The sequence below is a fragment of the Centroberyx affinis genome, unplaced genomic scaffold (assembly GCF_046629955.1).
Source record: "Centroberyx affinis isolate AG114_WGS23_722 - 3 ecotype Tasmania unplaced genomic scaffold, CSIRO-AGI_Caff_v1 ptg002013l_1, whole genome shotgun sequence".
Taxonomy (NCBI): Eukaryota; Metazoa; Chordata; class Actinopteri; order Beryciformes; family Berycidae; genus Centroberyx; species Centroberyx affinis.
The window spans coordinates 26,828-98,916 of record NW_027280355.1 but is presented as its reverse complement, the minus strand read 5'-3'; the positions used below and the strand labels follow the sequence as shown (position 1 = coordinate 98,916).

General features: G+C 42.4%; 3 protein-coding genes across 3 annotated transcripts in view; all 3 read left to right on the top strand.

The window, feature by feature from the left end:
• Positions 1-35,435: 35,435 nt before the first annotated feature.
• Positions 35,436-41,839, top strand: cav2 (caveolin 2). The gene is made up of 3 exons (XM_071530964.1): positions 35,436-35,626; positions 35,935-36,122; positions 39,209-41,839. Exons 1-3 carry the CDS (start codon positions 35,477-35,479, stop codon positions 39,357-39,359), a joined length of 489 nt encoding a protein of 162 aa, XP_071387065.1. The 5' UTR covers positions 35,436-35,476; the 3' UTR covers positions 39,360-41,839.
• A 3,173-nt stretch (positions 41,840-45,012) lies between these two features.
• On the top strand, positions 45,013-56,180 carry cav1 (caveolin 1). The gene is made up of 3 exons (XM_071530965.1): positions 45,013-45,258; positions 46,273-46,440; positions 53,990-56,180. The coding sequence occupies exons 1-3, from the start codon at positions 45,223-45,225 to the stop codon at positions 54,329-54,331; spliced, it is 546 nt and encodes a 181-aa protein (XP_071387066.1). The 5' UTR covers positions 45,013-45,222; the 3' UTR covers positions 54,332-56,180.
• Positions 56,181-68,972: 12,792 nt separating this feature from the next.
• Positions 68,973-72,089, top strand: part of met (MET proto-oncogene, receptor tyrosine kinase) — a gene marked incomplete at its 3' end in the record, with an annotated part of 26,660 nt that continues 23,543 nt past the window's right edge. The window contains exons 1-2 of the mRNA XM_071530961.1: positions 68,973-69,226; positions 70,890-72,089. The exon at positions 70,890-72,089 is cut by the window's right edge and continues 4 nt beyond it. Coding sequence (XP_071387062.1) covers positions 70,891-72,089 — 1,199 coding nt within the window. The remainder of the gene's footprint in view (positions 69,227-70,889) is intronic.

The following is a 72,089-nucleotide window of genomic DNA, read 5'->3' as shown; positions in this document are numbered from 1 at the left end:
GGCTGACCTTATGAAAGAGTGTTTGTATCTGTTGGATTTGGCTTGTGGGTATTTGAAGCGGGAACCCGAAGGCAAGGTCTGAAACTCTAGGTCAGGTCTTTGTTTTTTTTTTTTAACTAGGAAAATGGCCTTGATGACCATGCATCTTTCAGTTTATCCAATGGATTTCGAAAGGGTTTCATAAGCCCAGGGGTTGTAGAATTTCCTCAACCCATACAGGAGCATGTGATCATTTAATTGAAGTTAAAAGACGAAAATCACTGGTATGTTAACAGCAAGTGTTGGAAAAAGTCGAAAAGTAAAACAACAATCAATATGTTGTGTCACGAACATATGTTGTGCTGAAAAGTCCCAAACTAGACAAATGGATGTGCTGAAAATGACATGTAGTTTTTAAAGTGTAGTTCTGGCCCTGCTCCATCAAGACCCTGCTGAAGTGTCCTTTAGCGAGACAGACTGGATCCCTACCAGCTCCACAGCCTGACCTCTGACCTCTCTGTGGAGGCGGGGTGAGAGAAAAGAGAGTTTTCCTACAGGGATCAATAAAAGAATCACATTACATCACATCAGACGGGGGACCGGGGGCCTGAAGGGCCGAGATAAAGCCTCTAATTTCATGTTCAGCTGCACAAAGAAAACAAATCACGTACTTCCTGGTTGTTATTAATTAGCCCTAGCTAGGCCGTTGTGTTGCTGTCTATTTCCATGTTTTTATGGCTAGACGCACGCACATACACACACACATGGAACTGTTCCCCCTTCCCATTCCCTCGTTATCTGCCTTACACCACTTCCTGAGTGGAATGTTGAGGAAGGCTTGTCTCGCTCTGGCACGATGTTGACATCCCTGGCACAGCGAGTACAGTGTGTGTGTGTGTGTGTGTGTGTGTGAGAGAGAGAGAGAGAGAGAGAGAGAGAGAATGAAAGAGAAGAGGTGAGATTCCAGGAGAGTGAGCTCATCCGAGGCTCGGAGTGTTTTATGTAAAGTTACAAACTGCAGCACTTAATTGCAGTGTAGCTGCAGACTGAGGAGTTAACCGTGTCTACAGCTGTTCCTGAGCCAGCGGCAGCACGACAATGGGGATCATCATCAAAAGCAATGAGAGAGAGTTTCAAATCTCCAGACCTGTTGTGTTGATAGTGGCTTCAACATGTATAGGCTATGTGTGTCTCAAGATATAAATTCTAAGTGAGAGTGACCTATGACCTCTGAATTCAGTCTCCTTCGTTGGGGATATCCCAAAATCCCTTTGAAAGATGGTGTTAAATTAGATTTTTAGTTTTAATGGATATATTTTTAGAAATGATGGCAGGCATTTCCATATGTATGCTGGGTTATATTTGGTCAAAATGAAATGAAGAAAATGAACAAATGAACAATGAACAAAATCGGTCTCCATAAACAAACAATGTTATCTACCGTATTTCCTCTAATAGTGACCGGTAGTCAATTAAAAGCCGGGTCTCCGATAATGGCCGGGGCCGTGGTCGACACGAACAAATAAAGGCCGGCCCCAAATACAGGCCGGGGAAAAAATCAAAGGAAACAAGCGTGAATTCGCAATAGCTGCGACCACGTACACACACTGTGCGGCTACAGGCCGCCAAAAGGTGGGGAAATCTTTGTGGACCGACCGACCGACCGACCGACAGAGCGAGCTATAGAGCTGCTGGTCGCAGCTAAAAACAACGGTGGTAAACTCCTGGTGCCTGGCGGAAGTCTCTGGAGCACGCCGTCGTCGATTACTGTAATTATAATAAATTATAAGTAATGCATTGCAGTAACAAAAAAAACGGCTACCTAACGAATCCCAACAGAAGCAGATCAGAAAACAAGGAGGCTTCGTACTAAAATATGAGCAAATATACTTCTCAAACAGAGGGAATTAGAAATAAAGGCCTGTCTCTAATATAAGCCTGCTTCCAGTAAAGGCCTGGTACCCTCTGCGGTTGAGGTAAATAAAGGCCCGGGCCAATATTAGAGGAAATACGGTATCCAATGTTTGGACGCTTGTCACCAAAACAACCATTGAAACCCCACAGCGACAACATTCGATAGAGCGAAGCTATGCAGAGCTTAGTCCACACACTTGGTCTGCATACTGTCACTCTGTATGAGAGCATTAAATAAATGGCCAAAATGTAGAATGCAAATTTAAGCCACTCCTAAGGGCAGGAGGACAGTTTTTGTCCTCTGGGCTTAAAAAAAAAATTCGGACTCCTTCGATCTCCATGAAAACGGGCTGCTACAATGAAAAGCCCTATCTTTGGGTGGATGTGAACCAGTGTGTTTTCGTCTAGTCTGCCCAGAAAATGACAGATTGTGTTTCGACTCCCAGCTCCGTCCGATCCCCGGAGGAGCCGAGTGTGTTTTTTTTTCTTTTGACCTTACGGGTTAAATCTGAAACTTAATTTGAGACAAGTGCAGACATTTCCCCTAAAATAGCCGAGGCTCAAAATAAACACTCTCTCACACACAATTTGAAAGAGAATGTCAAAGTCCATGTGCAGCGTATCTGCTCGGGTTAATTTTTGCATGACGAAGGCATAAAGAATGTCTTCTATAAAAGGAGCTAAATGTTTCGTTTTGCTGCCATTTTACATCTGGATGTTAGAATGCAATAATCCCTTGGAAAAGCGTCTCGCCAGCTGATTTAAACAGAACGCTGAGGATGGAGAGAATTAGCAGTGGAGGGGTAGTTTGTTTGTGATGTGAATTTGTGCGGATATACTGCATGACATCATCGAAATATACCTTTTCACTGTATATATCATTTTGGCATTTCAGGTATAATGTAACGTGGCCCTCAGCGCGCTCACACACAGCTTTTCCATAATCAGATGAAAGTTTTCCACAAGCTGTCAAAGAAAATCAGAGGAGATGTGTGTCTCGATAATGGCCAGCAGAGACACACACACACACACACAGACATAAACACACACACACACACACAGACAAATGCTGCCATGTATAAACAGCAGTAAGGTGCTACTTATGTCAAGACAAATGACTGTGTCTAATCAGTCTGACAGTTTCCAGGCGACAATGATATTAGACAGCAAGACGGCGCTGCACTGGTCCAATAAACACTGAAACACAGCTCAAAATCAAACAACATGGACGACCTCTATTGGAATGAAGTGTCAGTCTGACAGAGGAGCGGAGGTCAGCCTCGTCTCTTTCCACTTTCTCCTCTCTTTCTCTTTCTCTGTCAAGTCAAGTCAAACTTCATTTGCACGACGCATTTCAAACACAAGGAAACTCAACGTGCTTTACATAAAGTCAGTATCAAGTCACCTGGAGAAAATAGACACGTCACATAGAGCAGTGGTTCTCAAAGTGGGGGCCGGGGACCCCCAGGGGTCCTTGAGGGGGTTCCAGGGGGTCCCCAGCAAAAAGGGGAATAATTTATTTTCACTATAATTCCATCCATAAGTAACACAATGACAGAATGTATGACTATTTTGGTCATGGGTTTCATATACTTTCTGTAATAAAACATCTAAAAGCAAAAATCTTATCAGGGGGGACCCTGGGACAAAATCTTATCAAATGGGGGTCCGTGGTCTAATTTGTGTCAGTTTAGGGGTCCTTGATGTAAAAAAGTTTGAGAACCACTGACATAGAGAACACACACACACACACGTACACGTACACACACACACACACACACACACACACACACACACACACACACACACACACACACACACAAGGAAAAAACCTAGTCAAAGGCATTAGATTAGATTAGATTCTCTCTGCTTGTCTTTCCAATAGATCATTCCCTCTACCTGTTTCTCCACTAGAGGTGCTGTTTACATCACTTATCTCTCTCTCCTTCCTCTCTTTCCTTGTAAACTCAGAACCAGCAGTAATTTATCATAAACAGGTTGGGAAATCATTTCATATCAGCCACCAGCCTCAACTTTTTGCTTTGGCCAACAAGTTTTTCTGCTCCCACTCTATTCTTAAGGTTAATTGTATGTTCATTTAGAGATTTACCAGCCATGAAAAGGTAGTTTCCCGCCCTGTATGTTGAGTACGGCCACATAGTTTCCATGGTAGACCATAATGATGTCAGTGCAAACCTGCATTATGCAGTTTGAGCCAAGCAACTGGATTGGTCAAAGATGCATTCAACTGCTGATAATTCTCACATCACCATTGCAATTGGTTGCTATGATTACTCTTGTGATAACCATGGAGGTAGTAATGATCTTTCTAGTTTTGCTCATGTTTTTTATCGATATGTACATTAGACATGCATTGGTAACTGTTGTATTAAAGGGAGAGGACAACCTCTGTTCAATCAGGAGGGAATAGGTTATGAATTCAAAGCTTTATTGATTAAACATTGCACAGACTTTGGCCTAGACTCCATTCGGGGCTAATAATATAATAATATTACAGTAATATAATAATATTCATTTGTAGCCTTTCTCTGCCTACTGCATGATTTTGAAGTGGAAGTGAGAAGTGGTGGTGGGGGGAGGAGGGGGGTGGGGTGGGAATAGGCGGCACACGGGCACACTGTCAAGTGTGTGTCAAGGCGAGGGGGGGGGCAACGTGTGTGACGTCTCAAAATCTCCACTCCACCAAAACATCATCATTCAAATCAAGTCATTTGAGGCACTAGTTGGCGCCACAAACCTAGGATTTTCACACAAAATCCGGAAAACAAACATCATGCAGTGCAATGTCAAGATTGTGACCAGGATGTAGGCGTTACATCATGAGACTGGCAGCTGAATAAAGTGAGTTCAGGGTGTCCTATCCTTTTAAAACCATAATTCCCTAAAGGACGATCTTTACTGTGATTACAGATATTTTGGTGCTGCCGACTGTACTTGGCAGGACTTTGCAGCATATAAATAATCACAGCAACAAACCCGCTCAGGTGTTTTTTTTTGCTATAGTATAACAGTAATTTACCCAGCGCCTTCAAATACTCGCTCTTTAATATTTCAGATGGTGTTTCTAAATGGAACAGACGTTAGACTAAAGACGTTTTATTGCAATCAACCGGCAAACAAATTCCATGCAGTATAGAGACAATATGCAAATATTCGTCTCCGCTGTGGTTGTGTTCTTTGAAAAGCTTCTATGCAAACGACCTCGCCCTGTCTGCCACACCTCACTGAAGTCTTAGTTCACTCCCTTTCTCTGCCAGCAGATCCTTACCCCCGTGTCCTCGGGCCATGTTTTTTTTTTTCTTTTTTTCTCTCTCAGGTTTCTACAAGGTTCAGTCACTCTCTCATTCATTCAAAACCTATGAAACGTGTGGATGTAACACAGTGGTACGCCGCAGCTTCCAGCAAAGGCTTTTGTGGGACAGGAAAGCTTGTCCAAAAATGTTTTGAAACCCCTCCTATGTCACCTCAAAATGATCTTATCTCTTTTCTTTTCTTTGTCTTTTCTTCCTTGCCTTTCTCTCTCTCCTACATTATCATTCTACGTATTGAAGTTTATTCTACTCTTGCACTCACTGCAAGTCGCTCTGGATAAGGGCGTCAACTAAATGACTAAAATGTAAATTGTGAAACAGACTAAACACATTAAAAATCCCAGTTGAGTTGTGGGATGACAGCTATAATCCCTAGTATGGACTGCAAATGTTTAGGGGCTTACAGTCTATTCTGTGTGATGAGTTCAAGTCCAAAACACTATACATGGATTCATCTCTGAAATATAAAGAATAAAGAATCCAGTCTGGAAAAGTGTTATAATTTCATCAACCAAGAATTTAAGTTAGCTTCTTCCCTTTAAAAACACCATTATTCATTTTAATCCTGTGCTTTTTGTCAGAGTAGGAGTTGGGTTGATATGTCATTTTGGAACCAAACTCTTCACGTCTTTGTCTTTGACTTTCCACTTGCCTCTTTTATTCCTCTCTCGTCTCCAACTTCTGTCTCCAGGCACCCAGCATGCCTCTGGCCGGCTTCATCACTGCAGCAACCAGCCCCTCTCCTCCTGCTCCTCCTCCTCGTTTTCCTCCTGCGAGGAGTCACCGGGTGCGGCCTTTGAACTGCAGGCCGGGCCCGTCCTCCCACCAGCGCTCCAGGTTGCGTTCGTAAACAAGAGGAAGTGTGTGGTCCGATATCAGCGGCTCAGTTGCTCTCTCTCTCTCTCTCTCTCTCTCTCTCTCTCTCTCTCGTACACTCCTCTTTTTCCAGGAATGTTCCTCGGCCTCATAAATGTAACAATGAGACCCCCGGAAGGCCGACGCCCCGCCCTCAAACACAAAGACTGCATTTCAGCATGGGGGGGGGGGGGGCTTTGATGACTTGGTTGATCACTGGCACCTGTGTGTGAAACATTTTGACCCTTGACCTTTCATTGGGGTGAACAGTGTGTCCCAGCCCCTAACCCCTCGCCCTATCCACTCCCCCTCCGTCTACGCGTTCACATGGAGGGTCTGCCATATTAAGGCCCGTCCCAAACCAATTAGCTGTTACACCCTCTGATAGCGAGTCTACATCGATGCAGACTCGAACGTCAGCTAGAAAAGAGGCAAGTGGAAAGTCAAAGACAAAGACATGAATGAGTTTGGTCCCAACATGACATATCCACCATTTGAGAAAAGCAACTTCTACTCTGACAAAAAGCACAGGATTAAAATAAATAATGGTGTTTTTAAAGGGAAGAAGCTATGACTTAAGTTCTTGGTTGATGAAATGATAACACTTTTCCAGACTGGATTCTTTATTATTTATACAGTATTTCAGAGATGAATCCATGTGTAGTGTTTTGGACTTGAACTCATCACACAGAATAGACTGTAAGCCCCTAAACATTTGCAGTCCATTCTAGGGATTATAGCTGTCATCCCACAACTCAGCTGGGATTTTTAATGTCAATATTTCACCATTTACAACAGGAGACTGGAGGAAACACCAGACAAATGTTAAGTTCCGCCTATCTACTTTGTCAAGTATTTTCGATCATTCACACACACCTTTGTCTTCCTCACGCTGACTTTACAGCCTCAAACAAAATCACAGAATGTGTGGTGAAGTTTAAAACTAAAAAAGGAGAATATCACTTTGTCCCTAAGGTCGCTTGACTTGTAGCAAACCCATAAATAGTCACTTGACATTTCATTCTCATGGTTTTGGATGTTATGTGTTTACAGTGACAGTTGCAACCTGTTATCGTTGCCTCTCGTAAAATTTGAAACGGCAAAACAGCCGTGTGAGCACGGCGTCTATCAGTTGCCATGGTGATGACTGCTTCCGACTCTTCCGGTATAGTGGCATAATGGCGTCCCACAGTTTGTCAATTCATTTCTACCCTCCCCCTTCATCCAAAGGCACCTCCACAGCTGCAAGTGTAACTTGATTTGGAGTGACAGTGAAGTGGTGAAGTGGTAGTGGGTAGGGGCTGGTTTGGGATTGGGCCTGTAGTAATACATCCCAGCATCCCCCCATTTTGACATTGACACCTGCACCAGTGTGGGAACATACAGTATGTAAATATAATGTTGAAATGAAAGTTGAGGCAAAGATGTCCATAACTGCTAACTGCATCGCTTAGTGAAATTGGTTTAAATATTCTGATATCAGTTCGAAACAGTTTCCAAAGCTGTTTTAATATGATTTTTTACCATGTCATAATATCAAATTGTCCTGCAGGTCATCATCCATCAAATGCTTGCAGGGATAGGACCACAGTTCCTATCTGTTCCATGTGATGGTGAATTAAGTCTTTTTTTTTTGTTCATTTTTGGTGTTTAGCTGTTATCCAGAGTGACTTCCAATGTCCACACTTCCATGCACATCAAAAATACAATTATAATGTGATTAAGGCAATAATGCAAGTAAAGCAGAGCCCATAAAAACTGCAGAGACCCTGCATTTTTGAGTTTATCAAATTGGTTTTGAAAATGTTTCATAAACCCGAGGTTTGTAGACTTATCTCAGCCAATAGAGGAGCATGTGATCCTTCAACTGAAGTTAAAACATGAAAATCACCAAAATCAGAGTAACAAGGTTTTCACACAACAGCAACAATATGTGGAGTACTCTGATTTTATTTGCACGAATAGACACCAGTTAAGACATATAAACACTGTAGTTGCATTTTTTGAACTGGTTCAACTGTTCAACTGTTTTGTTTTTTGTTTTTTTTTCCTGTGGTCAAGTTGTGTGCATGTGTAAGACATGGATGTCATGCGGTTTTTAGAGAGGTGTAAGCACTATAATGGTGACATTTTTAAACGAGTGTCAGAAAAACAGGAGGGAGGTTTTGTCAGAACATCTGAACAAGTTTGTGTCCACTGGAAAGCAGGCAGGACAGAAAAAAAAAAAAAAAAACTCAGATTCAAACAATTCTCCCTGGATAACTGAAATAAGTACTTCGATCATGTAAAAGGAATTATTATGGCTAGTTGTCAAATTATGGAATCATGTAAATGGCTTAATTGGACTATTGCCTTACTCGCAATATTGGCAATAGTCGGATTGCTCAAGAACACATACAGTAGAAAGGACATTTTGGCTGCTGCAGGGATTGAATGTTGGGTAAAAACCGTAACCGCAATGTTGGTGTGCTTCCTGCTCTTACTTCAATTGAAAGTTCCCAGTTTACATGGTCATTTATGTGGTGAGTGAGGTTCATGATCCTTGGGCCTTTGAAACCTATTAAAACCCTGTTGTATAATTTCAAAATCAGCAATGAGAAAATAAACACTCTTCTCTTCATTCCTGACTTTTGGCAGCTGGTTTTTTACCTGACAGCGGTGACAGGAGAGTTAACATGTCTCATGAATGGACAGTGCATGTATCCACCTGCTATCACAGTTGAAATCAGGTGTTGCACATGTAAATACGGCCCTGCTTGTATTCTCTGTAACTGGAACCTCGCTTCCTTCCACACGCCGTGCTCTTGCTCATGTTTACTCACATTCGCACATACTTCACGCTCCGCTCTGCCCGACTGACAGGCCGGCGCTGTGAGCTGAGAGGCCATCCTTCAGGTGGGAGGTCCAGGTTTAAATCCCCGTGACAGCAAGCATCCAGGAGTCCTCAAGTGGGTTCCAGGGGGGTTCCACAGCAAAATGAAGAAGGACTGATAACTGATAACGCAATAATGATTCATCCTATATCCAGTGCATGAAAGCTAGCAACAAAGATTTCAACAAAATAAAACAAACATGGATTATCACTTTAAATACTAAATCAACAACAACAAAAAATGTTCCCATATGGAGGGTCCTTGGGACAAAATCTTAACAAATGGGGGTCTGTGGCTTAATGTCTGTCTATTTAAGGGTTGTTGACATTAAAACATTTGACAAACCCTGCTCTATCATGCATGATAGGTCATTGCTTCTCAAACATTTTTGGCTTGTGACTCCTTAAAACGAAGCGATGCCTACAGGCTGCATATGCAGGATGGTGACCAGTTCAACTGAAGAATGATTTTCCCTTTTCAGTTGATTATCAGAGGAGACCTGGAGGCTGAAAACTTTCCAGTATTTGACAAGGAAAAAAGCAAAGATTAGGAAAAAATCTGAAAAATTACACATGAACATACATTTTTATAATAGAAATATGTTTTTTTCCTATCCCATTAATCATCTCGTGACCCCCCAAAATTATCTCATGACCCCCTGGGGGGTTCCGACCCCAGTTAACCACTGCGATAGATGGTGTGCATGCATGATGTTCTTGGGACCCAGAAATCTATTGTAACATCTACTGTCATGGCGTTGTGGCCTTGACCTTTGCACTCTTTACCACTACTTGCATCTAATGCTGCTTATCAAGGAATTTAACCTCATTCTACTGATGCACTCAAGTTCACATTCAGGTTGCTCTGGATGAGAACACCATCCTAAAATGTAAAATGTAAAATGTAAATGCGATCCAAATGCCGGTGGATCCTCTTTAACCATGACACCGCTCCACTCCGATCTGGTCTTCATCTTGTCGGAGAAGGCAAAGCAAACAGAGGGCAGAGGGCTGGACTGTGCATGCCAGATGAGGCCGGCGTAATGAGTGAGCGAATTGAGTTTACCTCCTCCAGAAGTGGAGTGGAGTGCTTGTTTGTGGAACAAGGTGGGAAGAAAATGGGAGGGGGGGGGGACACCCTAAAAATATCCTCCAGGAGCTGTTTTGTCAATCCCGCTCCGGCGGTGCGCGAGAGGAGAAGGAGGGAGTAGGAAAAGAGAGAGAGAGAGGGAGAGAGAGAGAGAGAGAGGGTAACAGAGTGGGCTGTGTCTGGGCTGGGATAGTGTGGTTGGGGAGAGAGAGAGAAAAGTAGAGAGAGAAGGAACCCAGAGTGAGAGAGTGAGAAATGAAGCGTAATTACAGGCTAACGGCAAGTCAGAGGTTTTTTTTCAGCGAGGGAACTCCGTGCGATAGGAGGAGGAGGAGGAGGAGGAGGAGGCCGGTGAGTCAGAGAAGGGCTGTTTTGTCTGACCGGCCCTGCGGTCGCTTCCCAACATGGCAACCGCCTGTTCGCAGCATAGCAACCGCTCCTTCCAGTCCTCTCTGCCCGCGGGGAGATTCCTCAGCACAACGTATCATTCGGATGAAATGGGAACCAGATACTTGTCCTTATCGTCGCTGTAACCCGGGCAACCGGCCGGGCTTCCCAGGCCATGCAAATGAGACCCAAAACTCTGCTGAATGGAGATATGCAGAGTGATATACAGTGCTAAACACTGACCACAGCACATCCTGCACTGTGTGTGAAGTCCTGTACAGGGTTCCCACACTCACTCCTACTTGGACATCATTTTAAGGACTTTTCAATGACTTTCACACTCTTATTTGACTCAAAATGTATGTGTTTTAGGGTAGGACATGAAATGTTGAAAATGTTAGCCTTGTTAGCCGTTTTCTGTGTGGCGGTGAGGGTGGAGGGCGGAGTGATTTTCCCCTAACCAATCATTAGTGGCTGACGTATCCAGCAACTCTGACGTTATTTTCAAGATTCAAGAAATCTATTCTGCCGAAACGCCAATAAAAATACAACACACGGACGGTTCAAACTTTAGTCCAGCTCGCAAAGGCGCTGATTGGCTGTTCTCTGATCTGTCTGGAAAGGTGTCTAACTCAGTGGTTCTCAACCTTTTTCCATATCAAGGACCCCTAATTTAGTCCACATTAGAGCCACGGACCCCCATTTGATGGGATTTTGTCCCTCGGACCCAAATCGGAGAATATTTTTATTGTTAGATATGATTTTGTCCAGAACTCCATGACTATCTGTATTGTAGGGAGAGAGATAAAAAAGTGAAACTATGATCAAAATAGTCAGTCTCCTACATTCTATAATTGTTCTTGTAAATGAAATAATGAAGTTTAACGATTCATCAATTTGCTGGGGACCCCCTGGGATGCCCTCAAGGACCCCTGGTGGTCCCCGGACCCCACGTTGAGAACCACCGGTCTAACTGACCACATTTCTAACTGACTGAGCTGTCTAACCACTCACCTGCCCAACTGACCATGTGTCTGACTGACTGAGCTGTCTAGCAACTCACCTGTATTACTGACCACCTGTCTAACTGACTAACCTGTCTAACTAGCCAGCTATCTAACTAATCACCCGTCTAACTGACCACCTGTCTTACTGACCTGTATAACTACCTGTCTAATTAACCAACTGTCCACCTAATCATCTGTGTAACTGACTGATGATCAGTTATGTTATGAAGTCAATAAAGTATTTTTAATGCATTTTCAATGCTTATTGACCCGATAAGGTTCTCTTTTGCCTTAGTTAGCATAGCAGAATAGCAGAACCTTACCGGGTCAATAAAGAATTAAATTCACTTCAGTTCTATTGTTCTTGTCTATCCTATTCTGTTCTATTCTATTCTTGTATGTTCTATTCTACTGCTCTATTCGATTTGTGTCCATCCTATTCTATTCTTCTCAGTTCTATTATATTCTTGTATGTTCTGTTCTCTTCTATTCTATTCTAGCCTGTTGTACTGTTGTCTGTTCTGTTCAATTCTATTCTATTTTCTTTGATTCTATCCGATGCTATTCTTGTCTGCTCTGTTCTATTCTATTCTACTCTAGTCTGTTCTATTCTATTATGCTTTTCTGTTCTATTCCATTCCATTCTGCTCTATTTTATGATATTGTATTTTATTCTACTCATCTTTTGTGTTATATTCTATTCTATTCTATGTCTGTCTAACTAACCAACTGTCCAACTAATCACCTGTGTAACTGACTGAGCTAACTTGTGGTGTTTAACACACCTGTCTAACTGACCTGTCTAACTCACTGACCTGTCTAACAACCTGTCTAACTCACTGACCTGTCTGACTGACCTGTCTAACTCACTGACCTGTCTGACTGACCTGTCTAACAACCTGTCTAACTGACTGACCTGTCTAACAACCTGTCTAACTGACTGACCTGTCTAACTTAGGTATTCTTAAATTTCCAGCTGCTTGCAGCGAGCCCAAACAGTTTCTCCAGGAACTGTTTTTCTAGTTTTAAAACTGCTGTTGTATCAACACAAATCTCCATCACAGGGTTTTCCTCAGGATATGAAGTGTTGATCCTAGGATGAAGAGAGCTGAGGCATATTGATGAATTTAGGTGCTAAATACTTTCAAAGCCATCCATTCATTTTCAACAACTTTAAGGTCTTCATTTATTTTTCTCAACTCCACAGACTTTCAAGGGTTTTCAAGGCCCGTGGGAGTGGAAGACAAATTCCTGCACATTTATCAGACTTGGCGTTCAAAGTGATGCTGATGGTGATATATTTAGGGTGTGGGCTGTAATTGAAGGAGCACCAAAACAAGCATCCCAGAATAAAATCTACCAAAGTGTGGCCTGTTGAGTGTGTGCAGATCTGCTCCGGACAATGCAGCGCTGTATGTGTGGAAGTGGACCGGGCCACATGCTCTGTCTTTGGGGGAAGCCCACCGCAAAGTAGCATCATTAAAACCGGAGATTTCCCCCGCTGTTGAAGGAAAGCTTTGTGCCGTTTTGAAAGCCGTCCAGCGGTGGCCATTTTGTGTGAAAGCATCATTCACGTCCCGGGGTTAGATTTCTGTGGAAAACTACCGGGGAGGCACTGTGTCAGCCAGCCAGCGTGTCTATTGGCTGCCGGCCGCTCACATCACCACACCCTCCATGTGTGTGTCAGGTGTGGAAGTACCTCAGGAATGAGAATACCTCAGCAGCAGGCCGAGAGCACAGGGAGGAACGCTGCTCACCACGGCAACAGAGACTAAACCTTACAATGAAGTCAGTAAAGTCTGTCTCTATTGACCCACTAAGGTTCTCTGTTGTCTTAGTTAGGATCATTACTGATCTTCTGATCACAAATACAATACAGAACCTTACAATGAAGTCAATAAAGTCTGTGTCTATTGACCCACTAAGGTTCTCTGTTGTCTTAGCAACATAACTCTTCTGCTCATAAAGACAACAGAAAACCTTACAATGAAGTCAATAGAGTCTGTGTTTTCTAATCATTATTGAACTGGTAAGGTTCTCTTTTGCCATAGTTAGCAGCACAGCAGAACCTTACCAGGTCAATAAAGAATTAAATTCACTTCGGTTCTATTGTTCTTGTCTATCTTATTCTGTTCTATTCTATTCTTGTCTTTTCTATTCTACAGCTCTATTCGATTTGTGTCCATTCTTCTCTGTTCTATTATATTCTTATATGTTCTGTTCTCCTCTATTCTATTCTAGCCTGTTGTACTGTTGTCCTCTATTCTATTCTATCTTCTTCTATTCTGTTCAATCTTCTATTCTATTCTATATTCTTCTATTCGATTTTATTCTGTTCAATCTTCTCTTCTATTCTATCTTCTTCTATTCTATTCTGTTCTATTCAATCTTCTATTCTGTTCTATCTTCTTCTATTCAATCTTCTATTCTATCCGATGCTATTCTTGTCTGCTCTGTTCTATTCTTGTCTGCTCTGTTCTATTATATTCTACTCTAGTCTGTTCTATTCTATTATGCTTTTCTATTCTATTCCATTCCATTCTGCCCTATTTTATGATATACTATTTTATTCTACTCGTCTTTTGTGTTCTATTCTATTCTATCTTCTTCAATTCTATGCTATCTTCTTTCTTTTACTCTACTCTATTCAATCTTATTGTATTGTATTATATTTTTATTGTATTGTATTGTATTCTATAAACTGGTTCCCTGATTCAGTGGTTCTCAACGTGGGGTCCGGGGACCACCAGGGGTCCTTGGGGGGGTTCCAGGGGGTCCCCAGCTAATGGATGAATTATTAAACTTCACCATTATTTCATTTACAAGAAGTTAACATGATTAGAGAATGTAGAAGAAAAGACTGATCATAGTTTCACTGTTATCTCTCTACCTACAATACAGATAGTCATGTAATTCTGGACAAAATCATATCTAACAATAAAAATATTCTCAGATAAGATCTCATCAAATGGGGGTCCGTGGCCCTAATGTGGACAAAATTAGGGGTCCTTGATAGGACAAAGGTTGAGAATCACTGCCCTGATCCATGAAAAAGAGATAAACTGTTTACTCCCCGCTTTACCGACACACAAGCCACGCGTAAATGAGTGGAATGACAACAAATAAATCTGTCAGGGAAATTATCCTGAAGAGTTTGTAACATGCGACGGTTGCATAGTTTCACACATCTTGTTTTTGCCAAGCAAAAGTCAAGCCTAGCATTCCTGCGCCTGACGGAGGGTGATGGAGCGTTCAGGCCCGCTGAAAAAAACAGAGAGCAGACATCTTTAAACAGTTATTCAGAGCTTCTAGCGGGAGCGGCTGTGGTCTGGTGCAGATGTGTGTGTGTGCGCCGGTCTTGCGGAGGATGTGCTGATTCGTGAGGAGGAGCTGGGTGTGGCGACCCAGCCCGGATTTGTGTCAGGGTTGAAGGCATGAGTAAGGCTTTATTGGTTGGAAGAAGTGGGAGTCTCCTGCGCTATGGAAATCATATCATCCTCTTTCCTGGGAATGTGCAGTCTGACATATTATAATGTATTATGGCTGTAGAATATTTGCTGTTGAATGGAGCTTTGTGTACTGTTCATATACTGCAATGGCACAATATGTGAGGACCAGTTGTACCTGTACCATTCCCGTATGGGAGTCATTCCTATGTTCCAAGGGTCCTATGTTCCCCAGATTTATATGGCACATAATGGGAACATGACAAAGGGTCCTATGTTCCCAGGGTCCTATGTTCCCCAGTTCTACATATGTGCTCTCCCAGGGCCCTATGTTCCCAAGGTCCTATGTTCCCAGGGTCCTATGTTCCCAAGGTCCTATGTTACCAGGGTCCTATGTTACCAGGGTCCTGTGTTCCCAATGGCCTATGTTACCAGGGTCCTATGTTCCCAAGGTCCTATGTTACCAGGGTCCTATGTTCCCAATGGCCTATGTTACCAGGGTCCTATGTTCCCCAGCTCTATATAGCACATAATGGGAACCTGAAAAAGATGTTCCCCAGCTCCGTATTTGCTTAATATTGTTAGTTAGGTTAGGGTTAGGGTTAGGGTTAGGGTTGAACATAAGACCCTGGGAACATAGATACGCTCCCATCAGTATGTACTGTGAAACTCCAATTTCTGCATCAGTTTCACCAAGTCAGATTCCCCTACAGTTACAGTACTTGGCAAGTCAAGTGATTCTGTTTCTGATATATTAAAAATGCTATGTGTAGCATTTTTAAACAACAAATATATGCCAGTCAGTTTCATTGCCACACCTTAGTATAATTACTGTCAATTCTATAGAGAGATCACCGCACACTTGACTACTGTCTTTGCTAAGGTGCTAGAGGCCAAAATAAATCAATTTCTCACACTTGGGTCCATGTGAGTTTCTTTATTTCGCCAAGCTTTCGGTCTATTTGACTCACAACACACACAATGAACTGGGCAACAATATAGGAGAGTCCCAGCAGTGAAGTCAGTAGTATGCAGAACACCTGTGCTGCACCACTCCTGCGCCACCCAACATGTCCCATGTCCACATATCAAATATATTTGCAGGACAAGATACAAGTAATTTTACAAAGCGAATGCTAGTATTGGATTAGTCGAGACGACTGGTAGCTTCTATCTCACGCCAGTCGTATTGTTGTTGCTCAGCGCTACTGTTTCTCAAAATTAAGATCACATTTCCCATAAACCCCTGTTGCTTCCATGGTGTCGCTCTGTGTGCATTTGTTTTCTCTTTACTGAAGAGGATCAACATGTTGAAAGTGATTTTTCCATCGGCTTTTCACTCCTTCCACCCTCCGTTGCCGTTGCATTTACTCTAGAAAAACAGCCCTATGGTGCTTAATTTTACTCTAAAATATTGTAACCGCACTCAGAGGGATAGTACCTGCAGGACAGGACTGGTAACTGAATTGCAACAGCAATATCAATTAATTGAAACAGAACTCAGAATTGTAATCACAATTGAGCTGAGGAAAACAGAAAGAGAAACTGTAACTGTATCGAAACGTATTGTAACTCTAAGAAAATGATTTTCAAGTGTATATCTTAAGTCACATATGAGATTCCATGCAATGCTATCGCAGTTTTTTCTCCAGTTGGATGTTGCCCGTGAGGAGCATGGAACATGAATGCCACACACTCAGCACCCCCTGACACACACACACACACACACACATATACACACACCCAAACACTCATACACACTATAGAATACATAAAGCCCTAACACCTACATCTCACACCAGATGAAATGACTTTAAACAAGTCCAAACACAGTGCGCAAAGCAGAAACAGAATTACGATAAGGGAAATTATGACTTATGTGAAGCACTAATCTAGGAATGCTCAGAGAGGGCGGGATGTAGATTTTTGTCTTGTTTGTCGAGTGGTGCAGAGCCTGTTTGTCTTTTCAACAGTGGCCTGAAAGCCATCAACCATTAAACTCACTCTAATGGGGCAAACCAAACATTCCAGACTTTCTTTTTCCATTTCAGACACACAATAAGAAAAGTGTGCGAGTGTGTGTGTGTATCTGTGCATGTGTGAGTGTCTGGGTGTGTGTGCATGCCCACACGTGCATGCATTCATTCTCACATGCGCTTCTATGTGTGTGTGTGTGTGTGTGTGTCTGATTGTTCCCATTGCCTACTGCATCATGAAATAACTCACAGCAGATCACAGTAGAAACTCCAGTCTGGTTACAATACAGATGCCAACTGATTGACACATTGTTGCACACATTTATATAACATAACACTCAGGGGTTAGGGCTTCAATTCCCTGTATAATTAAGCAATATCACACGAGAGGGAGTGCTGTTGTATTATATATCAGTGGTTCTCAACGTGGGATCCGGGGACCACCAGGGGTCCTTGAGGGGGTCCCCAGCAAATTGATGAATCGTTAAACTTCAGTTACAAGAAGTTAACACAATTAGAGAATGTAGAAGAATGACTGTTTTGATCATAGTGTCTCTGTTATCTCTCTACCTACAATACAGATAGTCATGGAATTCTGGACAAAATCATATCTAACAATAAAAATATTCTCAGATTTCGGTCTCAATCTCAATGGTGTCCAAATGGGGGTCTGTGGCTGTAATGTGGACTAAATTAGGGGGTTGTGATTCAGTCGTAGGCACGAGGCCGCAGGCCAAGTGCTGAAGATAATCACAGGGAGTTGCTGATACACAGTTTAACAGTACGACCTTAAACTGTTGTATAAACAAAGCTATTCATCAAGTAATGGTAATTTGAGACAACAGATGATTTTTGTCTGTTATTCGTCCCTGCCAACAAAAACAGTTCCCTCAGGATTCCACTACCAAGGGTTGCCAAGCAACAGATAAACTGTTTCCCAACTGCAGGCTAGCTAGCTACTTTGAGGTTTGCACAGACTTCAGCTTACTTTCTTCCCAGTCGTCCTCCTCTGACGACCGTTCATAATTAAGGTCAATGTATCCATATAGCTGTCGCTACTAGGCGCGAATGAAGTTAGAGTTTTGTGTAGCCGTGTATTGGGAATATCTGGTAAGCATTTGTTTGTTGCACAACACTGTATTGTCTGCTAGAAGTGCTAACCAGCTGGTTAGCTAGCAGCTACTCAGCTAACGTCAGATGACCTTGTCGTGATCCACGTTTTATTTCTCCACACAAGAAGCTCCAGGCAGAGCTTTTTCCACACAAACGCTATGTGTGAACGCAGCCTAATCAAGGTTACATTAGTACACCTGTGAAGTGGAGTGATACGTATAGTAAAAAGCCCCAGTGCTGTTGTACTGTATATCAAATTACTTGACCAGAACTAACTGTTGTATAATTATCCTTTATAGGCTACAGCTTGGAAAAAAATAATTAACTCCCCACTTTTTTTTTTCTTTTTTTTTATAAAGAATCGGGGTTACTCCACCAAATATTGATTGTTTCCTAAGTGAAGACATTATTATTTTTATGATTTATTTATGGGAATAAATGTGTTTAGTAATGTGCATAGTCAATGTACAATTAGATTGTTTATCAAATAAATGTTCTGAATGAGATTACTAATGAGATTACAATCAAATGTGCTCAATAGTACCATAGAATATCAAAAGTTAGCTTTTACAGAAACATACCCAGATACATGGAACAATCGACAACGATCTTGTAACCTTTGGACATTTTAGAAATAACTACAAACCTCCCCATATCCATATGCACTTGTTTTTAACTGTTTATTCATACCTTTTTTCTTTCGACATTTTCTGTTTTGTCTTTATTTTTATTTTTTTTTATCATTGTAATCTCAACATCATTGCCTCAAGGATTTTTTCGAGAACATAATAAAGGTTTGAATGAATAAACTGTGAAACTGAACATTTTGATGTGGTCCCGTAATAGTTTCCAGAGGTGTATACATGTCAGGTGAATGGGGAATGTGTTCTGGCATTTCCAAAAAGTACACAATGTTGAACCTACTCACATTAGCTTTTACCCCACAAAAGGGCAGACTGGGGGCAGTAGACATGGAGTGCTCATCCAGTGTATCTTTTGGCACCAGCCAGGCAAATAACAAGTGATATGGAACAAGAGTGGAGAAACTTGGCACCGCTCATGTCCCTGGTATTGTGAAAATCCGCAGCTGCGCCAGAGTGATTTCATAAACAGTTTCACCGCTGTCCCAGTCTGCACAAAGGTTTGCCTGTGGCGTTGCTCTCTGGCATGAGCTGTGAACAAGGCTGAGGTTCAGGAAGAATAACTTTTCCATCAGAAGTGTGTGTAAGGTCCAGGTAGTAAGCATGGTGACAGTCATCAGAACGCATGTGAAGGGTTTACAGGGCGACAGGATGGCCTGAAATTAGTAGAGGGAACATCACAAACCCAAAAAACAGTCAGCTAAATGCCTAAAATGTCAATGTAAAAATGTTGAATTCCAAAATGCTATATCCAGTATGAAAAATAATACCTGAAATTGTTTGTAATATTTCACGAATAAGGATGAATTCACTGATACCACCCATCATTGTTACGATTTTGTAAGTTGTATTTTTGCATCAATTAAATTGTTTTTGAAGAACATCCATCGGCCTCCAAGAGTAGCTGATTTTTTCCTTTTCTAGTTATTTCCAGTTCATGCACCTTGGTTTAAAGGCAAGGCAAGGCAAGTTTATTTATATAGCACATTTCAGCAACAAGGCAATTCAAAGTGCTTTACATAAAACATTAAGAGCATCGAGACAAAGTGAAAAAGATAAAATTCATATAAAAGAACAAGCAAAATGCATTGCATTAAAATAATTAAATCAAGTAAAATAGAAAGATATTTTTACTCCTCTAAAGGAAACACAGAATCAAGTGGCGTTACTTCTTGGTATTGAGTAGTCACTCTCACACTGGTGACACGGTCAACCAGTATACAATTAAGTGTGCCTTACCTCTCCAAAGATAATCACATCTTAAAAGACCTTTTGTCGGCCTCACCGGACAAAAATATGTATAGCGCTATAACCTTTCGGAGAGTGAACTCCCTCAATTCTTCCTTTCAAAAGGAAATCAATTTTTATGAGATCATGAAGGATTCTTATAAGGCGAAAGACAAAGTGGCGACAGTTCTCCTTCTTTTAAGATATTGTAAGCAAAGCTCTTATAGTAACGAGTCTGATCCAACAGCTATGAAAGTAAAGAGTTGTATCCTCATGCCAGCTGTTATTTTCAGTTTTGTTGGGGGTTTTTTTTGTTCACATAGTCAATATCTCATGTTGCAATGACACTCTACACTCTAACCTGAAGCTACAGTGTTTTTACTTTCATGCCCGAATGCCTTTCCGGAAAACAGAAAAGAGTACCAATTGTTCGGTGAGTGTGTCAGTCCTGGCTGACTCTACACTAGAAACATTGTACCAGTGTGGCACTCTGCATGACCCAACAGCTGCTCCGCATACCTTCCAACACTGTCATCCAGCGCTCACGTGACCTGCAGCCGCAAAAATCACTTTGAAGGAGGGAGAAAAACATCAGTGTCTTCACCTGGTTGGAGCCAACACTCATCACTTAAGAGGGCAATTGTTTGCCTGCCATCCGTGAGAGGAAATTACATCTCCTTGGCATGAGGCGTGAAATCTCTATCTGTCTCGGGATGACAGGGTCTTACCGAAAGATTAGAGGGGAACGCCACGCAAATGATGTTGTTGCTACTTTCTCTTTAGTGCTCAATGAGATATGTGATGCGCTGGTGGCTTTCTAGACTCACTAAACGCAGGCATAATAAGCTCTACAGCCGAAGCCAGGAGCGTTCATTTTCCCCCCGGGGGGCTTTACAGTTCTGTGTGTTTATGTTTCACCAGAGGAAAAAAGCACTAACAGGTGCACACAGTACTCCTGCTCAGCGTGAGGTAATATTTTCCACTTTTTAGAGCTAAGAACTCTTTAGGGTGATGATACACGAGACAATTTTTAAGGGGAATGCTTCCAGCAAAACAGTAACAACATGATCAAAAAGCTATTCAAGTGTTTTCCTGGGAACAATATTTTCCAATGTGATTCAAGCAACAATGCTGATACTTCAATAACACCATATAATGCTTTCATTCATAGCGCCACCCAATACTGTGAGTGCATGTTATGCTCTACTCATTGAACTGAATGGATGCTGGGGCTGCATAATTATGGCAAAAATCATAATCCTGACTATTTTACTTGATTGTGATTACAATTTTTTGTCTCGGTTTCAGGAAACAAAATTATTTTAGTACACTATTGTACCTGAACCAGGGTGTCCGCGGGGCCTTAAAAAGTATTAAAATGTAATAAATCAATTTAGTGAAAATTAAGGCCCTTATAAAGTATTAAAAAGTCTTACTCGCCATTTTATGAGGTATTAAATTTTGTAGCTATTTTTTCAACGTGAATAGCCTATTTGTCCAAAGAGTTTGTGTGCTAAAAGTTTGCGTGAATTTATTTATTTTGCTCCTCACAACTACTACAACAAACTACAACCGGAAACAGTAATGCATAACCTGGAAGTTAAGAGACGCCCTCTTGTGCACCGGGCGGCCTATCTGAATTCTGTTGTATTGATACAGTGGTCCATAGAAGTTATCGCAAACTAAGACTGTTTAGTTTTGCCATCTCAAAATCAATGTATAGTAAATGTAAGTTAAAGGTGTGTCGCTGATGTAACCGGTTACAGCTCAAAGTGGCGTTGAGGTCTTAAGATATATTGAAAAGGTCTTAAAAAAGGTCTTAAATGGTATTGAATTTAACTTCAGGATTCCTGCATATACCCTGTGAACATATATTTTCACTTTTTCTGTGCAGTATTTCTCAAAATAACACCAGCTAGAAATTCTTGTTTTCACTCTTACTATCTTACAGTTATTGTGGTCTTTATTTACAAAATGCAGATAATAAATAATCACTAATAAATAATTACTCTTACTTTTGGGGTGCAGCTACAACCCCAAGGCAGACTTTGCACAGAATCTGTACTTGTCGTCATCTAGTTTAAAACTAAAGTATCTCCAAAGGACAGACAAGGACCCACTTTGGTCACATTGCACACTGGTTGCACATTCAGAGGTTGTGGTGGACATGTGTAATGGAGGCACTTGATATACCACACTGGGACTTTCAGGGGAATTTAATGTACAACAGACAGCAATATTGACAAATTACGTTATAATTAATCGTGGAAACATGAAATTGCAATATACGATTATCTACAATTAGCTGTGCAGCCCTAGTGGATGTCTATCAGTTTCCCAAAAAGATGGTAGTAACTTTCAATCACTTTACACGTGGGGGCTGATGAAGACGAATCTCTGACCCCTTGATCATGTTTAATCCACACTGCATTTATGTTGCTGCAAACCAAGTACACAAGATATCTGTGGCTCAAACATTGAGATGAAACTGATCAGGCGCAGCTATGGATGACAGTATAACAAAAATGTTCATTGTAACTTTGATTGACTGATAAAATGTTTTTATCACAGAGAGCAAGCCAATAACTAAAACAACAGTACTGAAACCTCAACGATCCCCATGGGGAAACAAGGTAAATGAAGGCATGGATGTAGGACTGGGGGCATGACAAGAGGAAACCAGTAGGAAGGAAAGCGTAGCTCCTAGCAAAGAACAGTTTTGATCCATCAACTTCTTGGTCATAGGCCCAGTATTATCCATTATGCTTGGCAGCAAAATACATCTACAGCGGACTCATGTAGTAACAGATTCCCCCTTTTGAATTGAATGAACTTCCATCAGAGAGTAATACATGATGGAGGGCTGAGGTTGACTGCTTGTCAGCGTGTGGCGCACTGATGGTTGCACATGAATTAGCTCTGGTTTACGTTGTGCTACCTGAAACCATTAGCGAACCACTCACCCTGAGGGCAAGAAGGCACACATTGACAGACAAACAGATGCAGGTTTAGCATTTCAAATCTAATGCAGAAGAGAACTGCTCTCATCTGGTGTTATGATGTTTGTTCTGTACTTGGCACAGTGGCAGATGGCAGAACCCAGCTGCTGTCTGATGCCGATTGCTTATTCACCTGCTCACTTCCCACAAAACAACAGGAAATGATGTCGTCTACAGAACTGAGGCAAACTGTATGAGAACAGCAGCTGATAGGAGGGGAGAGGGTGACTGGTACATGATCGCTCCAGGGGAGCTGACTCAATCTAAGACAGTCCAATCAATATTAGTAACAAAACAACTCTCTCTCAAAGCCAGAAACCAGACAAGTAGGATTCAAACTTGTGTTCAAGAGTTTTGTGCAAAAGGAGCATAAGTGACATAGCTTAAGCTCAATCTGATGGTCAAAAGAATAGATTTCCAGCCATAAACAATCATACACGAAATTAAAATAATGGAGAAAATCCCACGCACTAAACTGAAACCCCCTGGTTACATTTGGTACAAAAAGGGTGCAACTGCACTCAATAGCTTTTTAATGAATATCAGTTTTCTGAATCTTAATTTCTGTAAAAGTATTGATGTTTTTTATATATGTTTTGAATAAAAAAAAACATCAATTTAAAGTTTTGTTTTTGCTTTGCTATAAAAGTAGGAAAATGGCACTTTATCCTTATGACATTATCAGGTATTAAGTCTCCATGTTACTGTCCACTTTAAGACACGTGTCCTTGAGCAAGTCACTGAACCCCTACCTGCTCTAGGGGTGTTGCTCCTGGCTGCCGCATGACCTTTGACCCCTCTGGTGGAATGCATACATATTTTGTATGCCACAGAAGAATCAACTTTCTTATTCTACTGTGTAATATGGCGGCTGAGCGCTCTAAAAAAATACTTTGAGCTTTAAATTTCTGTTTGTTGTCTTTGGGAACACAGCGTTACCTTCATTAATATTGATTGGACTGTCTTTGACTATAGGGATAATTTAAATTAAGTTTCTGAAAACACACAGGTGAACTGTCTGTGACCCTGGTTTACATTCACAGGCAGAGAGAGAGAGCAGAGTGGCAGATGACAGTAATGAAGACTCAGTGTACAGAAGGTGTCCAACAGACCGCGGCTATTTTGGAAAATGGTTTGAGGGGCTTTCGAGCTCGTTGTGAATTTTTCCACGGCGTGCAACAAGGTGACAGTCAGTGCCTCAGTATGCTAGGGCCTGTCAGGACATCCCACTCTCCAAACCCGACAACCTCCGTTCCCCCCCGTCTCATCTCTCTCTCTCCGTCCACCACATACTGAGCCTCAGCAGGAAGAAGGAGGGAAGACGGTATAAACACCAGGGTGGAAGTAATGACTTTCACTGTTGGTGCTGCATTGGAGCTGCTTTTTGCGTACTTTAACTATTACAGTACTTTAGTCAATAAATTTACCTTTAAGTATGTTTTGACTTAAGTATTGTACTTTGCTACATTTTAAATCACATCCATTACAGAGTACGAAGTTTGTAGCTCTTCATAAGAACTGCATCAGAAAGTGGCGTAATCATAGAATGTGTCTGCATCAAACCTGGGCAGGCATGTGGCGGTAATGTTAACTAATTGTAACATTAAATGCTCAGCTGTATTCATTAGCTTATTTAACATTAGCCAAAAGCCATCCATCTAATCTAGCTACAGTATTATTGGTTTGCGTATCCTGGTTGTTGTCTAGCTAGTTCATTAGCCTTGCTAGCTAGCTGCATAGCTTGTAGCAAGAGAAACATCTATGTTGTAACATTATTAAATAATGTGAATACGCATTTTCAATATTATATATTTTTTTTTTATCAAAGGTTGAATAATGATATGAATTCCAAAAATGTATTTTTAGACTGCTCAGGTAGTATAGTCTATAAAAACCTGTTCAGTGTTAGATACTGAACGCTGTACTTTCTGCATTGCATGGGACTGATCTATAGCAGTGTCAATATTTTTGGCTGGACTGCAACAGCGGGGCCAGCCCTACAAGCACGAATGTCTGTCACTGACTGACTGACTGACTGACTGACTGAGTGATGAAGTTACACCATTGGTCGGCCGTGGCACGTGGCACATCATAGGATCACAGAGCCAGAAATGTAAGTTTCGTTTTCTCCACTGAGATCGGGAGCCTGTTTCTCCCACACAGTAAGCAGGCTGACCAATATCATGCATGTAAGCTGAAGCTAAAGTAGAATCTATACAATTATATCATATCACCGTTTATTTCGATGCATATGCATGATTTCAGTCCACCTGACAGCCCTCTGTTCTGTCGGGGGAGAGAGAGAAACAAGCATGGAGGTTTCATCACAGGGCTTATTTCCGACCTTCCCGAAGTTTCCCGGGGCCACGGTTCCGGCCAGTGCCACTAGCTGGGTGCCGGTGATCTGGCCGAGATTTCGGCGGGGGTCGTTTTCGGCACCGATGGGTACTAGAACGCCTGGCACTTGGATCCGGAGGATCAATGCGGGCCGTGGGCGCGGTGGAGACGACAGCGGCGGAGAGAGGAGACAGGATGTGCTGGAACGGAGATCAGTATGGATGTATGGACTATTATTCTGTATTAGCAGCCTACAGCAGAGTTAGTTACACGCCGTGGCACGCGGCACACTCATACACGGTCCAGCCATATACTAGGTTTTGTCTTGTTTTAAGTAATTCAGTCACATTTCAACCTGTTCTCACAATAATGGCCATATGATATATATGAAAAGTTATGCACCATTGATTCGTACTGTACCTACACCTACTACATAACCTGTGACTCCTTTGGTTGAGGTTAGGCAGATAAAACAACTTTGATTAAAATCTGGGTTTGTTCTAAGTTTTGCTGAAAATGAAAACATAACTCACAGCTGAAAGCTTCTGTGCACGAGGGACTTGAACTGGGGTTGCTGGAGTTGAAAGGGGGTTGGGGTTACCACTCCGTTATTTGGGTTAGGGTTAGTGTCAAACTACTGCCTGTTCAGTCTCGATAGCTCCGCCTCCCGTTTCACTCGTAGAATTCATAGGAGGATTCGTAGAATATCACACAAAATTACAGTTAATTACTTTTCATAACTATAACTACAAACTTGATATGAGAACAGGCTGCACATATGAACTACTTTTTAAATTTACTTTAGTAGATTTTACAGCAGTAATTTTACTTATATTTAAAGGGGCATTAAGTAATTTATGACTTTTATTAACCTCCATCTGCGACCAAGGAATTGCAACAACATCGACGTGGCTCTGGCACCTAAAGTACAGACTAGAAAGTGAGTGTTGAAAGCCAGAAATCTCCTGGTGACGTCATTGGATCAATAAACCTATCAACACCCGTAGATATATTATGGTCATTTTCTGTTATGGGACATTAAAATTTTACTTTAGGCACCTTCAAGTAAAATGTCAGCGAAGTAACGTTACTTTGCTGACATTTTACTCTACCAACCCCTTTCCCCTTTTCGTCCTCAGAGTTGTTTGCTTGCACATCCACTGTTCATCAGCCTTTTGAAAGCTATATGTCCTTCTCAGGTTTCCTTGCCAGCGGTGATGACGGGCGCGGCCCTGCTGCATTGACTGACAGGCCAGTAATCCTGCCTAGAATAAAGAGACTCTGCCAGGCAGGTTTACGACTGTAAGTGTTGCTTGTTTTCTTGCCAGGAAAAACAGGTGATGCAAGAATATAGTATCAAGGTGATTCTAAATGTATCTGTTTGTTTCTTTAAGATTAAGATGCCGACCTCTTTATTTATTAGTTGTTTCTTCTATATATTTCAAAGTATTTCCAAAGAACTTAATGCTCAGACTAATCAAGACTCTCTGACTGACACATAAGAGGCCTTGTTTTGATTTAGCCAAGGTCCTTTTCTTTCTTTAACAGACTCGGCGCTTTACTAGCTGCTCTGTGCCAGAAAGCAATATTCATTATTACTGGAAAGAATTTTGAATGAGTCACTCTAAGAGAGGGAGAGCAGGAGTGGGAAGCAGAAAATGGCCGTCGGGGATGCCAGACCCCGGGCCCAGGCCGGGCCGGGCCGGGCCCACCACGCCTGTTCTGCCCATTACCAAAAACTATTTAGGTGCTGATCTCTTATCCAAAGCAAACTACTGTGGCTGCTGAGGAACACTCCAGGTGTTGCTGGGGTCAAACCTGTGACCTTCAGGTTACGGGACAGTCTGCCTGACTACGAGGCCACACTGCCACTCCAGTCCCATACATCAGCCCAGAGACGCGTGCACAGGCCTTGACATGAATAAACACACACAGAATACATGCAGACACAGACACGTCCAAACATATACAAACCGAATCACGGCTGAATTTACATAAACAGACAACCTCATACGAACATATACATGGACGGAGATAAATATACTATAGAACATGTGTGCTTACATAAATGTACACACACACATATACACACATATACACACCCCATCAAACAAGCCCTGGCTTCATATCTTAAAAGTTGTGATGTGTTTGTTCTCTCTTATTTTTATCTGTATTTATGTTCTTTGCTGCTCTGTAACGCACTTTGTGACAAACCTGCTCTGTTAAAAGCTTCATAAATAAATTTGAATTGACATTGACAGGCTGTATACCCATTTATCTGAGTGACGGAAATAAAATGTCACATTGGGATCAAGGTTTTCACACAACTTTTATGCTCTTATGCCCAAATCCAAGCCAAATATGTGATTTATGCAAAAATACATGTTCTATTCTATTCCATTCTGTTCTATTCTATTCTAGTCTATTCTTTTTATGCCTCCGCGCCGGCGACAGCCGTGACCGGAGGCATTATGTTTTCGGGTTATCCGTCCGTCCGTACGTCCATCCGTCCCATTCTCGTGAACGCGATATCTCAGGAACACCTGGAGGGAATTTCTTCAAATTTGGCACAAACGTCCACTTGGACTCTCACAAAAGACGTTTTTGGCCATAACTCAAGAATTCATACGCTAATTATGACAAAATTTCACATAAAATGTCTGATAGGATAAAATGATGAAGTGATGACATTTTATATCCAAAAGTTCAAAGGTCAACTTCACTATGACATCATAATGTTTTGCTTACCACTGTAGCTGAGAAAATGATCTTGGCTCATTCTACAAAAACGGTGGAAGTGCTGTCACTTACTTTTGCAGACACCAAAATCCTTTGAGTTGACCTAATAATCACATTAATTATATATGTTCAATAAATAAAGACTGTCCTTGCAATGATAAAACAAAATTTATTGGCGGAGGCATACAACCGCGAGGCGGTTATTTCTAGTTTTCATTTGTTTTTATTCCTGTTCTATGAAATCATTGTATGATGGAATCTAAGATTAAGTCAGAACGTTTTAACAAATTAGAGTCCAGGAATGCAAACTCTCCTCCTGAGAGGGAGAGTGAAGGGAGCTGTGGGTGTTTCCTACTCACACACCTGCACACAAACACACACACACACACATATACATGCACACATATACACATGCACACAGGCACTCATGCAGATACACACACACACACATACTTTCCCTTTGCTTTCCTCAAGGTGATGGGTATCTCAAGCAGTGTGTGTGTGGGTGTGCAGGGGAGGGGGGGGGGGGGGGGTGCGGAGAGATGAGGTCCTTTGGGTGTAACAGGAAGTCCCTGGTCGCTGCGGGTGCACTGATATGATTGTTCCTCCTGGAAACTCCTGGACAAAAAACGCATTTGTTCCTCGTTAAGTCAGAGGAAATATTCCACGCCGCTCCGCTTTAGGACACCGGCCCTCCGGGGAACGCCGGCCGGGAGGTCCTGGAATGTTTGGTGAATTAATTAAATATTAACCGGCGGGATCGGGAGGCACGCGGGCCAGAGGAAGGTCAGCCGCTGACGCCTGTTGTGGAGCCTTGGCAGCATGTATCACCTGCACACAAACACATTCACTGTACATTCAATTCACACTATAAGGGAAACAATAGCCGAGCAGGTGTATAGTACGTTAGCTTCAGAGGTTATCTCTAAAACACATGCTTGGATTCCAAAATTCACCAGCCGCTTTCATTGTTTACACTAACAGAAACGTTTACAAGCAAATATAAACACGTACGCACGGGTGCATGCAGGGACACATACACGCATATGGGGTGTGTGTATGTTTTCATCTGCTGGTCACATTATGTGGCTGTAGATTAATGCAATAACAGGAACAATGTAACTGATGTCCCGCATACAGAGATTATAGCTATTGCTAGTTTCCAACTCCTGTCCCTAGTTAGGCTTTTAGTAAGAGAAAAAAAAAGGAAAATGTCAAGGTTACATACAATTATAGAACATTATTTAAAGAAAAAAAAAAGTCAAATCATGAAATAATTAAAAATGCACACAGCTCTGATTTTGCTTCAGCCAGCCTTTAACATTTTTATTAAAAACCTTAATATCTTGAGTTAATTTTATTTCAGTTGGTAGTGTGTTCCACATTTGAGAGCCCTTTATGGAAAAAGCTGACTGCCCAAAGGAAATCTTACGGCGTGCGATTTTACACTTGCTGTGCTCCTGGTGATCCTACTACTATTTTGCCTGCTGATAAACTTGCATAAGATATCTGGTGCTAAGTTTTGTAAACATTTAAAAACCAGTTTGAGGTATGAAAATTTTATGAAATTATCCAAACTGAGCAAATTATACTGTATTATACTGTACTGTACTATATTGTATACAACAACTGAATGCATTTTGACACATGCTTGGATTCCAAAAGTCACCAGCTACTTTCACTGTGTTTTTGTGATAATTAAAGGAAAACAAGGTCCTGGGAGGGACTCAAAACAGGGACTTTTGCTTTCCCAACCCCAGATGTTGAGCCATGAAGACATCAAGTTGTCTTGGAGATAACGATCTTCTCATGAAAGTAAGCACAGAGATGCTTGCAGATGGACTGTGTGCTTCACATGGCGTACGTGATTAAGACACACAGCTGTTCATTTTCCCACCTGCTACAACTGGCTCTGTACTGTTGTACTGTAATACAACGCTGCTCAGAACATGCGGGATCTCTCTCCATCCTTTGTCCATTTGTTCTTTTGTTTTGGAATCGTGCTTCGGCAGATAGATATTATATAAAACGCGCCATGAAGGACAACGCACAAGAACGCATATTGATAAAGAGCCTTGGACTTATGTGAGGATCAAATCTCCCAGGATGACTTTCAACAACCATCAGCAACGTTAACAGTGGGGCGTGTCTATGATCGCTGCTGCGCCCCTTATCCAAAACTCAACGTGTCTCTTGTTGCTGCATTGCATTCTGGTCTCTCTCCTGCTCCTGTGGGTGGAGAAATTGGTCTCTCTCCTCTTCTTCTTCTATGGCGGCTCTAGAAAGAAGCCCTCGCTCTTTGATTCTGAGGGACTGACACCAAAGCCTGACCGGTTTACTGCAGATGTTTTAAAAACATTTTCTCCTATAAACGCCATTGTAGCTGTTGGAAATATCTGGATGTGGTGTGATGTCATCTGTTTGGCTTGTTTAGTCATCTAAAAAAAACGAAATGAAAACTACATCATCTACTGCATTAATGTCATGGATAGTGATAGAAATTATAGTTTCACTTTCTTACACATCACAGAACATTGGAGAAAATTTATGTAAACCGCTGATATTGGCGTCAAGATCAAGTTTTCTTGAATCACAACTTTGACTTGGAATTTATTGTAACCACAAAATTTAGCAGTATTATATGAATGAAGCCCCCATAACTTTAATGTTCTAACTTTAATTTCTCTGGGGTGTAACAGGCAGTCAGTCAGAGGCCCGGGGTGAGAGAGGAGCTGACAGACCAGGCTCTGATGGACGAGGTGTAAATGCCTGTTAATGCCCCGGGTCCAGAGGGGCCAGAGGGGCCGATGGACCGCAGCACTGACACATACAAGTATGATAAGATAAACTGCGCTGAGGCGGCTACTGTAACACTCAGATGGAGATGACTGGATGATGGATTCTAGTTTTGGTATGTGTGTATGCATGTGCATGTGTGAGCTGCTCATGATACAGCTTGCAAAGGGTATTTTTACCACAGCTCTGTGATCTTCAAGTGACAAATTCAGTGCAAGCAACTGTGAGACACTTCGCTCCTGTTTAGCTGTTAAACGCTGTGATTAAAATAATTTTGTACAAATCAGACTCGGACTACTTTATTGTCCATTAAATTTACATAGAATGGAAATTCGTCTTTGGCACTGGCATAAAAGACAACGCCATACACAACAATACACAATAATTATACATTAAGGTAGGGTAGAATCTTAAAGTGACTGAGTGGCAAGTGGCAATAATAAAAATGATGAGTGGGTTGTTCTTCCACTGGCTTGTAAGTCCATTCTAACCATCACAAATCAAGTCTGTTTTTTGTTTTTTCTAACAGTATCTACTGTAATTTTTCAGATTTTCATTCCCCATAATCCTCTGTGTATGCAAATTAGTTTGTATGATGTCACATGATGGGAGAACATACTTATGGGTTCTTTGTCTATTAGTTTGCATGGACTGCTGCCATATAGTAGTGTATGGCAATATATATTTTGATTTTAAACTTAGAATAATGAAAGTGGTCACTGTTAGCTGCAGTTGCTTCAACTACGAAACACTTGATTAAATATTGCTGCCTTGTTTTTGTTTATGCACTTTATTATGTAATGTATTCTTGTCATACCTATTGTTGCTGTTGTGATTTGATGTTGTTGTCCTGTTTTGTGTTTGTTGCTGCTATTTGACCCTGTCTTGGCTAGCTCTCACTTGTAAAAGAGGTTTTAATCTCAATGTGACTTCATAGTTAAATAAAGGTTATATATATATATGTATAACTAAGTCCTTTTATGATCATAAGACAATAAATACTCGCTTCCATGTATGAATGTAATATGCTATGAGCTATGTTTGCTAACAGCAGCTGATCAACTAGGACCCAGAGGGCTAAGATCAAATTCAAATAAACTGATAATTGGGTCTATATATTTCATCGCCACAAATGCTCCGTTGGACTGTACAGAATCTTGTTGTCATGTTTCCACACCACTGATATCCAAACTGTAATGCACACCAATGCCAACAACTTCCTCTCTCTCTCTCTCTCTCTCTCTCTCTCTCTCTCTCTCTCTCTCTCTCTCTCTCTCTCATACACACACACACACACACTCACTCTCTCATCAACACAACCCTCCCTCCCCCCCCTCGGGCCAGCCGGCCTGGCCTCCCCTCGCTGAATGCTTGTCTGTCAGAAACAGGCTGTGTGTGTTAATCCAGGAGGATTGTGGTGTTGTATTATCTGCTGCGCTGGAGGCCAGGATCGCCCTGATCGCCCTGAACGCCCGGCTTCCCTCTGTTCTGCCTGCTGTGTTTCTGCTTTGCTGTCACTCACTGTCCTGGCCTCCTTTTTTGTCTTTGTGCGTTATTTCCAAACCCCGGTGCCTAAACAAAAGAGGCTGCTGTTTACATGTTGCCCGTCGACAGGCAGGATGCTGGACCTGCCGCATCAACAAATGAGATGCAAAGTGCAGGACTACTCTCAGGTTGGCCTTTTAGTAATACAAACAATCCTTGCTCTGGAGGAGCAAATAATCTGATTGGTTGAGTTAAACCTCAATGGGCTGAACCAGAGAACCACAGTTTTTCTGGCTAAAGGGACGGTCACAACTGAATTCGTCCAATGATTTCTCTTTGTTGATTGCAACGAAAAAGAATGTGACATTATGCTTTGCATCAGGTGGACATTTCAAATTTATGGCAGAGGAGATCGCTAGAATACAACTACCATGGATTCTAAAATAAACCTCACTTTTGGAATAACCTTGCATCTTAGCTGGTTAAGTAGCTAACTAGCTATCATTTGACTATCAATCTATCAATCAACAGGAAAACCACAAACATACCATCTATATTATATAATTCATCCATGTTGGATTTTTTTCCTCAGAGAACACAGCCAAACTAGCGTTTCTATTGGCCGGCTGCGCGATTTCGCAGGTCAAAGTTCACCAAGTTTGAACTCTGCGTGAAAGCAAAGTGTGATATAGATTCGCAACCGGAAGCGATTGTTTTAATTTGTCCTTTGCGTGGTTTTCAATTGACATCAATGGGAAGTGAAGCAAATTTCTGTGTAGGTTTGTGATAATGTGACTGCAGCTTTAGTAACGTTAAAGCAGTAATGAAGATGTTTCCAACGAAGTAACGAAGAAGGTCAGCTAGTTAGCCTAGCTGACCTTCCAATTAAGTTCAAACTAGCCATACTAAGATAGTTAGCTAGCTTGCCTGCCAACCTTCTAAGATCATGATCATGATCGTGGTCAATGAATGAAAAGTGAAAAGTCATTTATATTTTTATTTATGGTTTGACCAGTATTCGCTCATTCGAGTTTGCCAATTAGCTAACGTGTCCAGAAAAACTCTTGTTCTGTGGCCCCGCCCACTGGAGTTTAACTCAACCAATCAGATTATTTCTAGAGCAGCTCTGCCTCTGAGAAATGTTTGTAGAACTGAAACTCCAATCTGCAGACTGCAGGGTGGTGTGAGCTGCAGAGACATATGCAGAAACATGATCAAACTATGAGCAAAATGTGAGTAAGCCTGAGCACTGACGCAGGAAGAGAGCAAGGCACACACATGCATGCATACGTATGCATACACACACACACACACACACACACACACACACACACACACACACACACACACTCATACAAAGGGCTACACTGAAAGTAGAATTCATCACACTCTCACGCATACACTAACACACACGCACATACACAGACTTGGAGAACATGACTGTATTCATACATCACACAATCTAATTTAATGGGATTAATTTCACATAAAAACACACTTTCACACACACAAACATGCAAACACACACTCACACACGTACTCACAAGATACTGAGATACATGACACCATCCCATCACAGTCTTCTAATGTACATTTCCCATGTTTACACATATATCCATGTATGTAGCTGAGGGGTCGTGGGGTCAGGTGAAACCAGCGGCCTCAGCAGCTGATTTGGGTTTGTGCAAAACAATGGCGGCGTTAGGAAAATGGCTTCCTGTTGTAGTTCCTATGTTTAGACATCTGAAGACCTGCAGTGATTCCAACAATGTTGGCCAGCGTGTTCAGAGACTGAAGCAGCGAAGGGTTGACTGAACAGAAAGCAGTAAATCCCCACAGACAGAAAAGAAAATGTGTGGTAAATCAGCTCAGCAGGTGGAACAGTGTGTCTGGCTGCCGTCTTCTGCTATTATAACAGCAACAATAACCAGGATACTTATGTGTAACAGTTACAAAGTGCTGTGAACACAATAAACATCTGAAGTGTTTCATTCCAAAACACTAGACCGACTGTGTATATCCATTTTGGGGGGGGGGGAAATGTTACTCAATGTTTACCCTGCAATATTTCAAAACTACAGATGTTGAAATTCTCAAAAACATTATTTTGTGAGCAAAGGTCTTAAGATAACTAATAACTTCAATAACAATCCACAGTGAGTTTTACTTAATGTGGCAACAATAATTTTGTAAAAGCAGATGTCTCAAGTTTCAGTTGTTGGAAATCTTATTTTGGTACAAAACTCTCCATGTAAACAAGCAGCTATTCAAAAGAGACAGAGATTTTGCACCCTTGTCTCCATTACGTTCAACAGAGCAGAAGTAGGCTAACACAGGATTATGCAATGGTAAAATTCAGCTTGAAAGTCAACCATCAAATTGAAGCCAAAAGGCTATTACAATGGAATTTAAGTTGAATTTGACAAGATAAGCTTGAAAATTGTCCAACAAGGAATAGATGTAGCTCATTTCATCACATAATCCTAATGAAAAGTCACTATAATATTCCTTTAGGGTTTTATTGTGTGTCTGTGGTGCTCAATAGAGAGTCTACAGTGACCTTATCATACTTGAGTTGAAAAGCAATCTTCATGTTCTCCTCTCCAACCGTCCTTCCTTTTTTTGTATCTCATCTGGTGTCACTAGAATATTTTCATAATATTCCTGTGGGAGCTTTACTGTGATATTTGTATAGTGTCCTTCTAAATTACATTATAAGATTGCTACAGTGGTCTTGGATACCACTAATTTAGATGATGAATGTTTGAGTAGTAAAACACTGGATCAACTTCTGGTCTGCAAATGTCATTTCACTAATTAGTTTCCCATCTTGAGCTAATTTGTGAAATGAGCTGGTGTGTTTGGTTGCAATGAAAACCTCCATACTCTTCACCTGCTACCTACCCATTACACAGGATATAAACCACTGAGCTATCAGATCCATACAGTGGTTTCCAGTCCAGTGCCATGGAGGGTCAACAGTGTGGGAGGGGGGGACTAAACAGTGAAATCAGATGGTGAAGTGTTTGTTTGGAATGAAACCCTGCAGACTCGTGGGTCTCCATGGCTCAGGATTGGAGACCACGGCACTACAGTAATGTCTCTCATCACTGTGCACTTTAAATGATTTGGGGAAGTGACTTTGTGCTTGTTATGTCTCCTCTGCCCCACGCTGCGCTGCTTTCCATACGGGGCGGGGTGCCGCTCAGTCCGGCGCACAGCGCAGAGCGCACCGTCACCAGCAGCTCGCCCAGCTCCGTCTGTCCGCCTGTCAGCAGAAAATGGGTCTCGAAAAGGAGAAATCGGACACTAGTATAATTATGGATGAGGACGAGTACAACAGATCGATTGAGCCCATTCTGTCGAAGAAAGGGAAGATCAGCGCAGCGCCTCCGGACCGGGATCCAAATGATATCAACGCGCACTTGAAGGTAAAGTAGGCTGCGCACCGTGCGTAATGGATTTTTAATAGTGAAATGACAGGAAGTAGCAGCTGCTCAGGTGAATATCATCTGCAGTTACAACTAATGTTACTTTTAATATATTTCATATAAGAAACTAGCCTGCTGTCAGATTGGTTATCGATGCTTACAGCGCCGCGATCTACCTGGAAGTCTTCCTGTGCGTTTTCATGCGTCCCGTCAATCCATCATCTCCAAACGCCCCCCTGTCACTGTTAATCTTTATTTATCTCGGGTGTTAAGCCCATCGTCTGACCCTGACTTGTGTGATCCGGCAGGTTGGTTTTGACGATGTCATCGCGGAGCCCAGCTCGACACACAGCTTCGACAAAGTGTGGATAGGAAGCCACGCCGTGTTCGAGCTGGTCAAATACGTCTTCTACCGGCTGCTGACCACGCTGCTGGCCGTGCCCATGGCCTTCATCCTCGGCCTGGTCTTCGGGGTGCTCAGCTGTATTCATATCTGGTATGGAGAAGTTCTGCTCAGCCTGCCTATGGAAGCTTCTGTACACACTGTGGTGTTGTTTCAGCGCTTGGCCCGGTGCCAGATGTTCCCCTTCCCGAGCTATAGAGCTATAGTAATCTTATCATATTTTTTAGAAAAACATGTATGCAAATATTCCATTAAAACTTTAAACCCCAATTGGGATATTATACGAATATTATAGTGATACCATAAGATATAAAATACTGTAAGAGTATGATAAGGTCATTATAAACTCGTTATTGAGCGCCACAAATACACTATCAGTCCCTATAGAAATATTGTAAGAATATTATAGTGATATCAGAAGATATAAAATACCTTGAAAGTATGACAGAGTCAGTTTAAACTCTTTATTGAGTAACATAAACACATGAAACCCAATGGGAATATTACAGGAACATTATAGTGACTTTTCATGAGGGGCCTGACTGCCTACTTGGCAGCATATTTGTACTGGCTCTGTAGGCAAACATTGACATAAGTTATTTATACAGTTTACCTCACTTGTGCAACATTGAAAAGTTTTGTCATTGTTTTTCTTTTTTAACTTTTATTTGGATAATGATGTCATGGCTATCCCCATGTAGGTCTGCACCAAGTTGAACCAGGTGCTTCCAGGTCTGCGGGCAAACCGCGCAATGCATACGTTCACAAACACAACCTAAAGAGTCACTTTATTAACACTTGATGAAACAACATGGGATTTATGCCCAAAAGTGAGCACTCTATGGAAAGTTGGGAGGAATGTAGTTCCACCAGTAGCGGAAAAAAAGCCCCATAACCTTTGCCAGACAGTTGGCGTTCTAGCTGGACTTACAGCAATACAGGACTATTTTCAGACCAGAGTGGGACATTCTTCAGATGCAGATAGTGCACAGCTAAGGCACTGCAGAGTTACTTTCGCATGACCTTTGCTGCTAGGCGAGGTCTCCGCCTCAGGATGATTACTTCAGTCACACTGTTTGGCGGAGGAAGTCACCTGGATACTTAGGTATTCATCAATAGAGGATTGAGTGGTGGCTTTGTGAAGGAGCTGACCGTTCAGCTGGTCAATACATCTGGAATGTCAGGAAGGGAGATCACACAGAGGGAGCTGCTTCAAAGGAGAGCAGAGCTTTCATCACACAGGCACTCCACTGGACCTTCTCATTTTACTGTGATGCATTGTAGTAAAGGTCACAAGTTGTAGGAATGCAACTATACAATACACTTTGTTTATACAGCACTTTTCAAAACAGAAATACAAATTGCTTTACAGACAATGAGGCAATAACAAATAAAAGACAATCAGATAAATAGTAGGAAAACTAGACATTAATTAAAACCGGGGTTATTGGAGAATAAATATGATAAATAAGAGAAGTAAATAGGTCAAAACAATTAATTATAAAAGCCTTTCTTTAATGTTTTTAAGAAGTGGTGAAATTTCATAAAAACCAAAAGAAATGTTCAAATCTGGCTTATACCTTTGTCCCAATTTCACATTTCATAAGACAGACAGTCTTCAGACACATCACAGCGAACCTAACTTGGCAGCAACATTTGGAGCATCAACCCGGATAAAACACATTCACATTTACATTTTAGACATTTCACTGACACACTTATCAAGAGAAACTTGATGAATGCAACAGTAGAATAAGCCATAATTTCCAGATCCACAAAATCACAAGCAGGGAGTGCAAGGGTCGACATCACAGCACCAGGATGGCAGTCACATAATGGGGTAGAAAAGCAAACTTGTGACTGCAAATGTTGTCGGTTTGAATTTCCACACAAATTGTCAGCTACTGCTTGGGACTTAACAGCCGACTGCTCAGTGTCCAACAGTATGAGCCTGTTGTTGCTCTAGACAGCTTGAGGCTGTGAGTGTGTGTAACCCTCCTTTCCTCCGCAACGACTCCCCAAGTCTATCGATGTCAGTCAGAATGTGTTAGGGAGCGTTCACTCCAAGCATGTTTAGAGTTTAGAGAGAGTTTATTCAAACTCTGGAGTGTGTGTCCCTTTAGATCAGTTTGTTTGGCCAGGTGAGAACAATGTTATTCGAACTTTGGTGGCACCAAATAACGGCACTAAGACGCCTGAAAATGTGAGTCTTGGTCTTTTAACAAGTGAACTACGGTGCAGTTTGTCAGGAGTGAAAACGTAATGGTACCAACTGCAGGAAATGACCCCGAAACGCAAGGTTTTATGGGTAGAAGGAGTGGGCTGTCGACATGTGACAGCCAGCAGTTCTTCATGCTTGGAAATCCCTGCATGACAAAATGAAGCGAGGGCAAACCACAGTCTGGACTGATGCCAATATTCAGCTATTTCTTCATGTGTTCTTAACTGGCATGAAGGGGCCAGTTGCATAAAGCTAGTTTAAGACCAGTCTAAGCCTTAGACTGGTCTTAGATTCTCAGGTTGGACAAGTCTAATTAAGACTGTTACTTAAATATTACGACTGACTTATTTTGAGGTAGGAAAGTTAGCCACCTTCCCCCTGGCTTATCTTGAGTCAAGATCTTTGTTGTTATGGCAACAAGTCGGCCTAACTGTGAGTGGGAAGTTTAAATACTGAAGCTGTTTCATAAAAGGCAAATCTCTGTTTTTTGGAAAGAGCCTGAAGAAGTGAGCGAGTCTTTAGAGACAGAAACAACCTGTTAGACATCTACAACAATCAAGAAGTTGTAGGAACGGGTAAATATTAAGTGTCTATAGCAAGTTTGACTTAAGGTCACATTTAAGTCTAAGACTAGGTCTATCTTTATGCAGCTGGCCCCAGAGAGGGTAAATTATGGCAAAGAGCACAGACAAGTCCATCATGGTTACAGTCCATGTGACTTTTGCTTACAATCCCTAGTTTGCTTGTAACTGGGCAGTGTGAACCTAAACGAACCAAAAACAAAAATGCAACTTAAGTAAACTTTTCCACTCTGGTTTGCACGCAAACACACCCCTAATCAACTTGCCTGTTTAAAAGTTAAATTTAGCAAAATATCTTGATGTCACCAGCCATTTACTTTGTTACATTTGTTTCTCAGCACGTGCTCTTGAGTGACCTTTGACCCTTGTCGTTCCAGGTTGGTGATGCCGGTGATCCAGGGCTTCATGATGGCCTTGCCGTCGGTGCAGCTGGTGTGGCGGAGCCTGACGGACACGTTCGTAGCTCCGCTCTTCCACAGCATGGGCAAGAGCCTGTCCTCCGTTCACGTTAAAACCACACACAACTGATGCAAAACTCCCCGGTCCACGAGGACAAAGAAATGCAGGAAAGATTGGAGTTAAAAAAAAGATTGGTCGAATGATGCTTGCAGTGGAATACATTAGCTCTTTATAAAGGAAAATGTGGAATGCTGCAGAATCCTGTAGGAAGTTGTTACAACCATAAACGAAAGTGTGAATGGCCGTAAAGGCTGATTTTGGTAAACTTCCCAATACACAGGATCTGATCAGTTACATCAGGTCCTGTTTACTGGTAAATCTTGTATAAAAAGACATGACGATCCACTCTAATAACTTTAATTTGGTAGACACATAACTGTAGGAATGTAAATGGTGGTGATGGTGGTGATAAACATTTGTAGTACTTGGGACTTTATGAAGAGCTTGTGTGCACCACCCGAAATGGAGTTATTTTACTGTTTGTGACCAAAAAAAAAATTCTTGTCATTCCATTATTTTGTGGCCGAAAGAGATGTGGGATCAGTTGGACGAGTGCAACATGGTTTCTGCTGTTAAGGCATACCAACTGCTGAGTTGGAGATGTAATAATTCTGCAGTTTATGCTTTTTTTTATATGTTGTATATATTGCAAAGCATTCAGCTAGAGGTTGAATGTGATGAACAGATTCAATAAAGTGGCTAGTTTGCTAGAGAGTAGCATATATGGATATTAGACGCTAAGATGCAGCTTTTTGCACACTTTGCAGGCTTATTTTATAATATGGACAACTCTGCTGTGTTGATGCATTGGTAATAATGTTGGGCATTTGCTTTTATACAGAGCTAACCTCCATGAAAGAGACAGTTGTTTGAACATGTCATTGAATGATGTTAAAAAGTGGCCTTCTAATTTATTTTTTATATATCATCAGTCAAGTCTTAATTCTGGGCAAAAACTGAAATTTGGCTGTATCTAATTTACTGTAAGAGGAGTTCACATGAGTAGCTACAACATGATGAAGGCCTAACACCTTTCGTAACTTGTTTGGTTGAGGCTTTGAGCTGAGAGTCAGGTACATGCTTATATAATTCTTATTGTTGTGTTTGTTTTTAGCTACAATGGCCGCAGGGTATTTGGTTTTGGTTTACTTCTAAAACAAAAAGACAAACAGTGTCACAGTTTGCACTCTCTGTTGAGGCTGCATGTGACAGAGCTGAGTATCAGGTACAAGCCTCGAATTCCTACTTGCTATTAGTCATAGTGCTGCCAGCTACTGAGCTGACATACTGTACTTAGAAGACTACAACAGAGAGAGAATCAGTGTCACAGTTTGCCCTCTGTTGTGAGGCTGTAATGGAGCTGAGTGTCAGGTACAAACTTAACACCATTTTGCTGGTTGTGGTGAGATTTCAGCTTTTCCAATGAGCTCATAACTGCAAACCAACCGTTGATTAACATTGTCAAAGTGGTTCTGAAACCATGTGTCTATCTTTCATTCATGGAACCTATGTCTATTTTTCATGTGATGGATGTTAACTAATGCAGCGCATAAAACCTGCAAAGCATAAAACACACAGCCAAGTCTGCTCATGGCTAATGCTTAATGCCTGTTATTGTTTTGGCCTTTTCCAAGCTTCTACAGCGATGGCATCATTTCCCCTTTCTTCCACAACTATTAGCTGACCAGATGGGGGTCTGGGCTGTAGCACTTCCCACTAATCCAAGGCTTAAGAGCCGCAAAACAGAAGAAATTGCCACCGTAGATTTCTTGCTCAGGTGGATGAGCCTGTCCAGTTTCATTCAGGAAGCAGAGGTCATTTGGCTACTCCTTACAAAATTGGGCATATGAACTGGTAAACCTGTTAGTGGACTGACTCTCTGTAGGAGGTAGTCAGATGGGGATGTGTACGATAGCTCTCAGATAATAGACACGTTTGCGTTACATAATTTGCTGCTAGACAAAGCGCCGCAAGCTCGCAAGCTAACATGCTGCACTTCTAAACCAAAACAGAGAGAGAGTCAGACAGACAGCGCCACAGATTTGCCCTCTGACACAACAGAAGTCACATGTGACGTGCTGTTGTGTTTCCAGCTGACAACAGAAGCCCAGCGGTTCTGTCAGTGCTTTCTAAGCCTTTCACTGACAAGCTGCCAGCCAATATGTGACTGACTGTAGTTGGGTTTTCAGCTCTGAGAGGAAATTCAAGGTAGGGTTGTGCAATAGTAGAAGGCAGGTGTGTGGCTAAAGCTTTTTCTCTTTCTCTCCTCTACAATACCATGTAGCAATAGTTTGAAGAGTTGTATTCCAAAAGAGATATATATATCCATTTATCATTACCTGATTTTCATAATCCAATATCGCTGAATATCCAGTTTATTAAAGTGCTGTGAATTTATACTACAATTTAAAAAGCACCAGAATTTGTTTTAATTTCATACTATCAATTATTTTGTAGGTGTTGCTTTATTCAAATAGTGGATATCTCATTTTGGAATAAAACTCTTTCACTTTCACCAAATGTGTTCTTATTGACCAAAATAAAGACATTTTTCCTCAAATTTTGTGTGTGTGCGTGGCCTCTTCTTTCTGTCAGAGGAGATGAGCGGGGCTGGGATGTGCAGCTGAGTGCCAGACGCGTCTCGTAAATCACTGTGACTTAGCTGAGATTGCATAAGACACTTTCCTATACAAAGAGGAGCTGTGGGTCTGTGGAACATGACCTGGGGCTCCGCTGCAGGACCTACAGGTCTGCACAGCGTTTCTCCCTGTCGCTCTCAGCTTTCCACTCTGTTCAGGATATTCCTCCGACCACAATGTTTGTGTATGTTTCTGTTCTGTTGGTGAGCAGCGTCCTCGTTCAGTTTTGTCTCTGTGTTTTGTATCGCTGGTGGTGATGCGGTGATAAAAGGAATTTCCATCACATGATCAAAAAAGTACTTATGCAGCTACTACTACTACTACTACTACAAATGTTTTATTTTATGTAGCCTTTATTTTACCAGGAAGTCCCATTGAGATTCAAAATCTCTTTTTCAAGGGAGACCTGGCCAAGAAATAGCAGCAGGGGTTACACAATAAAACATACAATATGGTAGAAAATAGAAAAATAGCTAAATATGTACAATAAAAAAGATTTAGATCAGAAACAGGAGTGCACATCTTGCATAAGACTGTGGATAATTTGTTTGAACTGATTTAGGGGAATAAAATGGTCAAGCTGGAGGTTTGTCTGGAGATTGTTCCAGGACCAGGAGGAAAAATAATCTAATGCCTTTTCACCAAAAACAGTTCTGAATCTGGGAAGCAGAATGCAGGACTGTGATCTTAGACTGTAGGCATTACTGGATATTTGGAGAATGGTCAAACAAGAGGGCAGTTTACCAATAATGGCTTTGTAGACAAAAACTACCAATTTATCAATCTTCTGGTGGCTGGTGAGTTCCAGTGTAGTAGTTAATGGCCCTACTACTGCACCACTGCTGGTGAGCATCCGCCCTGCTGAAGTGTCCTATAGCACTGAGGCTCTACCAGCTGCAGGGGTGCTGCAGCTGACCCTGACCTCTGACCCTGACCCTGACCCTGACCTCTGACATCCATGTGGGGTGGTAAGCAAAAAGAGTTTCACTATGGGAATCAACAAAGAATTGTAGGAGCCATGGTAATGATAATGTAATGATAATAACAATAATAATAATGTAATACTACTACTGCTACTACCTACTACTACCATTCTATTGCTACTGCCACTAATACTTTATAAACTACAACTACTACTATTACTAGCAGCTACCACTACTACAACTACTATACTACTATTACAGTCTCCTTTCATGACTCCTACTACCACTACTACTACAAATAAACTACTTCTGCTACTAATACTACTTGTGCTGCTGCTGCTATATTACTGCCACTAGTACAGACTGTAGCTGTCCTTTCCTGACACACAGGGACTCCTATCACTCTTTCAACTTGGCTCATTTGATTGTGTCCATCCAAATGGAAATAGCACCAGCGATAGTTACATCATATCCTGTGCATTGGTGCATATGCACCTGACTAGAGATGATATGCCTTCTACACAAATGAATAATATCAGCTTTTATTTGGTTTTGTGGGGTGTTTGATTTAGTCTGAGGTCTATTTGAAGTTTTAGATCCATCATGGGAAAACAATATTTACCTGACATTCATTATCCAATATATGTAAAGTATAACAAATCCAGTCTGTGAATATGTCATCATTTTGTCAACAAAGGACTCATTGCTTAATATCCTTTAAATGGTGAATTTATTTTTGTGCTGTCATTTATTTTACAAGAATAGGCATGGCTTGTGGATATCTCATTCTGGAACAAACGTCCCGTTCAACCGACATTCGCTGTGATCGGACAGCTTTTCCACCTCCATCCCCCGGCCCACACACACACACACACACACACACACACACACACACACACACACACCTCTGGCACTGGAACAGAATCAGCTGAAACTAATGTTTAAGAACCTGTTCTCACTGTTATGACTGACACATTTACATGCTTTTGGTAGTCTAATCATAATCTTTAACCGCCTTGGCATACAGTTCCCACAGATCCTGTTTGCCACGGAACCATAACTCGCTTTCAGCACTCAGTAGTGTCACAAGAGACGAGGCCTAAGAAAAAGTCACATGATGATAGAACTTCCTACATCTAATGGCCTGGTGGTTCTGGTTCTGGTGGTTTCTGGATCTCCACCCTCGGACACGAAGCAATGCCTGCTCACTGCCCTCCGTTTGACACCAAATGATGATTCTTATTTTCCCTTTTCATGCTTTTCCATTTGATCAGTTATCTTAAGAAGCCTAGAAGCTGCCAATATGGCAAAAAAATACATTTCACATATACATAAGAGTATGTTTAAAGAAATATTTCTCAATTCACAAAAATGTACCACCAGGTCGAGAACCACTGCTGTAGCCTCCAAATCCTTAATAGTATCTTCAGTGAATTCAAACATTCTTTCGTTTTGTTGTTTTGATCTGTTGTGTTCGGTGCCACACCCATCTCACAAACCCCTATCACATCTCCTGGCTGAAAACAACAACAGTCCTGACTCTGCCAACTGGTGTCACACCAAGGTGAGTTGATACAGGAATAGGAATGTAAACAGACCAGAGTGACCAGCAAGGGTTCCCAACACGACCTGAGCTGTAAAGTTGAAGACAACTTTCACTTAAAAGTCAATTCACTTAAACCTGTGGGACCACCAAAGCTTCCACATGTGCTAGATTTCTGGGGATAAATAGAGTAATGTCTGATGACTGACAGGATATGATTTGATCAATGTGATACTATTAGACAAAGGTCTCCAAACTAGAGGGATCATTAGTCCTGAATCTTTTTAGGTATGTCTTCCAAATAGATTTCTGGTAATTTTTTCTTGATCTCTGCTCTCCATTATAATGAGCTGGGTTGGTTTCACTCAGGCTAAGGCAAGTCTCCACACCTTGCCATCCCCAGCTGACGCCCACCTTTAACGGGACAGAAAGAGAACTATACTCTGCTTTGTTCCCTAAATAAACCAATTCCAAGCCAATGTCAACATTACAACACCCCTCTGGTTGAAATCACGTCAGTTTCCCCTTCATCGGAGCTCCGTGGTGTCCTGAGTGTCGGGGTAACTGCGGGCTCCGCTCTGTGCACACAGGTGACTTGGGGCTGCGAAGACGCGCGCTGGGATCCGAGGAAACGCGCCGAGGTTTTCCCTCACAGCCCCTGGGCATTAAATGCGTGTCACGTTTGGCAAAAAGGGCAGGAATTAGAGCATTGCAGATTACTGGGAAGAGCCCCGGTCCTCTGCAGTCGCCTATACGCCTCCCACTTGGCTTCCTATATTGTCTTCTTGTCTGTTCAACGCGCTGATCCGCTCACACTTCAGGACAGCATGACAGGAGGACTGAAGGACGGCGAAACAGAAGAGGTACAGTATGGGTCTGCTCTGAAACTGGCACCATCGTATTTCCAGGCGTTTTGCAGTGAAGTTTTTAGCGGACAGAGAATTTTCCTCAGCCAAGTGTTAAATATTCTCTTTCACAATTTGCATTCAATTGGGAAACTGAGACTATTTTGGGGTTTTTTTTAACTCCACAGCGCTATTTGGCAGTAGTTATCTTTTTTGGCACCTGGTCGTGAATGGTACTCCCACACCGACTGGGTGAATGTGAAAGACCACTGGGTATGCATTAGCGTTTGGGTGTGAGATTTTACCTGTTAAAAGCTTCTTTATTATAGAGTAACCGTCTATTTTATTTACATATCGACCCTGGAAAATTGATTGTCGTGCGTAAAAGCCGCGAGGCAGCGCACAAACCTTTTCCGTTGTAAAACAAATTCGGTCAAAAGCCATGCATATAGTTTTAACGTTATCTCATGAAACCATATGGTTGTTTTTACAATTGAAAATGTGCTTGACAGGTTCAGGGAGAACAGAGTATTATGGGCTGTGGAATGAAGAGGCTCTTTACGCACTCGTTTATGGAGCGCTTGGGTATACGGAAATTGGATGTTTTTACATATAAGTGGGGAATTCCGGAATATATTTACGTGTTTGTGTAAACACATCTACGAAGTCTAATCACAATATAGCGTTGATCACACATATACATATATGTTAAGAACATTCTTTAAAAAAAAGTCAAAATTCGAACATTTAAAATAGATGTGGATAATATGCTTTTGTATTTCTTAATAAGTAATAGAGCTTGTATTCACAGGTATATTATTTGGAACATATCTCAGGATATTAGATTTCTGTATGGGTGGTGATGACCCCTTGCGGCTGGATTGAGGGGTGTGGTGCTTCACTTTTATCCATTTAAACCCATCCCTGTTTCTGGGGCAGGCTGGTAACTTGCAGCTCCAGTCTCTCCTCTCAGCACTCAGTATTCCTCCTCTTCACCCTCTTCTTTTTTTCCCCTCCTCCGGATTTTAACAGGAATTTCTGCATTCGCCGTTCATCAGGAAACAAGGGAACATATACAAACCCAACAACAAAGACATGGATAACGAAAGCCTGAACGAGAAGACGATGGAGGATGTCCACACCAAAGAAATCGACCTGGTCAACCGGGACCCCAAGCACCTAAACGACGACGTTGTCAAGGTGAGCTAAACTTCATGGAGAGCTTTTCCTTTACGCGTGGAGTTTGAGTTAAACATTTAATTGTTGTATTGATGTGAGGTTTGCTTGTATACTATAATCTCTGCATTATTGTTTACGTGGTTTTCAGAAGTCATGACAAGCATTGTAATAATCATTGTAACTGTAATAAACCTAGGGGAACTGTACAGTGTGCGGCAGTGTAGCTGCTGTCAAATTGGCATTATAGGCGGCTGTGTGCGTCAGAGGCGCACGGCAGTTCTTCTGCGCAAGGGGCGCACACTGTGTTGCGCACTGTGGTTCCAACAGTTTCTCCCCCCAGTGACTTTCCCCTATTAGGCAAAGGGTTTGTCGAGATGTTAAAGCTCAGTGTGGCGATACAATGGCAAGCTATCCACATGCGTAATAGCTGTGCGTCCGCATAACCAGCAGCCGCCTGTCGCTGCATGCGTGTCCCTATAAAGTTGAACATCCTCGCCCCGGTGTCTAACAGAGGAAACATTACGAATTTCCTGTTGTTGGAACACACATTTCCCACAGTCCTTATTGCATACGCCTGTTTCTGTTTGTGAGTGTTTGGGGAAAGTAGAATTCTTTCCATAAGAGAGCAGCCTGACCGCATAAATACCGCGTGTTTATTTTCAAAAGGAGTTAGCTGAGAGAGAGCTTGTAGTAGCAGAGGAGTGGTGCGCTGAAAGCCACCTGACGTGTCTGGATAGCAAGCAGCGGCAGCAGCAGCTGTCTGACACCGTCCATCCTCCCGTCCAGCTGGGCAGGTTTTCATCTGTGTGCCGGGGTCAAACTGCTCGCTGCATGGGAGAGGGGTCAGCCCTTTGAAACGCCTGAACTCTGCCTTGTTAAAACAGGGAAACACCCAAGTAGCTGGTTAGTGGCAGGCAGAGGGGATATCCCTCACCACTCCCCATCCCTCCTCCCCTCTTTCCTCCCATTCTACTCCTCCTTTCCTCCCTCCCTCCCTGCATGCCTGCTGTCATGCCTATGAATGCGTCAGAGGAGCACAAGTTGATGTGTTCCCCTTCATTGATTGTTGTCTTGTTCCATTATGGATTCAGTTGATTGGAAAGATCCCTGGTAGATAGCCTCTTACTGTAGATAGGATGATGAAAAACGTGCTTACTGTCATGAGGTTTCCCTCCCTACCACCCTCCGCCCTCTCTCTCTCTCTCTCTCTCTCTCTCTCTCTCTCTCTCTCTCTCTCTCTCTCTCCATTGTGACAGTGAGTCAGACTCTCCTTCCAGTCTCAGAATAGAATGCAGCTTTATGATTGGCCGCCCCTCTCTAATCAACTTAACAGACCACTGGTAGAATTATCTGGAATCACATGCACGCTCACTGTAAAAGTTAAAATGGCTTCAAGGCGCCTTTAAGGGCTCTTAAACTTACAGCTGTAGAAGAACCCCAGAAGGTTCCCTTCATAAACAGCTAATGAAGCCTGACAGTATTGAGGAACCTCTACCACCTGGAGGGGAATAGGTTATTTTCTCTAGTGAGGAACCCTAAGGTGCTTACCGCCTCCCTTCGGATCTTGGAGGAACCCCCGATGAGCCCCTGGTTTTTTAGAGTGTGCTGTGTGCTGTGGGTCTGGGTGCTTTGAGGTCGATGTTACAGTGCTGCCAAGTGGAAGCGTGTGTTTGGGGTGCCCCGCAGAAACACACAAGCAGGGAATCCCTTCCAGCAAACCTCACTCCGCAATCCACCCTGACCACACACACACACACACACACACACACACACACACACAGTAAACACATGCATGCACGTATGCACTGTGCATGCTGACAAACAGTATGTAGTACAGATGCCCGGCACGCACACACAGACACATACACGCTGCATTCCTTCAATCAAAGGAATCATGGAGCTCAAGCTGTCCCGTAGCTCTTGCAGCTGGCCTCAATCATCTGGCCACATCAAAGAAGTTCCATTACTGACATCCATGTGGAGTTTGCCCTGGGAATAGAGTTTTTTCCTCTGGTGAAGCTGTGTGTCTTTATATAGCTCAGAGGAGTGGCTGGAGCCCGGTGGTGGTCAGTGGAGTGAAATTGCCCCCACTGGAGCAGATTTTTCAGAAAAAGAGCTGCAAAGAAAGCTTTCTTCTGAGCCAGTTGGGGCAATTTCACAGCCGTTCCAGCCTGTCTCTCTCACTCTCTGCACAGTGAGTTTGAGCTGCTGCTGCTGTTGGGCAGCAGATCCAGATTCCTTCAGGTCAAGACAAACAGAATGAAAAACTCTTTGTTTCCATGTGCAGTAAAATTGCTAAATTGCACTTGAACGCTTATGATTGGTTGACTGTTGATTGTTTTGACCACCAGATTATTGTTTTTATCAGGGACTTTTATCATGGACGTATCATCAATGTCAGGTGAAAACCTCATATCTCCAGTTTTGCTGATTTTCATGTTTCCATTTCAGTCGAAGGATTACATGATTCGTCTGTGGGTTGAGAACATTCTCCGACCTCATGAGCTTATGAAACCCTTTCAAACCCCATGGGATAAAGTCAAAAATGCATTTTCATCAAGCTAAAAAAAAAGGCTGTTTTTCTTAGTTCCTGAAAAGTTGACATTTTGGAGATACAAGGTTTCCACCCATCAGCGATGGTACTGTATATGACCCATCAGTAAAAACAGCCATATTGACGAAAAGTTATCAAATTTTTGCCATTTCCATTCAGTTTTTCTAATTTGATACACGATTTACCAAAAACTTGCATGGAAATCCAACTAATGTGGGAATTTTTTTGTTATGAAAGGGATTTTGTGTGAATAATTATTATTTTTTTAATTTTACTTTTGATCAGATTTTTTCTGATGTAAAGTGGGTCTGGTGTAAAGTTACAGTAAACTAGCCTGGGTTCATGGCCTTTGGTCACATATGATAGCTACCAATCAAGCCTAATCTTTTCCTGAGCCAAAAGCAAACATCTTCCCTGAACACTAAAGCCCTCAAACACTACCACACTCTGACCTTCTCCTCCAGGACCCCACTATGTCGTTTCAAGCACAACTGACAGCCTGAAGACTCAGCTCTGGAAATAGCACATTGGTGTATTTACTCAATAATACAGTTGCCTTGCCGACCGGTCACATGCTGACCCCGAGACTCCATTGTTTCATATCAAACCTCCGATGGGATTTCAGTTCAGAGGTCCAGACGGTGACCCAACATGACTCCATATCCACAGTAAAATCACACAAAGCCTTAGACCTGCAGACAGACAGAAAACCACAGACTATACACAAAGTGTGCTGTTCCAACTGCTATATATAGATATATATATAGACACTCATTGGAACAAAAGTCATCATTCAGTATCTGTTAAAGTAGAGGATCCAGCCTGTGAAAGTGTTATCATTTTGTCAACCAAGGACTTAAGAGACCTTATCCTCCTACAAAAAGTTCCATTATTTGTTTAAACTTTGAGCTGTCACTTCTGTCAAATGGTGGATATCTCACAGAAGGAACAAACCTCTTCATATACAGTTGGAGTAAATTTGGAGTTGGAGTATTTCTGCATGTTTTTATTCATCACAGTCTGGTCAGAATACATATTAGCTAGAGTTCTGTTCCTTTTTAGAGTAGAAGGTGACATGGTTTACAGACTGGATCCTTTATATTTTAGAGGTATTCAACGCCAAACTTCAGGTAATGTTTTTTCCCCTCCCAAAATGAATATATAGCATTTTGGAAATGTAAAACCTTGAAAGAAACTGTTCAGTAAAATGCAGCAACCAGCTTCATTTTATGAAGCTGAATATCTCCATCATCGTTATGTGGTTGTGTGTTTGTGCCTCTCTGCAGAAGGCTCTCATTTAGCCTCAATCAGAGTTTTGGAAACTGACGCAGAGTGGGTCCACTTTAAAATTTGTAGCTGTGGAAAAATTAAATGGACGCCGCGCTGGTTTTGTGGCTGCAGTCAGATTTATATTATAAGGCTGCAGTGAGCTAAGCCAATGGCGCCGTGAGTGAGGCTTTATCCTGCTCACGCTGAGTTCAAGAATTGGAAATACAAGCTGCCACTGTAAGGCTAAAAAACTCTGTTGGGATATTTGAGGAGTTGTAGTCCAAAATTAGATGTCCAGTATTTGAAAAAAAACATGACACCTACTCTTACATAATGAATAGTAGCACAAAAATGACCTTTTAAAGGAGAGCAGGTTGACAAAATGGTGACACTTTTATAGACTGAATTCTCTATATTTCAGAGGTCTTGAAAGATGAACTTCAGGAATTTTTTTTGAATGTTTTTTAAATTAAGTTTTCTTCTGGTGCTTTGTTTAGCCCAATAGGTGAAACTGATATGACATTAACTTCAGATAATGGGCACTCTTCAAGGCCAAACTGGGGTCTTTGATTCACCATCTTAACACACATGAATGTTGAATTTTCACTTCCAAAGACTATCAAGAGTATTAACTTAAGTCCTATATTTTAGAGGTATTGAATTATGAATGCCAGGGAATCGAAATATGGATATGTAGGATTTTTGGATAGAGCACGTCATGTATAGCCTTTGGTTTCCATATTTTTTTATCTATCTATTTATATCTATTACAATATTTCCCTCTGCTTTCCATCTGTTTGAATGATAAATCCCTATTCAAACATGAATATATGGCCGGGAATCTATCCTTAGAAACAGAACCAGTTTGCATTCAAAGGTATAAAACTCCAAAAGTAAACCATATTGTGCTTTACTCTGATGCCAGCAAATCATTTTCTAAAAGTGGATATCTCATTTTGGAACGAAACGTTTCACCTGTCCGTTTGTTGTCATTTTGACACTGGATAATATCTCTCTGACTTATTGATATTACAGCCATTAGCCCTCGGTAGCCCAACTGGTCTGGTAGAACAAGACACAAGCTCCAAGTAACCGTAAGATAAATATTTACTCTGCGCTTAAAAGACTGTGGAGAGGATGAGAGGGAGAGGAGAGACAGTGAGAAGGGATAGAGGGAGGGAGAGGAGAGAGAGAGAGAGTGAGAGAGAGAGAGAGAGAGAGGGGTAGGGACTGAAGGGAGAGATAGAGTGGCGTAAAGAGAGAGAAAGAGAGAGAGAGAAGAGAGAGGGACTGTTCAAGTGAAGAGAAAATACCAAGGAGGGAAAAGAGAGAGTATGAGAGAGAGAGAGAGAGTATGAGAGAGAGAGAGAGAGGAAGAGAGTCTGAGTTGTGTTTACAGCATGTGATTTGCCTTTTTTACTGCCATCCCTTAAACAGCATTGGAGGGATCATGGCTACTTGCGAGGATCGTCCCATTTAAAGGCTGATTGCCTGAGAGCGCTGTTTACAACAAGGAGAACTGAAGTGAACTGGTTTACCTTAATGGGGGGGCAGAGGGGGTGGGGGGGGGGGGGTGTTTGGTGTTCAGTGCTCATTGCTGTCGTGTTTCTGCACTGCACTTCCCACAGATCACCTGTCAATCAAACAGTGTGGGCGGAGCTTGGATTTTCTGTCGGTGCAGTTTGAGTTTCTCTTTTCTCTGTCTGTTCAGCCATGCTGGGTATCGCTGCTCATGCTAACTACCCAGTTCTTCTTCTTCTGTTTATTCCCAACAAACCGGAGACTTAAAGCACATCACTTCCTGTGCGGCAGAGGATTTTTCCCGGGAAAGAGCTACCAGACACCGGCTGTTTAGAACAGACAATGGAAAAGCTTTAATGAACTGGATATAGGTTGAATCACTATTGTGTTATGTCAATCAGTGCTACAAAGTAATAAAACTGACATTTATTTATATGAATGTGTTGCAGATTATTACTTTAAGGAGTTCCCCCAAAGTTTCTAATGGCATTCTCATCCATCTATCTATCTATCTATCTATCTATCTATCTGGTTGGAGTTGGATGTTTCAGAAGGGCAAAAGCAGAAGGATTGTGTTGCAAAAAGCAAAGCAGATGCCAGAGTTTGTGTATGGAGCAATCAGTATTTGGGGTGGGGAAGCAGAGGGTGGATAGACTGTACCAGTCGCTGCGAGGGGAGACGTAAATCTTGTCAAAAAAAAACTCTCTTATTAGCGGGGAGTGACGCAGATGAATTATGTGCAGATGACGAGTTCTGTTTTGCTGGGCTATAAATTAATACAGTTGTTTATTTCATTTCCCTTTAGTGCGATATCGGGGCTTTTGTGCAATGATTTTGGACGATGTGCAATCGACTGTGGTATTTGACAACGCACAACGCTGAGTCTAGTGCAACGGTCACCGTGTGATCGAAAGTCTTGTATCATTACCTGATCACCTCGTTTCACACTGTCACACTGTCTGCTTTGCACCTGTGAATGGATTCAGCCTCATTATATCTGCAGTTTTTGTTCATCTCGCTCATATCTGCTGTCTGGTGAATAGGTAACACTTTACAATAAGGGTACATTAATTAAGGGTTAGTTAATGCTTAATAAGCATTAACTAACCCTTAATTAACAGTTAACTAATGTGTCTGGTAATCATTTAATAATGGTGTTCATGTTAACTAAGGTATTAATTTATACATTATTTAAGTCATCTTTATAAACTATTAAATAATGTATAAATGAATACCTTAGTTAACATGAACACCATTAAATTACACATTAGTTAACTGTTAATTAAGGGTTAGTTAATGCTTATTAATCATTAACTAGTTAGTTAATGCTTATTAGTTAATCCTTATTAAGCATCAACTAACCCTTAACTTAGTGTACCCTTATTGTAAAGTGTTACTGGTGCATAATGTCATACATGTGGTCACCAGGCAGCTAATTAACCATCTTTTTTGTTTTCCCCTGTTTTGTTTTCTATATGTCTGCTACTGTGGAGAAAACAGTATACACGTGTTGTGTAAAAGCCGTAATACCGACGAATGCGGTCTTTATTGTGATTATAGGTACTTTAGTGACTCTGGCAGTACTCAGCTATGCTTTATACCTAGCTGCATCACCATCATACCCATAACCGCAGTGAAGAATGCCTCCTTGGGTATTATGGCTGTCACATCAGTGATGATTGAAAGAGCTTGTGATTGTACTTAATCGGTTACAAATCAGTCTAGACCTGCTAAAAGTATATTTGCAGATCATTCATAATGTTTAACTCACATACGTCATGACTAATGAAGTATATGAAGTATAGTTGGTCATAGCTCAGTCTAGTCCTGCTAAAGGTTTATTTGCAGATCGTTATGAAATTAACTCCCATTACTTTTACTTCCTGGAAAACAGGGTATCTTTAATGGTGACCTCATGCTGCACTAGTAGGCGTAAATATAAATTTATAACCAATAAAACCATCAGATTATCTTCATTATCATCACATAAAATTGCCTTTCTCTCCCTGACTCATATTCCATTGGTTTAGACTTTTGAATGATCCATTATTGCGTTATGTCCCGCCTCAACATCCTGTTTCAACAGGAAATGCATATCTTTAACTTGATAACTTATTGATAACTTATTTAATGATTTCATTTGATCATCATAAGTCTCTCTAGACCTGCTAAAAGTGTGTTTTCTCCCTCGTTCTCTCTCTCTCCCTCTCTCTCTCCCCTGGTCAGGTGGACTTTGAGGACGTGATCGCCGAGCCTGCAGGGACCTACAGCTTCGACGGCGTGTGGAAGGCCAGCTTCACCACCTTCACCGTCACCAAGTACTGGTGCTACCGGCTGCTGACGGCGCTGGTCGGCATCCCGCTGGCGCTGGTCTGGGGAATCTTCTTCGCCATCCTGTCCTTCCTGCACATCTGGGCCGTGGTGCCGTGCGTCAAGAGCTACCTGATCGAGATCCACTGCGTCAGCCGCGTCTACTCCATCTGCGTGCACACCTTCTGCGACCCGCTGTTCGAGGCCATGGGCAAGTGCTTCAGCAGCGTCCGGATCAGCACCACCAAGGAGGTGTAGCGCCCCGGGAAGAGGAGGATTAACGGAGAGAGGGGGAGGGAAGACGGGAGGGCCGGAACAACACCGACACTCAGACAGGAGAGAAAATGTCAGAATAGAAAGAAAAAGTAGAAGAGATCAAAGGACCTCTGGAAAACGAGAGGGGAGCCGTTTTCCAGAGCCGGGGGCGGGGATGTTTGGAGGTGAAGGGGGGGCGTGGCCATGCAGCTCCTGGCCACGCCCCCTTTTTTTTTTTTACCCGTTTCCGTCGAAAGCTGTTTTTTCTCTCCGGTGCTGGTGTAACCAACGGGTGGGCACAGGAAATCAAGGGGTCGTTCTCTGGGGTTTTTGTTGTTGATTTGATTGTGTTGTTTAGTTTTTTTTTTATTCTTCACTGTTAACATTGTCAAGCAAGCAAGCAAGCTCTCTATCTGTCTTCTGCTGGTTGGAATTCGTTTTTCCACACGATGTAAATTCCTTCCGTTCTTGCAATTTCTGTGGATAGCTTATCACTTTGCATTGATTGATTGGTTCATGTGATGAGGGGGTTGGGGTGTGTGTGGGGGGGGGCGGGTGTCGCTGTCCCTTGTAACGCTTGCTGGGTCTGTATGTGTGTGTTTTGGAGCCTTTGGGGTGGGGTGGGGTGGGGAGATGGGGAAGTGGGGATGGGAAAGTGAGTGTCACAGTAGGGAGAGACAGCGCTGCCAAATTCCGCCTGACTCAGCAAAAACAAAACAAGCCCGAGCCAAACCTCTCAGCAACACACCTCCCTCTGCCGCCCCCCCCCCTGCGCCCCCCACCCCCACCCTGTGCCCCACCCAGCCCTCCCATCCCCCTCCACACCCCCGCCGCCCCCCCCCCCCCCCCCCCGCAAACCCACCCAGCTTCCCCAGCAGTCTGACACACTGAACCTGCCCTCGTTTCTGCATGCACCTGTGTCACCTTGCCGACAACTCGCCGTCCGCCCGGACCACTCGCCCGCCACGCCCGCTACGCCCGGACTGCCCGCCCGCTACGCCCGGCCCGCCCGCCCCCACCGCGCCCGGGCCGCCCACCGCACCCGCCACGCCGCCTGACTGAGACGCCAGCGATGCAGGGGTGATCTTCCAGCGTCCGGGTTCGCTCGCTCTCTGCATCGGCTTCCACTTCGCCCTCCGCCTCAAACGAAAGAGCCTAAATTTCTGCCAAGCCCAAGTATTCAGTGCATTATCATCCTCATAACTGCGTATGTGTGTGACAGAGAATGTTTAGCCTTTGAATTTCGGTGATATATCACACAAAACTGTGTTTTTCTTTTTGTTTTGTTTCGTTTTTTTGAGACCATTTTAGGCCTTTCCTTTTCCAGTGAAGCTCCAGGCTTTAAAATGCACATTGCCGTAGTTGTAGGTAAACACTTTTTTTTTTCTACACTATGAAGATGAAGAACTTTGAGGGGTTTATTTCAATGCTGTTTTGATATCTTTGCCAATTATATGTACTGTATGTATGTAAGACTTTACCTTACTATGGCCTTCTTCCAGTGCATCAGCCTATGGAAAAGTATTGTTAGTGGATAGTACTATGAAAGTATTTTGTGAAAATCTGCCTTCTATATAATGTAGCTACGAAGGTAATGTAAGTTTTTCTTACACACTGTGGTACTTACAGCACTTTTCCAGAGGATAATATACTGGAATAAGGGCAGTGTAAGGTGTAAAGTGTTACTTGAGATGCATTGTTATCTGGTTATCATTTTCTAGCCCCCTCCAGATGTTTTTTTTAGGTATTTTTTGTCTTTCCCCCCCGACTAGTTTGGTCTGCTGCCCTGCTTCTCCACTGTGGACACAATGCTGACAAGGACTAGCATCAAACTGAGACCTCCTGCCGGGTGGGTGGGGTTGTTGGGTGGGGGATGGGGTGGGGTGGGAGGTCTGGGGGGGGGGGGGGGGGGTATATTTTATCGTGACACGAAGCTTTGATTCCGTCACCTTTGGTCTACCTGCTGTCTCTTCACCAGGATGGTAATATCATAGCACCTGTTTCTTGAATTGAGTTTTTAAGCTCTAAAGGTGATATTTTTATATGAAACAATTTTTTTTTCCTTCCCTGCTTTTACTGTACGATATCACGCTGTGCACATTAAAATTTAATATAATCCAATCTGCATTTGTTTTTTTTTGTTTTTGTTTTTTTTATTTTGTCCACAACTGAATTACCAGGATGCCAAAGTGATCACTACAGCCCACCCATTCAAATTGAGCCTCCTCGTGCATTTGATAAGATCTAGCATTTCTTAGATATTAGCAGGGTTTTTTTTGTTGCTTTTCACTTGTGATATTTAGTCATGATGATACTAATTGTGTAATAGATCACACCCTGGAAATCCCCCCCCCCCCCTCCCTTTTCTCATGATTTCAGTTCCCTCTATAAATACGTTGCCACCACCAGAGATAACTGCATTTTAAATTGCAGCTTCTGTATCACCAAGCGGGCACTAATAACTAATATGATTTCTATTGATTTGCATTGTGGATATATTTCCGTGAATTTGAGCCCCCTGACATATTGCCGGTGCGTTCCCTTTAAAGAATAACAGAAAAAGAAATGCAATGTCAGCCCAAAGATGGTGTAGAAGGTAAGACCCCACACTTGTGAACCATGTGTATCGATAAACTCCCACCAGACTCCCCCTACACTCAAAAAAGACAGTCCTTTTATTACAGAGAAAACATTTCACTCACCTTTTGTCAGATAAAACAGGAGGTATTGATGCTCATAACTTATTGACATTTAGTTGATTGACCAGGTGAGTTTTAAGATACAGGTACAGTACAGGTTGTCACTGCTATAGCCACTAAGCCTCATTTGACATGTGAGAAAGCAACACCTGCATCTTCAATCAAATGCAGCTGGAAATTGAGCAGAGACGGACATAAGGAAACACTCTCAAAAGCAGAAACACCGGACAGCGTGTCTGGAAAACCATTTCCACCGTCCATGAGTTAGAATGGAAGCACCTGAACCGAAAACTATGCTACACTGCATCTTCCAAATGTTAGACTAGACTGCTCCAACTGAGAATATGCAGGTTTAACAGAGAGACAGTGGAGTTCAAGTTGTTGCATAAGTCGAGTTTCATTCCTAAATGAGAAAGCCATCATCTGAGAAGAATGACGCCTTCTCTTAGAAAAAATTTGAACAAATGATTCTGCTTTTTAAAGAATAGTAGGTAGCTTTAGTCCTTGGTTAACAAAATGAAAAAAACTTTTACAGACTGGATTTTTAATGATTAATTTAAGGTGGATATGCAACATTAGGAATATAACTCTTCATTTGAACGCAATCAAAACCTGTTGGAGGGTCATTGCATGGCAGTATAAAGTTATTTTGACCTACAGTGCTAGCTTTGTTTGTAATAGACACAGTAGCAACTTCCATTCCATTCATTTGCATTAAAGAAAACAGCCTGTTGCAGCTACCTGTGGAAAAAATCCATAAGAATGAAGCTGGAGCAGAGCCACTGAAAAACATCATTTCCAGCAGAGAGTCCCCTCCAAACCTTGACTAACGTTTGTGTCTGAGTTTCCCTCATGCCAGCCCCTGTAGTATTGCTCACAGGCTTTCTGTTGCCAGGCTTGGTACAACATTTCCATGGTTACAAGAGAAACAAATAAAACTGTTGGGCAATACTCAAGAGACTGTATTCAAGTCTTAATTTACACCAAAAGTATGCACATAAATATGCGGCCCAAGGCAAGCCTCGTCATTTACTGAAAACTGTATTATTCATTTATAACATGTTTAGGCCCAGTCCAGTCAACACAGGCATTGTTCATTGTCTGAATCATCTGATTTCAATGGACGCAGCAGACTGAGGGCATCAGTGCAGGATGTCCTGTTTTATGCCGCCACCAGAGTTTTTAATTCAATTATAGAAGAACTTAAATGAAAACTGGTTGTTAGTGGACAGTCTATACCAGTCCAGCATATGCAGAAGTTGTTCAGAAGTGTGACTGACAGCCTGTTTCTACAGTTTCTATTCACATTTCAGGCATTTAGCCAACATCTGACTCACAACAAATGGCAAACAGAGTGCGATTTTCAAAATTACAAGCCACCAGTAATAAGACACACAAGGGTCAAGGTTGCAAATCCCTGACGATACTGCTAACAAATATCCCTGTGTCCCTAGGGTTAGGGTTTAGGGATCATGCATGACAGAGAAGTTAATATAGAGAAATAAAACCATTGGAGAAAAGGCAGAATGGCAGAAAGACTTGCTTCCATGCAAATTGTAAAAACAAATATGGGGGAAATTGCATATCCTTTGCATCTGCTACCACCCTTAAGATCTACAGTTTGTACAACAGCCACTGCTCAGACAGAAACAAGCGAAACAGATGGCCGTTGACCAGTGAGGGGGCGTGAGAGCATTCAAGCCCAGCGCACCGTAAACTCAACTGACTCAACCTGACCGGCATGTGCTTCATCTCCCACCACAACAGAGAACTACTGAGCCGGCCTCCACCTAGCTAACAAGCTGCAGGTAAAGGTCCTGGCAGAGTGAGACTCAATCATTGAGCTCCAGAGGGGGAAATTTCCAAAGCTTCACACAGCAGGAGCGGAGCAGACATAACAGGAGGATGAGAGAACACAGAGACGGCAGTGTTACCGCCGGGCAGGCAGAGGGGCTGGACAGTGACAACTAGGAGCTACCGGCTGTGACTTGATACAGACAGAGCGAGAAATTACCACCAGCTACCAGGCCCACTGCTCCTTTGTCTGTGGCTGGTAAAATTGTATTGAATTTTTAGCCACTTTGGCAGGTGATCAGGTATCATCTGGGGGTCTTATAGGGGAGACCGGGGACAGTTGTAGCATGGGGTTAGTTGTAACAGCACCAGTTCCACTAATCAGGAACAAGCTAGAGTCATATGATCACTACTGTACACATCCACGTTCTTCCTGATGTCACATGTGCAGTTGCATGGCTGTGTAAGGCAAAGCTGCAGATTTTACAACCAAAAAAAAAAAAAAAGATTTTGAGGTAAGAAATGTTTAAACAAAGTGAAAAAACAATTTTTAGACCAAGTTTATATTTTGATTGGCAGTTAAAATGATAGAACTTCTATTAGATTAAACAGTAGTCTCTCAAGTAAAATGTGATGCATTCCATCCATGATAATCTGAAACCACCATTCTACAACAGCTAGAAATATACTGCTGACAGGGGTGGAGACAGTTGTAACACTTTTTTTTTTTTTTTAACACTATTTGTAGTTATGTCAAAATCTGAGAGCTCTAACACCAAAACTAAGAGTTACAGGTGCTGAGACAAAATGTGTTACAATCATCCCCGGTCTCCCCTATTGCGCTCTTCAAACCTAGGTGGCCGTTGAAACAGTGAAAGTGGCAAGGTGAAGTTTGGACTTTACCAGATCCTGTGTTGGCTCAACAGGTAACACTGATGTCACCTCACAACAAGAAGAACGTGGGTTCAATCTCTTTCTGTGTGGAGTTTTCATGTTCACCTGGGTTTCCTCCCACAGTCCAAAAACATGCAAGTCAGGTGGACTGGAGACTCTAAATTGCCCATAGGTGTGAATTTGAGTGTCTATCTGTGTTCGCCCAGTAATGGACTGAAGACCAACCTGTCCAGGGTGCTTCCCTGTCTGCCACCCAATGCATGCTGGGATAGGCTCCAGCCCTCTGTGATGCTGAATAGAAATAAGCGGGTAAAGAAAATGAATGAATTTGCCCTGTGGACAAAGATTAGCTTACTATTCTGGATACAGCAGTATTGGAGATGTTTTAGACATATGAAGTATCGGTATAAAAAGTTAATTTGTTGAGGAACAAATTCCTGCAAACTCTCTGCTGAGGTCCTTTCCTCAGCTGTTGCAATGCAATGGCTCCCTCTAGTGACACAACCTCAGAACTGCATGTACATGCTGAGCAGTGAGGAAAATATAAGGAACACCTTCCTGTTATGGAGTTTCACCTTCCTTTTGTACAATGTATGTCTCAATTGTCTTCTATCTTTAACAAGTCTTGTTTGCTTTATCTATAATTTCCTTTTCATGCCTGCAGTGGATTGAATAGCTGAAGTCAACAGGGGGATCAGAGCTTTCCCCTGGATTAACTGAGTCATGGGAAGACAAAGTGTTCCTAATATTTTGTGTAAAATAGTGTATTTCAGGCCATTAAAATAGAGTAATAAAAAAACGGTCTGCCATGTTACATTACATGTTATTTGCTTATGGAAAAGTTAGTAATTCAAAACTGACACGTAAACTTTTCTAAGTGAGTGCAATAAAAGTGTTGACTGATTTATCTGCTCTGTTCACATGATTTATTACATTGCATTGCATGGTAGGCATTCAGCTGACACTCCTATCCAAAGTGAGTGCATCAGTAATTTAATAGTACATTGAGCTTAAATTCTCAAGTCGTCAACATTACAAGCAGAAGTAGTTCAGGGGTCAAAGCCACAGCGGCCAGACGGGAGATGTAGCAGACTTGAGGTAGACGTGATGTTGGGTCTCCTCCCTCCTCCTCAGGTCAGGATGAGTCAGTCTGACAGTACGGTGTTCGTCAGTGGAAACACAGAGGCCAGGTGACATAAACACTGTGGCTTCTCAACACCTGGAGGGCCGCAGCACCACCAGCTGTTTCCTATCGCAACGGACACAACACACACACACACAGCAGTGAGGCTTTGACACACAGTGATCAATCACACAGTGTGATTTGTTGCTGTCAAATACATCAAGTAAGAGATAGTCACCTTCTGTTTAAGAGGGTATTTTCACATTTACGTCATTTTAGATGGGTTGGTTTTGTTTAGCCAAGATCCATTAAGGCTCGACCCCCTGATCCTGCTGCTCTGCTGTCCGACTGCTGCATATACAGCGACCATATAGTGAATTTTAATTTTGAATTTCTCACCTCTTCTGTGATGTTTTTGCCAATGTGCGTTGTTGTATGTTGTTTGTCTGCAATTTTTTTATGTTTGTCATTAGAGATGGGATGATATGTCGAAATTCAATATATTGCAATACAAAAATGTGACAATTACGTGAGCTTCGAATTATAAGGTTCTATCTGCCTTCAGGATAGTTCTGAGATATTGAGCTTCAAAGTTTTCAGCATCCATTGAGTTAAATGGAGATGGGTCCTTTTGTTTTAGAAATTACAGACTCAAAAATCATTATTTTCAAAAAATAACACCACACATATGTCAACAGGCACTCATAGAATAGGTTCATGTGACTAACTCAGTTTTGACAAAAAGGTCAGGTAGAACCTTATAATACCAAGGTCTCATAGGGCAGAAAAATGAATTGCAGTATTCGCTCCATTTTATTCTGTTGTAGTAATCACAAATGAGACAGTTTGCCCCTCACAGTTTCACAAGCTCTCCATCCAAATTATACTATTTTCACTTTGTAATGACATTTTTAAATTGTTGTTTTCATTTAAGCAAGCCAGTGCCATTGCTAGAAATATTTGTGGCTCAACAATAAACATAATTCTGCACAGTCAGACTTTGTTGTTATTGAATTTTTTTTTATTACGTCGTATCGTGGTTGTATTGAATCACAAACCCCATATCACATATGGAATCGTATTGTGAGATAAACATATCGTCCCATCCATATTTGTCAATGATCCAGGTCTTTCAAGATTTTTGATCTCAAATCGGACATCCTGGCTAAATAAAAGGAAAAATCTAAAGATCATCATTGCGGCCCTTTGGCCAACTCTTCCCTCTGACTTCTACCTTTCCTTCTTTCATTTCTAATCACACTTTCAGTCATTTTAAAGAAAACTATCATGACAAACAGCAGCTGCCTGTTGCTCGTGGCTCACAACCATCGGTGGGCGCTGGCTGCACATTCATTTGGCAGCGGAGGATTTCTGTCCTTCCTGATCTCTCATGTAACAGACATCCACAGCTGAAGCAGATTTGTCAGAGGATAATCTCCTGGACTTTGAGACTTTTTACAAAGCCAATTTCTTGGGTCAAATCATGCACACTACACTCTGTGTTCTGCAGCATGTCCTCCTTGTTTGGTTTCAACAAGCGATCCCTCAGTGAGGCTGCTGCTGTTCTGGATCGCTGCTGGTCTGCAGACCACCGTGTTAGAGTTCTTACATCAAAAACCCAGAGATCTGCGGACTTCATTATCTTCGTGTCATCTCACATATATGGCACTGTGGCACTTTGAATCGTCTATACTGTATGTTGTGTTTATGTTGCACATTAAATTGCACGGTTGCATGTTAAATGTCACAGTGATGTTTCACCCAGACTGAAACTAATTCCACCCACCAGCCAATTCAATTCAATTCAACTTTAGAACTCCCTGAGGGGAAATTATCTTTGTAGACAGATGCATAAAAACAAGCATAAATATCCATAAAGAAAATCCATAAAGAGAAGATGCTTTCAAAACTAATTAAATGGAAAGTTTCAAAAATTTACAATAAACAGCTGTCTACTGACACACTAATGCAGAAAACAAATAAACATCTAAGACTTCTAAGAAATTTATATAAAAAATCTAGGGTGCCTAAGACTTTTGCACAGTACTATATATCAACATAAATACACCAAACTACATACAGTAAGACATAGCATAAGACACAATAGCCATATATTAAGAAAGTCATCATCACCACGAACTTGAACAAATGACCATTAATTAGATGCTGATTAAATATCTGTGACCTTGGGCTGTGTGAGATGGTTTGTTCACAGAGGCTGCTGCATATTTAATGAGAAGGATACAGATTTTGCTCTTTCACACACTTATCACCTTATTTATAATGTTACACTGTATTTTATTCTAGGTTTTTGTACTATGCTGAACCTCTATTTCCACCCAGTCTCATCAGTTTGCTCTTGTCGTTGTTGAGTTACATTGGCTCCTTTGTAACCGAACTTGAAATGAAAGTGGGTCATCATTTTTGGGGGGCACAATCTGAATCTTTTGGCCCGACGCTCCATCAGCTGTTGCAGCAGTGAATAGTGAAAATGATGAAGCATGCTATGACATCAAGCCAGAGGAAGGCTGGCAGAGCTCCATCCCCCCCGGGCTGAGTGTCCTCCATCCAGCCTGTACAGATGTTCCTCCCCCCCGGCACACCTGGTTCTCCACCAGCCTGCACTCTCTTAGAGAGGATGTGTCACTTTTACCAAATACATGGGTCTAGTTTGGTACAAAACAACATTATTTTCAATACATCAACAAATGGAGAGTTTCTTTCCAAAATAAGACATCCACCTTTTTTTTTTTTAAAAACGTGACACCTGCTCTGACACAGTGACTGCTATCATGAGGTTATTAGCCATTTTGAGCCTTTTACTAGAAGAAATCATTTTAGAGTAGAGTTGTTTAGATTGCTTTTTGGAACGAAAACTTTCATTTGTTGTGCAGAAAAGTACAACAAATCTTGTTCAGATGTGTTGAAAATGACTCATCCTTTTTTTTTTTTCTTTTTTTTTTAAGAAAGAAAGAAAAACAAACAGGAAAGAAGATGATAAGGTGTCCCACTGAAGTTACAAGACAACATGTTGTTTCTTCCTCTCTCCTCCCAGATGTGTAGATCTATAGAAATGTGACTTTATAATTTATTATTAAGCTGGATCCCCAACCAAGATAACACGAAGATAACAGTTTCTCTTGGGTCCACAAGATACATTAATAATATTACAATTTAGAGGTATACAGACTACAAATATTGATTAAGAATTACTGCACGTTACATATAGATTGTATTTAAAAAAGGAGAAAGAAGAGGAAGAAGAAGAAGAAAATGAAGACAAATTCATGGAACGACAAATAGATACCAGGCAGAGTGAAACTGAGTGAAAAGCCCTGAGGCTGCAGCGTGATTTCACTGGTACTTGTCTGTGGTTTATTTTAGTCGAGGCTTCTACAGTAAACAAGCAGGATGGGAGATTTTAAGAGCTCTTGAAGGCTTCCAGTAAACAGTTTAACAAGACGAGACTGACACAGTGGATGGAAATGCAACAATCCAACAAACTGAATGCAGTGAAGTCTCTTTTTATTTTGAGTAGTTATAACTATGGAAATCTGGAGACAATTTCACTAAAAACAAAAAAGAAGGCAATTTGACTATGTTTCGTTTGGTTAGTTTATGAAAATATCAAAACCAATATCTTTTTTTAATGTTTAAAAGCTGGTTTTCATGGTCACTGGATTCAAGGGATTCACCTCCTATGTTAGTTTATCCCAACTCCCAACTGTTTTTACTTGTAAAGCCCAGTGTCAGTGGATTCCTATATACATACATACTGTATATCTACATATATATGTACAGAACTGATATTGTCTAATTGAACAGTCAACAAAATGACCAGACATGTATGTTTTGTTTTTGAGTAAATTCTCCCATGATTGTTTTTTTTTCTTCTTCTTCTTTTCACTAGTATTTTTATTCAAAGACATGATAATAAAACAATACAGCAGTCATGTGATCATTTTTGTTTTTGTTTTTTACAACCCAAACGAAAAAAACAAAACAATGCTGGAAGACCAAATTCTCCCATAATTGTAACAGATGTTGCCTGTGCCTCTTTGTCTGTGTTCATAAGACCAAAACCCTTTGACCTTTTGTGCTGTTCTTGATCACTTTGAGACACATGTAAGCTTTTTTCATCATCATTTGATCATAAAAACTGTCCAACAAACTAAACTCAACTACTACTAAAGCCACAGAATTAGTTCAGAGAGCTACAGCTGGGTTATGGCTCTGAATTACAAGAAAACCATGTGTGTATTTTCCTGAGGTGATAGTACCATTCCTTCTTTATTATTTTTATTACATCCACTGATGCCCTTTGGTGGGTCTTGATATGAGCAGTGTTGTGATTCCACCCATGACGGGGCAGATAGGCAGATACAGAGACACTGCTGAAACTTATTGAATGGTAGTTTTCGCCTCTCTAAGCTGCAGTTATCATTTCCTGAGCGGTACAAGATAGGAATCTTTTGATTTCCTTTTTCATTAGAAGTGTGCCCCCGACGCAAACAAGAAAAGTCAGATGAGAGCACCTACCTCTCACTGTAGGCGTGAGATGATGGAGTTTACCGCTCCAGCAGGCTGCCCTCTAACCAAAAGGTCGCAGATATGCACTCATACCCATTTAGTTGCATTGAAGGTTGCGTTAAAGGGAAAATCCACCCTAAAACTTTCTTGGCGACATAGTTTGCATTTCTGAGCCCTTTTTTTATTTGGTGGTGTATTTTTCTCATTTGCTTGGATAACAGGTTTTGGTGTCAGTCCCTCAGAATCAAAGAGCCGCTATTTTGCATCGACATTCAACAACCATACAGGGAGAAATCCATCGTAGAAGAGGAGAGAGACCAATTTCTCCACCAACAGGAGCAGGAAATAGGCCAGAATGCAATGCAAACCACAAGACATCGCATTTTGTGTGAGGGCCACACTTTTGCTTTTTCTCGACTGGGAAAAACTCACCCCTCTATCACAAAACCCCACCACAAAACCCTCAGCTGAATGCAACAAGTCCACAACACTTTTCTGGGTGTTGCCAAAAGGCATTCTGGGAAATGTAAGAAATCACTAAGTGAAGAAGAAGTAGTAGAGGCAGGTTGAGGGAAAGTGGGTTCACCTAGGCCTAACAATTTCTCACAATGTAATTCCTGCAGTACATTGAACATCATTGGACTTGGAATTGGGCTTTTCCTTTTTTTAAAAACTAGCTAAAGATGGCACAATATATGAAGCTTAGATGTGTTTTTCAATGGCATAAACCCAAAAAAAGGCCCCGATGTTTCCACAAGATACTTTCAGGGTCAAAAGAAAAAAAACCTTGAATTGAATAAACATCTACACTTGATATTTGGGTTCTTCATCAATGGCCATGTGTCAAAAAAGACACTGAACCCCCACCTGCTCCCTCATTATGACTCACTGTGGATGGGAGCATCAGCTAAAAAGGTTTCTTCCCTCGGCTTGACCTCCATTTCACGTAGCTCTCCATCCAAAACAGCTCCCCATTATTAACTGCTCTTTTGTTATCTGTCATGAACCTTAATGATCCGGGACCAAGCCAAGTCTGTCAATGGAGATATAGTATAGTTGAGTGATTGAGGCGGGAGACGCTTTATCACCACTACGTCCGTGAAGTGAAGGAGCAGAGAGAGGTAAAGAGTCCATCTGCAGAATGAAGCGGCCGAGGGCCTCCGACGGGTCAAGAGCATCAATCAGAGTTTACGGGGACCGGATCCCTCCCGGTCAGCAGTTAACCAGGGTTTATATTGACCCCGCAGGTGATAAATATCCTCCCTCTCGGACTAGAGGGTTAGGTACATGAGATGGATGACAGGAACGGCAAATCAAGACCGAGCGCATAGCCCTGCTCCTCCCTGATAATCCCTCGCCTTTGTCTGTAAGATTACTCTCTCTCTGCCTTCTATTCATTAGCTGGATATTACCTTGCCCTCAGGCTCATTTCACATCGCTGGAGAAAACAAGCGCCTGTTCACCTTGAGTACCAGCAGGTGGCACTATAATAAGTCAGTTGCATGCTGTTGGAGTGAGATTTAATGCCACTAACCACACACACACACACACACACAGCAAATTATACATCTAAAACTTCTCTGTCCAGGTTTTCTCTCGGCTCCTGTGTGGCCTCGGACACATGCAGGGGGAAAACAGGCTGGTTGTTTTGCAGGAGGTGCGCAGGATGCAGATCATTCCTGCAGCGCGTGTCATACATCGGCCTTTCCAGATTCCACATGCCAACAACCGGTTGATTACAGTTGTGAGGTTCACCACCGGACTGACCTTTTCCTTCTTCTCCTTCTTCAGCTGCTCTCCTCCAAGAGAGAGGGCCCCAGCCGAAATGGAAGTTCACCACCACAGGAGCCACACAGACACACCCCTCGGGTATACAGTCACACACACACACACGTACACACACACACACCCTGTGCCGGACACACCCCTTGGAAACTGCGTCAGAAATACCCCGAGGTACTGCAAAACACAGCTACTCTAACAAACACAGACTGCAGAAAGTGCGGGAGTGTGTTGGGAAACTACTGGCTCACTATAGAGGTGTGATGAAAGTTAGTAATGAGAGGGCACGAACTTCAGACAATGCTCTTTTATTAAGAGTCCTTTCGCAAGAACACACTTGCATTACATTTACATTTTGAGGCATTTCTCTCAGAGCCAGTGACGCTTAAAATGAGTGAGCAGGTACAAGTTAGGGCAGCGGGAGTTTCAGTGGCTTGCTCAAGGACACTTCAACAGGAAACACGGTCACTGATGGACACAATGGCTATTGAAGGATTGAACTTGTGACCCCCCCCCACACACACACACACACACACACACACACCTACCCCCCACCAACTACCAGGAGTGCTGTTTTTGTCAGGGAAATCAATCCAATGAATTTGGGGGTTTAAGAGAAGGCAGCGAAGTTGTCAATTAAAGGGGGTAAATGTAAATTATAAGCACTATTTCACTGCATGATTTTGAAACTTCGGCATCACTGGTTTGTACAGAAAATGTCTTTAACATTTCAGTCATGGATGGTCAAGTTCAATTCTAAAACTCAAAACTGCAGCAAAATTGCCAGCAGCTTGGCATTTCTAGTGTTAAAAATATGGAAAAGGAGACAGCAAACCGCTATTCTTTGTTGGTAATCGACATTACCGAAACAACATTCCACATCCATGTCATGGAGTGTAATGTCTTGTTTTAGTCTGAAGATGTCACAAACTCCATCACCTCATTCATCTAATTACTTCAACACACTGCACCTGAATGTTCATCATCTCACCAAACCCCCTCAGATGTCACGGAGTCTGTCAGAAAGTGAATGCCAGCCGCCACTCAGCAGCCTTACCTTCTCATTTTCCTTCCACACTCTGTTATCAGGACTCCCGATCCCCTCTGTTCCAACTGCCCTCCTTTCAGGAAGTGGGACAAAGGGATTTTTTGTGCTGCCCGCTGTGATTCACGGCTGAGACACACAGTTGGTTTAGCCTTTATAACTTACCTCATTATTTACGGCTGAGTGCGCCGTTTTAACATGACAACCAGTAGCCTGACTCACACAGGGGTCTGGAGCAGGAACTGGGAGTCAGGTGGAACTTAACACTCATGACTTTTAAAAAATTTTGTGAGCACGTATGGATACATTAGTATGTTCTGCTGTAAAATAAGCTTTATTTGTTTGAAGCAGACATTGCCAACGTGGTAATGGTTCCCCCTATTCAAAGATAACTGCACCCAAACTCAGTTACCCCCCTTTCCAGGCTGATGTAAGACTTCATAAGGTGACTTCGTGGTATACATCATAGCACGAGGTATTAAACCAGTATAAGTTATATGAGGACAGGGTTTTTTAAAAGAGGAAAAAGCATGGATTAATGCTTCTCTGTAAATATAATTGATTTTGTTTATATCGGTGGTTGTTTGCCACATGATAGTCAACAAATTTTCCAACAGTTCTTTCCTACCTGTTTTTCGGTCTCACCTGAACTCCAGAGACTGAGGAGCCTCATCACCTGGACGCGTCACGGTGCCATTTGGAGAGGCGGAGCTTTACGCACCATGAGAGCGGAGCTGAGATGTGAGAGCAGCAGCGTGCTGGATGCAGACAGAGTGACCCGCACAGGTTCGCATTCTGCTGAGAGCAACGAGTCACTGAGAAACTATTGGAAATCAGGCAAAGCCAGCCTGGGGAAAAAAGCGACGCGTCATTCTGGGATTTTCACTGAGAGAAAGGCGCAGAGAGAAATCCCAAAGCGATCAGTTTGGACTTGATGAAGTAGTGAAGAAGTGAAGAAGTCCCGCTTTTGGAGAGACCGGCGGAATATGATTTGAACCAAAGAAACCTACAAAACTGTTGCGCGCTAACAGGTGAGATTTTCGTCTTCTAATTTTGTCTCACTTTGCTGACTTTGCACCGTATTCCTTCAATAGTGAACACAATAACTCCTGTGTCGCACCAGTTGCTGTATTTTGATGCGTAAAAAACGCAGATGTTGCCTGACTCTATAACTCCCCTCCTCTCCTCCTCTGAATATCGCAGGCTGTGTTGAAATGTTGTCTTGAAACTCATAACAGCATTTCACCAGCGTCCTTTTTGTGTTTTCTGGGGCCACTTGCCATGAGTCACTTTCCTCTCAAATTGAAAACCTTTTCACTGTTTCCCAGAACCTTTTGTCCTTTGAAATAACAACCATGCACCGAGGCTGTAAATGCATTGTGTCTGCTGCAGGTGCGCGATAATGGTGTGGAACTGACTTTTCGTGCCCCCTATTACTCATGATTTTACACCAAAAACAAGTTATCACTCATCTGTTATTCCCTGTCGATTATTCCCTGGTATGCTTTTTATAGATCTCCAATGGCATCACTATAGTATTCCTATGGGGACTTAGAGTGTGTCTTTTGGTAGTCCGTAGTGAATTTATAGTGACCTTATCGCACTTTATGTTTTGTTTTTTGTTTTTTTTTATCTCCTGTAGTATTACTATAATACTATAATATTTCTTAAGTTTTATCATAGGACTGCTATAGTTCTTTTCATAGGGGTTTGGCGGCACGCACCTGTTTTTTAATCTAATTTTTGAATTACTGTGGAATAGAAGAGCCTGCCTTTTCCCACAAATGAGTTCATGACGGTGATCATATCACTCATCAATCAATTGTTCAGAATGCGCGCAGAGGGGATTTCGGTGAAGTCATGCGTCGCTGTAGACTTTGTAATATGAAATCAAAACTTCCGTACGATGTTATTGCGCTGTTCTTGTTTGTTTACACCCGCTCGTTTTGGAGATTGTGTTGAAACCACAGCTAGATAGGGATCATGCAAATCCACATCTTGCAAATTGCTCTCTCTCTCTCTCTCTCTCTCTCTTTCTCTCTCTCTCTCTCTCTCTCTCTCTCCTAAAAGCATCTCCCAGTGGATTGCCATTTAGGTGCTGGGGCTATTTATCATTTTGCACTGATGGCCACACGCAGCCCCCCGAGACACCCCCACCCCTCTCTCTTTTTAATTGAGTTTATCTATGGTCCCTTGGGCTTGCTGTCTAAACTTAGGCCCGTGGTTGCATCGCCTTCTGGGTGATTCACCGCTTTGCTTTGCGCTGTGGCCGCGCTGCGCGCCACAGAAGTGCTGCTCGGTCGGCAGCAGTGCCTCAGCCCTCATGAGTCTCTCTGCTGGCTTGTCCAGGGTCAGTGGAGTCATAAGTAGAAGCGCTGAGGAGATTGATATTGAAGCTTTGTGTCACCATAATGCCTCGAGTCACATCAGTATGACTGCTGCCCTGCTTTGCTGCTGTGGTAGTGAGTAAACCCTGGCATTAGACCCCAACACAGTTCCACTTGTGAGACACTTGTTTCCCTCCTATGATCTCTATTCAGCGGAGATTGCTCCTTTTTCCACACACTCACACCCCAAACCAGCGAGGCCAGTCTATTCAGAGATATTCATGATGAATGTTTTTAGTCTTTGTGTTCCAACAGGAATGTTTTACCAGCTCATTTCTCATGTCTCGCTGTCTCATTTCTGGAACAGGATGAATCTCTGCTCGTTGGACGCCGTTCATGTTGTCGTCCTGCTCTGGGCTCTGTGCCCTGTGGCGAGGAGCCTGTGTGATAAATCACCTGAGAGCTCCAGACTCAACCTGTCGGTCACCTACGACCTCCCTACTTTCACCGCCAACTCCACCATCCAGAACATGGTGACGCTGAACGGGATCATATACGTGGGGGCCGTCAACCGGATCTACGCCCTGTCCCCGAACCTCACCAAGCTGTCCGAGTACCACACCGGGCCGCTGTTTGGAAGCCAGACCTGTGGCCGGAAACAGGACAAGGCGGGCCGCTCCAAGATTGTGGACAACCGTAACATAGCCTTGGTGGTGGAGACCATTTACGACAAGGGGTTGTTCAGCTGCGGCTCGGCAGACCACGGCGTTTGCCGCCGTCACGTCCTGGATGACGGCATCAGCCCGAAAACCGTCGACGAAGAGGTCTCCTGCTTCTCAGATTATAGGGACAGGTTTCAACCCAGCGACCCGAATCTTGTCACCAGCCCCGCAGGCACCCAGGTGCTCAACGTGGAGAGCAACGTCATCCAGTTTTTTGTCGGGAACTCTGAGATCCCCGGCCTGGGAAACATGTCCAGGAGCGCCACCGAGCCTCACACCATCTCTGTCCGAAAGATGAAGACGAGCCAAAACGGCTTCACCTTCTTCTCCAACCGCTCGTACATCGATCTGATCCCGTCGCTGCGTGGGAACTACTACCTGCGCTACGTTTACTCGTTCCACAGCGGACCCTTCACCTACTTCCTCACCGTGCAGCGGGTGAGCAGGGACTCCCAGGCCTACCACACCCGCATCGTCCGCATGTGCTCCTCCGACCTGGAGATCCGCCGCTACGTGGAGATGCCCCTCGAATGCATCAGCACCAGCAAGAGACGGCGCCGCTCCGCCAACGACCAGAAGGTGTTCAACGTGCTGCAGGCGGCCCACGTGGCCAAGGTGGGCCACAACGCCGTCCTGCAGAAGCAGCTGAACGTGGACGAGGACGACGACGTGCTGTTCGCCGCCTTCGCCCAGAGCAAGCCGAACTCCCCGGAGCCCACGGCGAACTCGGCCGTCTGCGTCATCTCGCTGAAGAACATCAACAGCCTGTTCCAGAAGTACATGCAGATGTGCAGCACGGTCGACCCGTACCACTTCACCGGGTCGGACAAGAAGTCCTGCTACAA

Excerpts from the sequence above, each read along its gene's own strand:
- cav2 (XM_071530964.1), top strand. The coding sequence starts at position 35,477 with ATGGGTCTCGAAAAGGAGAAATCGGACACTAGTATAATTATGGATGAG. Across the intron at positions 35,627-35,934 it reads ATATCAACGCGCACTTGAAG|GTTGGTTTTGACGATGTCAT; the intron begins GTAAAGTAGGCT and ends GTGATCCGGCAG. Across the intron at positions 36,123-39,208 it reads CTCAGCTGTATTCATATCTG|GTTGGTGATGCCGGTGATCC; the intron begins GTATGGAGAAGT and ends TTGTCGTTCCAG.
- cav1 (XM_071530965.1), top strand. The coding sequence starts at position 45,223 with ATGACAGGAGGACTGAAGGACGGCGAAACAGAAGAG. Across the intron at positions 45,259-46,272 it reads AGGACGGCGAAACAGAAGAG|GAATTTCTGCATTCGCCGTT; the intron begins GTACAGTATGGG and ends GGATTTTAACAG. Across the intron at positions 46,441-53,989 it reads TAAACGACGACGTTGTCAAG|GTGGACTTTGAGGACGTGAT; the intron begins GTGAGCTAAACT and ends TCCCCTGGTCAG.